This window comes from Salvia miltiorrhiza, chromosome 6 (assembly GCF_028751815.1).
Source record: "Salvia miltiorrhiza cultivar Shanhuang (shh) chromosome 6, IMPLAD_Smil_shh, whole genome shotgun sequence".
Taxonomy (NCBI): domain Eukaryota; kingdom Viridiplantae; phylum Streptophyta; class Magnoliopsida; order Lamiales; family Lamiaceae; genus Salvia; species Salvia miltiorrhiza.
In genome coordinates, this window is record NC_080392.1 from 16,146,403 (window position 1) to 16,218,491 (window position 72,089).

General features: G+C 39.2%; 3 protein-coding genes across 6 annotated transcripts; 1 reads left to right on the forward strand and 2 right to left on the reverse strand.

Moving 5' to 3' along the window:
- The first annotated feature begins 36,001 nt into the window (after positions 1-36,001).
- Positions 36,002-38,344, forward strand: LOC130990194 (nuclear intron maturase 3, mitochondrial). The gene has a single exon (XM_057914418.1). It carries the CDS (start codon positions 36,024-36,026, stop codon positions 38,316-38,318), a length of 2,295 nt encoding a protein of 764 aa, XP_057770401.1. The 5' UTR covers positions 36,002-36,023; the 3' UTR covers positions 38,319-38,344.
- A 780-nt stretch (positions 38,345-39,124) lies between these two features.
- On the reverse strand, positions 39,125-40,681 carry LOC130990195 (uncharacterized). Its single transcript, XM_057914419.1, has 2 exons — positions 40,293-40,681; positions 39,125-39,418 (listed from the first exon to the last, which is right to left on the reverse strand). Exon 1 carries the CDS (start codon positions 40,529-40,531, stop codon positions 40,385-40,387), a length of 147 nt encoding a protein of 48 aa, XP_057770402.1. The 5' UTR covers positions 40,532-40,681; the 3' UTR covers positions 39,125-39,418; positions 40,293-40,384.
- Positions 40,682-45,317: 4,636 nt separating this feature from the next.
- Positions 45,318-49,273, reverse strand: LOC130990196 (uncharacterized). Of its 4 annotated transcripts, none has more exons than XR_009090864.1 (8): positions 48,990-49,211; positions 47,793-47,933; positions 47,289-47,394; positions 46,884-47,066; positions 46,163-46,645; positions 45,957-46,040; positions 45,759-45,884; positions 45,318-45,660 (listed from the first exon to the last, which is right to left on the reverse strand). XR_009090864.1 is itself a non-coding variant. In XM_057914422.1 (8 exons), the coding sequence occupies exons 2-7, from the start codon at positions 47,838-47,840 to the stop codon at positions 45,823-45,825; spliced, it is 966 nt and encodes a 321-aa protein (XP_057770405.1). In that variant the 5' UTR covers positions 47,841-47,933; positions 48,990-49,273; the 3' UTR covers positions 45,318-45,660; positions 45,798-45,822. The 4 variants fall into 4 exon arrangements, 2 of the variants coding, with proteins under 2 accessions (XP_057770405.1, XP_057770403.1); XR_009090863.1 differs by having other exon boundaries at positions 46,163-46,648; XM_057914422.1 differs by having other exon boundaries at positions 45,798-45,884; positions 48,990-49,273.
- Between the last annotated feature and the right edge of the window lie 22,816 nt (positions 49,274-72,089).

Here is a 72,089-nt window from a genome sequence, read left to right on the forward strand (position 1 = left end):
TATATAAATATATAATACAATTTTTTTTTTTTTTAAATTTGTTACAACCAAATAAAGGAAAAAACTCACTCACACTCTAGCTCCTAGGGTGACTCGAACCCCCGACCTATTGGTTGGAGGAGAAGCGTCTTATCAACAAACTGCGCTTCATTAATCAGCCTAAACATGATATTTTAAAGAGCATTTGCAAAAATGCTCTTTTCTTATAAACACTTGTAAAAATGCCCTTTTTCACTTATGAAAAAGGGCATTTTTACAAGTGTTTATAAGAAAAGGGCATTTTTGCCTATTAACACTATTTTAAATATAAAAATGAATGAAAAGTCCAATATTTGGAAACTATGTGGACACCTATGCTATGGAACACTATTAACCAGTTTCCCTTTTAAAAAGAAATAGACCTTATATTCAAAGCTCATAGCATGTTAGGACTTAAATGAGTTTAAATACAAATTTATATTTAGATTCGAATATTCATATTTGTTTAAATATAAATTATCTACCCTTTCAAACATAATAGTACTATATTTAGTAGATTTTTTGTTTTCTTATGTCAAATAAACTTGTTAAGAAAATTGTGTGCTTATCAAGGATAAAAATAAGAATTAAATATCGAATTAATACTTTTTTGAGCTACTCACTAGTTTTCTGACGAGATAAATAATTAGTGGAGTATCATCATTTGTCAAAAACTAAGTATGGCTTGTTTAAGTTAACGAATCTCATAAAACGAGCTATTGGAGAATTCTACTTCGAATAGTTCACAAATTGCTTTTGAAACTGTAAACACAAATTTATTTATTTAATTTAATAAATATAAAATTGCGTACAACTTTAGTATTTGTAGATCAAATGTATTTATTGTTATCTCTGTTTGATCCTCTTATTCTTCTCTTCAAGTTGATTCTTGGATGGTCTTTGAGTAGTCCTTGAGATTTGTTGGAGAAATATGCATCCGATCTTCTTGGACTTGATCTTCAAGCTTTATAATATTGACATAGAAGACTTTGTCTTGTATACGTTCTGTTTCGAGCTTTATAACTTTAACGTGGAGGACTTCGTCTTGTTTCCCAAGTATATGTTGAGCTTGACTTGATCTTTGATTCCAAAGTATATGCCGACGTGGAGGACTTACGCCTTGCTTCCAAAGTATACGCCGAAGTGGAGGGCTTCGCCTTGCTTCCAAAGTATGTGTCAAGTTTCAAGCTTTATAACGCTTACATGGATGACTCTCGCTTTACTTCCAAAGTATATGCCAACGTGGAGGACTTACGCCTTGCTTCCAAAGTATATGTCGGTGTAGAGGACTTTGCCTTGCTTCCAAAGTATACGCCGATGTGGAGGGCTTCGCCTTGCTTACGTGGATGACTCTCGCCTTGTTTCCAAAGTATATGCCGACGTGGAGGGCTTCGCCTTGCTTCCAAAGTATGCGTCGAGCTTCGAGCTTTATAATGCCTACGTGGATGACTCTCGCCTTGTTTCCGGATCAACGCCAACTTTAAGAAGATTCCACCGAAGAACTTCGTCGGGACACCTTGAAAAACGCCTTGAATGTTGGAGAGAATTCGTAGAGAATTTCTCTTCAACTCTTGAGCTCTTGAATATAATTTTTGGTGTGTTTAGAACTAATATGAGGACCCCTATTTATAGTTGTAGGAAGAGTCAAGCTTTGGGCCAAAGCCCACGTGATTATGGCCAAAGCCCACATGATTATGTGCTTTGGATTGACGTGACACGATCCTATTGGCTCTTAAAGATTGATATATATCAATATTAGATTTGACTTGCTGCCAAAGAAATTGATCTCTAACTTTGAAATATGGTAATATCTTTATCAATAATATATCATATATATTTAATCTTAGATTTCATAAGATTTCAAAATAAATAAAGATATAAAATTAATAAAATATTTTTATTTTTGTGAAAATTCGTGCGCTTACAAATGCCCCCTCGAGAATAGTTCATGGACGACTTGTTGTGAAAATGAACGAGTCTCGACAATTTTGAATTTATTAGATAGTTTATACTCGTATCAAGGAGTCTTTCACTTAAATTTGAATTTGTAGACATTTTATACTCGTGTCAAGGAGTCTTTCACTTGAATTTGAATTTGTAGACATTTTATACTCGTGTCAAGGAGTCTTTCACTTGAATTTGAATTTTTAGATATTTTATACTCGTGTCAAGGAGTCTTTCACTTGAATTTGAATTTGTAAACATTTTATACTCGTGTCAAGGAGTATTCAACTTGAATTTGTATTTGTAGACATTTTATACTCATGTCAAAGAGTATTCAACTTGAATGATTTTTTTAGATAGTTTTTGCTCATGTCTAGGAGCTTCTTGATAGTTTAGGCTCTTATCAATGAGCATTTGACTTTATGAATTTCAACTTGAAGATTGACTTGTGGTTACATTTGAAGTTTCTTCATCATCTTCACTTGGGATTTCTTCGTCATCTTCACTTGGGATTTCTTCAAGAAATTTACCCCACATGACTTGCTTCTTCGTCTTCTTGAAAGTCGTCTGATATTTGCATGTGTAGATCATCAACTTTGTTTGCGATCATGCTTAACTCCATGTCATGAGCTCTAGTAGCCAATTCTTCAAACGTATTTGGTCGAATTCCTTTTAAAATGTATTGAAGGCTCCAATTTTGCATGCCTTGAATGCACATCTCGATCGCTGAGGCTTCAGATAGTCGATCTTTGCAATTTAAGCTCAAGTCCCTCCATCGGTTGATGTAGTCGATGACTGACTCTTCTTTCCATTGTTTTGAGTTTGTAAGCTCATCTATGCTCACTATTCTTCGAGTGCTATAGAAGCGATTGAGGAACTCCTTTTGCATTTGCCCCCAACTATCGATGGAATTTGGCTCCAAGTTGACATACCAATAAAATGCATTGTCTTTTAAGGAAAGAACAAATTGCTTCACCAAGTAATCTCCATGTGTTCCCGCATCATTGCATGTCTCCATAAAGTGAGCCACATGTTGCTTTGGATTGCCTTTGCCATCAAATTATTGAAACTTTGGAGGCTGGTAGCCTATTGGCATCTTCAAGGCGTCAATCCTTGTAGTATATGACTTGCTATAAGTCCATGCTGATTTTGAGGTCCCTTCGAACTTGTCTTTGACCGTTCCCATGATGAAGTCTTTGAGTTGATTGATGTGAATGAAGCCATCGGCAGAGACTTCGATGTTCTTAGGAGGCGTGTTTTCTTCATGGTGCTTCTCGAATAACTCTGAATCATCGTTTTTTTCATCTTTTTCATCATTCACTCGACTTCATACATGTCCTCGTGCTTCAGAGCGTTGATATAGTGGGATGATTGTGGATTGTGGAGTTGGATTAGGCTTCTCAATAACAGTAAAATGAAGGAAAAATCAAACACTGAAATGGATTGTGGAGAAGATGATTCAGATTTGAAGACTTTGGTGCAAAAGCTTCAAGATAAACTCAAGAAACTCGAAAGTCATGGGAAAAACAAGAACTCGCTCAAACTTGGTGGATTTTGACGCTATTTTCCTAATTAATTCAGTCTCAAAATGACGACGTTTAATCCTAATTTAATCTACTCAACATAAGTATGACACGTAAGTTACACGTCATCAATTTTATGCCCGAAAAACATCATTAAGGAAAAATTGCAAATCGATTGCACGCTTTGAGTATTTACAAGAAATTCGAAAGTAATGGGAAAAACAAAAACTCCCTCAAACTTGGTGGATTTTGACGCCACTTGCCCTTATTATTATTGGCAATTTACCGCTCACGTGTTAGGGAATGTACATTTTCATATACAAATTATAGCCTGGACAACAAGACTGAAAGTTCAGCTAAACAGCTTACTAAAGTCAGCATCCAAAAGTGATACAGATTTCACTAAGCATGGAACGCAAGATGATGGAACGATCAACTTTCTCAAACTAACCGAAGCGAATTGACACTCACCCAGAATTATTTATGCCACGTCAGCCCTAAAGTTAAAAATATAAATTGAAGTCAACCTCGGAAGCGTTTGAAGCAAGATGAAAATTTAATAATGTACATTTTGCAATTAAAGAAGACCCTGCTTTTTCAGACGAAAGTACAAGATAGTATGCCCAGTACGGGTTTGCAGATGTTTAGTCATATTTTGTGATGATTTTCTAATTGTTTAGGTGTGCTATAGATTTATATTTTGGTCCCGTTCACTTAATAGTTACTTGATTTGAACTTATGTGCTGATTTTGTTGTCACATAATTTTAAGCTTGAATTAATTATGATGTGCACAAAATTAGAGATAGAATTGAGTTGAATGATCTGAAAAATAATTGAAGTTCATCTCGATACAAATTCGTGGGCGAAAAACGGATCTAAGATCGGATTTGATATGAAAGAGAATGAACCCAGGGCCGTCTCTGAGGGTGGGCCAGCATGGGCGACCGCCCAGGGCCCATCATTTTTGGGGGCCCAAATTTTTTTATATTCTCTTATATATACTATTATTATTATTGGCCTAACTTTCTTCTTGTGTATGCTATTAGCATTGAATAAAAAAAAAATGAGGCCCAAAAAATTTCATCCTGAATAATTTTGGGGCCCCCAAAAATTATAAGGTCTAATATCATTTTTTGTGTATACTATGCGCATTGACTCTATCATGAAACAATTAAAAGGTCTAATATCTACAAGTTTGACTATTGCTAAGAGTTTTGCATCTAATATGAATATGGAGCCAATATTTTTAATAAAATGTCATTTAGAATTTGAATATTTTGTAGTTGTTGTGGACATAATGATTACTTCTTTAAAATGTAGATTTAAAGAAATGAAATCATTTGATCATATATTTGGTTTTTCATTTGATTCGAAAACTTTAAAATTTTTGGATAGTGAAAAATTAAGACATTAATGTGTTAATTTTAAATCTACTTTTACTCATTATATGAGTTAGATGATTTATTTATTGAATTAAAAATATTACAAATGAAATTATCAAATAAAATAACTTCAACTATTGAAATTCTTGAATTTATGAAAATTACAGATTGTTATCCAAATGTTGCAATATTGTTAACTATGTCTGTAACAGTAGCTTCGGCTGAGAAGAGTTTATGGAAGTTAAAATTATTGAAGACATATTTAAAAACGTCGATATGGCAAAAAAGATTAAATAGTTTAGCAATTTTTTGTATTAAAAAATATATCTTAAAAAATATTGAAACAAATGTTCTTATAGATGACTTTGCAAGTAAAAAAGGCGAGAATAAGTCATTTTTTTATAATTATTAATATATTTTTTACCGAAATATTATAATATGACTTTAAAAAAAGTGTTTTTTTGTGTTGTTATGATGGTGAATAGAGGGCCAATTTTTATCGTTTCGCCCTGGGCCCATTTTTCGTTAGAAACGGCCCTGAATGAACCAAAATAAAAATACTGCACAGAGTAGTGGCGAGCTCCCAGCGCCCGCCGACCCTGCACCCATCGTCCACCTGCGCCCGCTGCCTTCAGGGGCCGTGGCGCCTTGGGCGGCCGCCCTCTCTGGCTGCCACCACCGCCGCGCCGCCTCTCTTACCATATTGAGTATATATTTTTGTTCAGTTTTGTAAGCGCCGAAGTTTTGGATTTTGAATACGTACCTAGCCGACATTAGATTGGCGACAATAAGTTTTTGAAGAAATTGGAGTGACACGATTCCCTAGACAGCCAACACTGCTCATAAAATAATCACTCTTTTTCTTGTTATGATTTTCGTTTTGGAATTGAAGAGATTACTTATGAATAGTGATTCTCAAATTAAAAACTTTTGGTTTCCCACATTTCGAGATTTCAATCCAACCATTTTTCCATTACTGTAATTAAGTTCACGCAGTGTCCTTTTGTTTTATTTGCTAATTTCTACTTGTTCTTCTTTAATTTCGTGAATTAAAATAATAGATAATCACATTTTACTTTTCGATTTCATTTAATGGTGGGATTATTGATTCAATTCGATTTGATTATAATTGATTCAATTTGCTTTTTTGTAGTTTATCCTTGAATATTCCAGTTTCTTTGAATTGCTGATTTGTGTTGAATCCATGTTAGAACTCTAAATTTATATGCTTTTATTTACAGTTTTTATTTATGTGTTTAAATCATCGCCTAAGTAAGTTTATCTACTTTCTTTTGATTTCATATTAGATAATTGAATGAGGCGGAGTTACAGACTCAATCTGTATTTGGAGTGTTAAGGAATTTACTGTTTTCTGTGTGTAACACGAGTGAACGCCCTATTTAGCTTTTTTTTTTAAAGTACGGCTTGGGTTAGCTTACTCCATTGCAATTGACCTCGTACGATTGCGAATCAATTCATTAGGTGTTTTGAGTTGAGTCAGCAGACATCTGACAAAACCTCTCCTTGAAATTCAACTGAAAAAGTTTGAAGCCAACCACCGCAATTTGAAGACGTTCTTTCCAACGAAACTATTCACATATCGATTTATAAATACCCCGAGGTATTCCAGCGAAACATTGTGAATTTGAAATCTCTTAAGCACTCAAGCTTTCAACCCTACTATCAAAGCACTCAGGGTATTTTGAAGAAGGGAACCAAGGAATTTGTCTAGGAACTTGATTGATCAGCTTACTTGCAGGTTTAAAACAAGGATTCGAAGTTAGTGGATTCCCCTGTAAACCACGATCTTCGACGTAGCAAGGTTTCTCCTAACCACGTAAAATTGATTGTGTCATTTATATTCCGCACTAACATTCAACATTTCATTATTTGATATTAACGTGCAACTAACCATCAGCATATCACAATCAACATTCTCTATAAAATAGACTTTCAGCATATATCAATCAGCTAACTCAAGAAACTGATCATAAATTAAATCTGAACTAAGCTTAAACTTTGACATAAAATATTTTAATTGATTCTCTCGACATAAAATATTTTAATTAAGCGACTCACTGAACCACCACATTCCACACATACCAGTTACCAATCCAGTTGATCAGCTTACGAGTTGTCACTAGGATTGCTAACTGAACACTTTGTTAGAACAAGTTTACTTGAATCTTAGTTAGTCTACCTCTTGGTCAGTTTATCTGTATCACTCCAGTTGACTCATTATCATCTTAACCTGTTTAAGCAAAGAAAAATTTGCAAGGAATATATTCTCATATATAGGGAAGAGTTCAATGGAGATCACTCAATATTCAAATAATAGAGACCAAATCTCAGCCATTGATCTTATCTAATCAAACGGTCACCATTTATTCACGTCATGTTCAACGGATTTTTTTGTTGAACATATACAGGTTCGAATCCCACAACCCCAAAAAATCAGTATTTATTCACGTCATGTTCAACGGATTTGATGAACGTTCAACTGAATTACTGATATGTTCAACGGATTTGATGAACGTTCATCAAATCCGTTGAACATAGCGTGAATGAATGCTGATTTTTTGGGGTTGTGGGATTCGACCCTGTATATGTTCAACAAAAAAAATTCGTTGAACATGGCGTGAATAAATGGTGACCGTTAGATTAGATAAGATCAACAACTGAGATTTGGTCTCTATTCTTTGAATATTGAGTGGTCTCCATTGAATGCGACCTTATATATATATATATAGGGGTGAGATCTTGTAGTATCCACTCCCCTCATAATATATAGGTCCAAATTTGGACCACACAATGGGGGCATGTGGCGCGCTGCGCCACATGGCAGCAGCCTCCCAAGGGTTTCCAAAGCCTTCCAAGGCCAAAAACACGGAGGGGTAAAATGGTCATTTCAAATATTTTTTTTATACCGATTTTTTTTTCTGCGGCCGTCGTCAAAATTATGCATATGATTGTACACCAATATGCATAAACATAAATCCAAATATGCATGACGCTGTATAGAAATATGCACGGGAAAGTATCAGTATGCAAACCATCTGGTGTCTCTCGCTGTCAAAAAATGCTATGCATATTTGTGTGTAATGCTATGCATATTTATGTTTTTCTTTATGCATATTCGTGTTGAACTATATGCATAATACTATGCGACACCGTCAGGTAGCTCTCGCCGCTGGTCACTTGACGGGTCACACACAGATACTTTCTCATGCATATTTCTATCCAGCGTCATGCATATTTGTGTTTACATTTATGCCTATTGGTGTTCAATTATATGCATAATTTTGACGACGGCCCAGGGAATAAATGAAAAAGAAAATCTTAAATGACCATTTTACCCCTCCGCGTTTTTGGCCTGGAAGGTCTTGGAAGGCTGCTGCCACATGGCGCGCTCCTAATGCTCCACGTGGCCCTCATTTGTGGAGGATCGCTAGGAATATATATATATATATATATATATATGTATATGTATATAAATAAAAATAAAAATATTTTTCAATGTACGAATTTTATGTGGAATACGTATGAATTCATCCAACAGGGTTACGAATTGTGAAAAATAAATTTTTGCTACCTTTGGGATTCGAACTCAGGACCACGAATTCATCCAACAGGGTTACGAATCAACTGTAGATTTTGATGATCTAAGGGCTGAAAATCATTTATATTTTATATTTTAAGAAGTGTTTTTATTTTAGCTCTCACATCCAATGAGACCCCCTAATTTTAGTGAGATCTAGGGAATGATCTGGTGCATTTATTTTATCAATCCTATGGCTGATATTGTATCTAGAGGGAGATTTTTTTTCGCAGGGTTCGAATCCTGGAGGGAGCTGAATATTTTAAATTTTGTTATTCATCAGTATATACTGCTTTATTCATCAATATATACTGCCTTGTTCATCAGTATATATGTCTTATTAATTACCAATTTTTTAAATTTTATTTTTCATCAGTATATACATCTTGTTCGTTAGATATACGTCTTGTTCATTAGTATTATACTCCCTCTGTCCCATTGGGCTTGTCCCATTTGATTTTGGCACGGTTATTAAGGAGAATATTATTAGATAAAGTAGGAGAGAGAATGAAAAGTGATAAAGTAGGAGAGAGAATGTAATAAAGTGATAAAGTAGGAGATATAATGTGATAAAGTAGGAGAGAGAGGGTGATAAAATAGGAGTGAGAAGTTAATTAAGAATTCTTAGTGTTTAGTTAATTATTACTATTTATAGAAATGGGACAAGATCGATGAGACAAACAAAAAATGAATACGGGACAAGATCAATGGGACGGAGGGAGTATGTCTTATTCATTGTCCTCATGTTACACGAAAAATAGGGGATCTCGCTGGAGCGCACCCCTATATATGTATACGGGACCGCTCCAATGAGACCCCCTAATTTTAGACAGATCTAGGGCACGATCTGGTGCGTTTATTTTATCAATCCTATGGCTGATATTGTATCTGGAGGGAGATTTTTTTCGCAGGGTTCGAATCTTGGAGGGAGCAGAATATTTTAAATTTTGTTATTCATCAGTATATACTACATTGTTCATCAGTATATATGTTTTATTCATTACCAATTTTTTTAATTTTATTTTTCATCAGTATATACATCTTGTTCATTAGATATACGTCTTGTTCATTAGTATTATATGTCTTATTCATTGTCATCATGTTACACGAAAAATAGGGGGTCTCACTGGAGCGCGCCCCTATATATATATATGTCCTTTTGTTGGCCTATTAGATACTCGATCTTTTTCATATTATAGCTTTAGAATTTTTTGCTTTCATAGTTTTTAGGTTTTAGATTTATTTTATGCAAAGATTGAATTTAAGACTTATTCATCCTGAATCCTTTCTAGATTTTATCAGTTTTATTTAATTCAATTATTTTCTTTTTAATTTTATTTTCTATTTATTGATTATGTCTATAGTTTTATTATTCTGATTTTAGGATTCACATAGTTGATTAAATACAATGATTGATTTATTGATACCATATGATCTTTCAATTTATAATTTACAATTCTTAGTTATTACTTCTTGTGGATTATCTTGTCAAAAATTTTCATGTTTACTTAGTTTGAGACCTAGTGGAGATAACTGTTTAGCCGATTTGGGAATGTGTTGTGATTTTAACTTTGAGACCTAACGAAGATAGGTGAATTATAGGGAGCTATTCTTATGTGTTTTTTAGAGTTAATAGATTTTCTTGAGACTTAGCGGAGATAAAGAATTTATTAATCACCTATCATAAACTGCTCTAGCGAGAGTGTGTGATTATTTATGTGATCTCTCATCAGGACTGAGAAGGTTAACTGTGTAGATTTAATTAGCGTAATTGCATTCCCTAGGATCAATCTTTTTATTCTTTGATTCTTGTTATTTGATTTTATTTATTTCCATTACTTTAGTTTAGTTATAGATCATCACCATTCTTTTTTTTTTGCTTGAACATTGAGTGAGTGCTTGTGTCGAATTGCCGATTGTGTTTTCATCATATCAGTCTCTGTGGATGCGATACTTGATTTTCTATATATGCTATAATTGCACAATGTTAATTGCGGCATTTTATTGCTAGTATTTTAGTGATCATTTTTTTGGTGCCGTTGTCGGGGACTATTTAGATTCAGTTTGATGCTTCTTCTGACGATTAGTCATTACTTTAGGCATTTTTTTTCCTTCTACTAGCACATAACTTCCCAAATCTTATTGTAGAAGAAATAGGAAGAAGCGGGCAATAGCCAACAATCAGGAACAATTGACAAACTTGGAACATCTCGTGGCTGAGTCGACTCAACAAGCACGATCTCCTCTACCTTTGAACCACAAGTTCTCGCCTTCAACATATTAGTTTCAAGAAGGAGGATGGGGACCCACACTACCAATATCAGCACCTTTGATTATCAGCATACTCTGATCCACATGGTGCGAGCAAACAGTATGGAGGTGGGAATATGACATATCGTCCTTACAATATGAATCATTTGAATTTCTCATATGTCAAACTAAACAATGCTCAACAATTTCCACCTGAGTTTCCATTCACCCATAAAGTCATTAACGAGCAAAAGAAGATGTACATGCATGGAGAAGATGTTATAACTTATCCTTGACCAACAAAACTTCTACATTAACCAGTGTGATAGCACTACGTCAACTCTCTCTAAGAAGATGAAGATTTCAAACACTGCTAAGATCAATCTATAGGATCAGGGTATTGAGATTCAGTCGATTAGTGAAACTGCACAACAAACTATTTTGAGCTGAATGTTGAAGATGAGAAAGAAGATTTGGATCAAGAGATAGCAGCCGATGAACCCCCTATTCCAAAGAAGGGATTCTATTGTTCTTCCTATTGCAGTTGTCAAGGAACCTATTCGTATTCCTATACATCCTAGACCGGTATACACTCCTGTTACTCCGTTCCCTTGGCGCTTAGCTAAAGTAAAGACTAATGAGAAGTTGACCAAGTTTATGAAAAGAGAAGCTGAATCTCAGGACTCTTCTGCTCATACGGATGATCTTGAAGTTCCACCCGTTGTAGTTACAAAAGAGCCTTAAACTTCCCAAAATCTGGTGATCTCTACTGTTCATTTCCCCCTGTGCATGACTAAAGCAAAGATCGATGAGTTTTCAAAAGATGTTATCTCTCACATGAAGAAGCTCGAGAAATTTGAGTCAATTTACTTATTTGAGGAGGGTGGTGTTGTGTTTCAGAATAAGCTACCTTTGAAGTAGAAGGATCCTGGTAGCTTTAATATTGCTTGTGCGATTGGATAGCTTACATTTTCAAAGGTGTTATGGAACTTAGGGGTTTGCATCAAATTGATGCTCCTCTTTGTTTTCCAACGTGTTGAGGTAGGTTAAACCATGAGGTACCGTCGAGCTCTAGACGTTAAATTAAGCACTTGTTGGGAGGTAACCCAACTATTTTCGTGTGTTTTTTTAGCCATGACTTTAAGACGTTGAATAAACATGTGAGATTTTAAGCCATAACTGTCCATATTACGTAGTCTATTTTTTTATTTTTTAAGTGTTGTCATATGGGTCATGATCTTCTAAAACTTGTCATAAGGTTGCTTGTTGTGCTCATGATTAGGAAGTGATTTTAGCTCATCACTTGTTAGCTACATCTTTACCTGAACATTAACCTTTATGAAAAATTATCCTTTGTATTAGCTTTTATTCTATTATCGAATGATAGGGGGTGATGAAGTTTATGAGAACCTTAGTATGGTGGACTATGTTGGAGGTTGTAGAAAAAGAAGGGATGATTTTGTATTTTTATCCACTCTTATAAGCTCTAAAAACATGATATTGTTGAAAAATTAATGAGAAAAAGAGAAAAATTGTGAAAGTCAAGTATACATTGAAAAATTGGTTAGAAATCGACTTTATTTGGGAATAAGTTGAGAGCATAAGAGAGTGTCTAGTTTTGTGTAATGTTGATGATAAATCCTTGGTTTGAATTGCTTATGGTGACATAGTTGGGAGGAAGATGGAATTTATTCCATACTTGTTTTGTGAAGAAATAAGGTGTTGTGTCTTGATTTATTTTTGAGTCACTTAGCCTAAATTTCCCTACCTTAACTAATATCCCTACATTACAACCAAAGAAAAAGACTTTTTTGATCTTAGACCTGATACACTTTTAACGATGGTGATTGTAGACGATTGTCAAACCTATAGTAAGTGGTCCACATTGATAAGCCTATAGTAAGCAGTCCACACTTTAGTCTATTTATAGATCATCATCATCTTTTGCTTCTTTGCCCGAATATTGAGAGTGTGCTTCTATTGAATTATTCGTTGTGTTTTTGTCATATTGCTCTCCGTGGATATGATACTCGATTTGGTATATATGCTACAATTGCATCGTGTTAGTTACAATATTTTATTGCTAGTATTTTAGTGATCACCCCTTGATCACTAAAATACTAACAACAAAAATACAACAACTAACACAGTATAATCGTAGTATAAATAGCAAACGAGTATCATATCCACAAAGACTGATAAACGAAAACACTTTGAATAATCCTAATAAATACTACTTCAATATCCAGGCAAACACAAAAATATGGTAGAGAATAAAAACTAAACTTAACTAAAAGAAATAAATAAAAAGAAATAGAATAAATAATAAAAAGAGTGATCCTAGGGAATACAATAACGTTAATGAAATCTACACAAATAACCTTTTAATACAAATTACCAGATTAATCCAGCCATGATAAGAGATCACATAAATAATCATACACTCTCGCTAGAGCAGTTTATGATCCGCTAGGTCTCAAGAAATCTACTAATTCCCAAAAGCACATGACAACAACTCTCTATGTTCCACCTATCTCCATCAGGTCAAAGTTAAAATCATATCACACATTCCTGAATCCACTAAACAGTTATCTCTGCTAGATCTCAAACCTAATAGCCAAACTTGCAAATTATTGATCAGATAATTCATACGAAATCAAGCATCGAGAATTGTGAATCAAAAACTAGAAGGCAAATAAGGTATCAATAAATTCACATAAATTCAATCAACCATTTACAAACCCTAGAATTAGAAAAAGATCTAGTCAAACATCAATAAATAAATAAAAGACATAATTAAAATAAATAAAACTGATAGAACGCAGAAAGATTCAAGATAAACAACTTGAATCTTTAATCTTGCAAAAAAAAAAAAAATCTAATCTATGAAAGCAATAAAGTTCTAAGTCTAAAAACTGAAAAATATGAAAAGATAGATAAAATAGGTGAAGAAAGGTGTCTAATAGGTCAAGAGAAAGACCTATATATATAGGCACATGAGATAAATACAGTGCAAAACTCGAAAATATTGATAGAATCCGAAAATTAGAAAAATCCCGTAAATCCCGTAGGACACTATTCACTATTGTGCGCGACTTTCTTATTTCGGTTATATCTCTCTTGTTCGAACTCCGATTTGTAATCTGATTGCACCCACAAACTTATATCACGATTATCTATAACTTTTCTTCAGATCATACTTTCAAATTCAATTTCAATATTTATGTAGATTTCATCAAAGTACGAGAAAGTATCATATTTCACAAGACTAAATAATTTAAGCACAAAATAATTATCAAACACTCAATTCCTTATAAAATTGACATCATAGAAACATTAAAAACAATAGAAAAGTGAGTGTTATCAACTCCCTCAAACTGAAGACATTGTTCATCCTCCAATAATGAGAAAAACACAATCAATAACACGAATGAGTAGATTTTTGGATCATCAATGCCTTAGAAAAATATAGAATGAAAGAATCTTTCAAATTTTCGACAATTCAAACACAAAAATCACCAACAAGCATAACCTATAATAAAATTAACTTTGATGTTTCAAACAATTGAATCTCACAAGTATGTGTATCACTCAACTCCAATCGATAGAATGAGACGTGTATACTCTCGTCGAAATTCAATGCAATGTGGATCACTTACCGCAGGCTTGTCAAACGTTTACAATCTTCATCGCTGTTAGGTACGGAGGGTCTCGAATAGGTGTATGGGGGGAGGGAATACACCTATATGCTATTTTTCTCAATGAATCAAAATGAAACTTCAAACACAAACTGACTCAACCTGTTAACTGAAAAGAGTTTTGACCAAAACAGGGTTGACGAATGATACTGAATGCTCTTCAGTAAGGAGTTATCAGTTAAGTCAAAGACTTTAACTGATACACGTAAGGCTTCGATGGCTTCAGTCGAGTTTGATAAACAGAGATATGTTATGAATCTTACTGACTATCAGAAGATAGATCAGTTAGATTGATAACACACACAGCGGAAAATTTTGTTTCGAAATAGTCTGTGTAATTAAACACGTTGTCAGTCGTTAGGTTTCTCTTTGCAATTAATTAGTTTTCAGTTTAAGAAGATAAGAGCGCAAGTAAGAATGTAAGAACAGAAAGCTGTAAATAACACAGAGATTTTTACGTGGTTCGGAAAAATACTTCCTACATCCACGGTCAGTTGATCAGACCAACAAATTCACTAGGCAAGTGCTTACGGGTGCACTGTAAACCGATGTTCGTGCTTACGAGTGCACAGCAAACCTGAACGTGTGCTTGCGGGTGCACACAAACCGAAACGACTGAAGATCCTATCTTCAGTACCAACACACCTTGTTGGATTTCTCACTCCTAGCGCACACTGGGCACTAAGACCTCACGGAGACAGAACACTGGTCTGAACTCCTTTTCTACACAAACACTCAATTCGGTTGGTTGAAGAGAGGTTTGAAAACTTGCCAACTAAACCACAAAGAACAAGTTCTTTGCAGTCAGTTTTACCTAGGCTTTAGATATACAATATTTGGCTAAGGTCTAAGAGAATGTATGTAATCAGCAGTGATTGATTTTTGACTTTGTAATTCCCTTCTTCGATTCAAACTTTGGGGAGGCTTGGTTTAGCTGAGTAACAAATTTGGCAGCGTTTCAGCTTATGTTGTTGAATTGGTGAAGATTGAAGTGATCCTCGAGCGCTATTTATTGGAGACGTCTTGAATAGATCCATTGGCGGAGATGGTCTTCAAGATCTCTTTCGTTAGAGAGTAATTTAAACTTGGGCTGAGGCTTCAAACTTCGAGGTTCCTTGTTTGGTGAGAACAGCTACTTTGAAGAGCAAGAGATGCAACATCTCTGTAAAGATAATCACCAAAAGGAATGGCCTCTGCCGAGAAAGGACGATCCTGAGATCTCTGCATTTAATGCGGCTGTACTTCTGGAGTGCGTGGCTTCCTTTGAACGTTGGAGGTTCAGTCCGAGGAAGAATGTTTAACTGATACTTGACTTTAGTATCAATCCGCTGAATCCACGTGGCACTCATTAAGTAATCAGTCGAAACTGATCCTCCGACTGATAAGTCAAATTTCAATGTTTGACTTAGCCTTATTTGTTACATCAGTCGGCATCTTCAGTCTTCAGTCTTCAGTCCTTCGTTCTTCAGTCTTCAGTCTTTAGAACAACAATCTAAACTAGTGAAAGAACTCTAACACTTGAGTTCGAACAGTTCTAGTCTATTACAACTGAAACCTATTGATTTTGGTATCATCAAAACTAGGATTAGGATATTTCATTAAGTTCCTAACAATCGCTAATAGTGTGGCAGAACTAGGATCAAAAAGGTCTTTTTCTTTGGTTGTAATATAGGGACATTGGTTAAGGTGAAAAATTTAGACTAAGTGACTCAAAAATAAATAAAGAACACTATACACCTTATAACTTCACAAAACAAGCATGGAATAAAATAAATTTTATCTTTCTCCCAACTATGTCACCATAAACAATCAAATCAAGGGATTCATCATCACAACACATAACACAACAATCTTTTACGCTCTCAACTCATTTTCCAGAAACAAAGTCAACTTTCTACCAAATTACTCAATGTATAATTGACTTCAACAAAAAAAAAAAAAACTTTCTTTTCAATAATTTTTCTCACAATTTTTTTTCCCTTTTCTTTCCACAAACATTCTAAAGCTTATAAGAGTGAATAGTAACACTTTTCATCCCATCTTTTTCTACAACCTCCAACATACTTCACCACACTACGTTTCCCATAAACTTCATTACCCCTATCATCCGGTAAAAGAATAAAAGCTAATTAGGCCCAAAGTGGATCAGATAATAAAGAATAATTTTTCTCATTAAGGACAGGGTTTAGGTATAAATGTAGCTAACAAAAGATGGCCTAAAATCATCTCCTAATGTTGGCAACAATAGCAACCTCGACCCAAAAATTATGGTAAGTTCTAGAAGATCACCACATGCATGACAACACTCAAAACAAAGAACAAATTGTGTAATATAAATAGTTATGGCTCAAATCTCACAAGTTTATTCAACGTCAAAAGTTAAGACTAAAATCGCTACAAAGTTATGCAAATCAGCCCAATTCATGCTCAAATCATAAAGAAAAATTAGAAGTAAAAAATTTTCAAAAGAAATCCCCAGGCATATTCAAGAAATCAGATGAAGCATAGAACTTAGACCAATACCAATCAAGCCAAGTAAAAATAAGACAAAAAAAAATCAAAAAATAAAAGTGATACACATATCTAATCTCACCCCCCATTCCCCAACTTATTACAGAGCAACAAATTCGAAAATAAGTTTGGAGGGAAGAATAAATAAAAGATATGTGTGTTACTACTCATGCTCAAAGGTGGGGGTATGGACAAGACTCAAAATCTGCATTTTCCAAGTTCCGCTGTGATCTTCACCCCAAAAGAAACAAAACTAAGAAAATAAAAGAAAAGGAAAATAAAATAAAAAATAAGAAAATAGTTAGATTACCTTCGAACAAGTTTCTAATTTAACGTTTAGAGTTCGACGGTACCTTATACCTCATCATATCCCCACACAGTGGAAAACAAATAAGGGCATCAAACTGATGCAAGCCCTTAATTCCCATAACACCTTTGAAAAAATAAGTCAACCAACCAATCACACAATCAACAATAAAGCTATCTGGATCATTCTGCTTCAAAGGTTTCTCCATGAACTTGACTATCTTTTCATCAGTCTTTGTCTTAGCCGAGCGACGGGGGAATAAAGCAACATGATCGTACTCAGACCTGTGATAAGAAGGAATAGAAACAAGCTCATTCATAGTAAAAATAAGAGGGAAGCTAAAATCCTCCTTCGGAGTAGGTGGCTCATCAATAACTATATTCTCAATCTCCTCATCTTTCTCCTCGACATCTTGCAGCTCTGGCTTGTGCTGCGTAGCTGCCTGATTCACCATCCGACAAATATGAGTCTCAAGCATTTTCATCTACTTGGACATAGTAGTTATGGTGGACTCCATATTTGCCATCCTGGTTTGCTGCGTTATAAACTGCTGCATCATCTCCTCAAGGGATATTTTCTTGGGCTTATTGAGATGATTCATGTTGGAAGAATGATATGTCATGTTCCCTTCTCTATATTTTTCAGCATACACCATATGAAAATGAGTGGGCTGATAATCAAAGGTGCTGGTGTTGTAGGTGGGTTCCCATCATCCTTCTTGAAACTTATATGTAGAAGGCGAGAACATCTGGTTCAAAGGCGGTGTTTGTCGATTCAACTCAGTCATGCCACACTTCAAGTGGGCCAATTGTTGCAACAAAGTAGCCTTTAGATCCTTATTGTTGGCCATAACTTGTTTTTTTTCCTATTTCTCCTGCAATAAGATATCAAAAGTCATGGGATAGCAGAAGAAAATAAATAAAATGCCTGAACTAATGACTAAGTACTATTAGAAATATCAAAATATAATCTACAAAGACCTCGGAAACATCGCCAAAAAGTTGATCACTAAAATACTAACAACAAAAATACTGCCACTAACACGGTGTAATCATCGTATAAATAGCAAATGAGTATCGTAGTATAAACAGAAAACGAGTATTGTTTCCACAGGGACTGATAAGCAACAATACTCTGAATAATCATAAATAAATACCACTACAATAACCAGGCAAACACAAAATATGGTGGAGAATAAAAACTAGACTCAAGTAATGCAAATAAATAAAAAGAAATAAACAGATAATTATTAAAATGCAATTTTAATAAAAAAGGAAAAAAGAAAACCTAAAACCCTTGAGAGCACAAAAAAGCAGACTAAGGGCCGAGCCTCGTTAAAACCTTTTTACGGAAAACCCAGAGGGAAAAACCGTAAAAAGGAAAAAGAGTACCCGTCTAAACAAGGAAAGAAAGAAAAAGAAAGGGGGAAAGAGCGGAAGGGAAAGTTTCCGGAACTCCGGCCTAACCATCGTCCCCAAACCAACCCGGCTCTCACCCCGCAAAACAAACAAAAACAGAGGCAAAAGGCCGGTGAGACGCCGTCGCCAAATTGCCAAGAGAAAGGAACTATACGGCCGGTTAAACGCCGTCGCCGTTAACTCGAACAAAGGAAACAAACAAAACAAAATAAAGTAAGCCACACAGCCGGTTATACGCCGTCGCCGCGAGCTTACCACAAAACCAAAATCAAGGCCAAAAGGGTAAACAGCGGCCGGTTATACGCCGTCGCCGAGATTACCTCATAAACAAAAACAAAAAACGTGAAGCTAATAGTTTCGTCCGGTGAGACGCCGTCGCCGTAAACTAAATCGCCCAGTGCCACATCGGGAAAACAAGCTGTGAGGCAAGCTGCATCCATGCCATACTTCGCTGAAATAGCAGCATCCCACTTGTTCCGCTGTACAGAATCGCCAAACGAGCCCACCATGTGTTCGCTCAAAGTGCAGCACCACGAACTGCGAACAGCAATGCTCCAACAGAACTCATATGCCAGAACCAAGTAATTCGCCGCTCTCTCCAACTCCTCCACGAAGGCCACCTCGTCCCAGCTGCCTTTCTCGGCATCATCGGCAAAAACAAACAAACGACACCAAGGTCTTGGCAAAGACCGCCATCCTTCCAGCTCCTCAAGAAAACCGCTAGAATTAAAGAAAAAAGCTCGAAGCTGATGGATAGAACAATCCATCGCCGAGCACCCAGCAGAGCCCGACCACTCAAACCCCAACTGCGAGCGCACCCAACAGTTGCGAAACAGCTCGAGTGACGCTCCAAACCCAAACACCGAACTGAGAATCATCTCGTTTTCATACGAACGTGGCTATGACTAGCCATATCCAATCTAACCGCCTTCTTAATCTCCTCCACTTCATGCGGCCACCAACCCTCCGTCATATTCTCGCTCGCCATAATATCAGCCGGAACGTTACCCTCACGATAAATATGAGAAATCTGAATGTTAAAATCTTGAAGAAGCGCGAGACTCTTATTCCAAGAAGCAATAAATCTCCAAGGAACAATAGTAGAACGTGTGTTAAGAAGATTAACAATATAGGTGGAGTCAGACTCGACCCAAAGAGCAAACCAACCACGACTATGAGCAATCAGAATTGCCATGATAACCGCAAGGAGCTCGGCTTCGAACGCAAAGCCAGTACCACCATTATAGTGAAAGCAGCCACGAACCCAACCAAATTTATCTCGAAAAACCCCTCCAGCAGCAATCTTTCCCGGAGCTCCCGAAGCTGAGCTATCCGTATTGACTTTAATCCAGTGTGAGACAGGGGGGCACCAATGGACATTAAGCATGACCGGAGGAGGAGCGGCTCTAGTGGTGACATCAATAGCCCGAAGAATCAAATAGTCCGACCAAGAGTTGGTCATATGGCCTAAATTTGTGAAACTACCATCGACCTCTTTGAAAGTAACACGCACAATCTGAAGAAGATTCTTGGCATAGAAAATTTTGTCTTTGAAAATGCAAGCATTACGGAGAGTCCAGATCGCCCAGATAAGAGTGATAATACCAGTTTTCCAAAACGTCCGCACCTGCGAGCTGGTGTCACGATTCCAAGCAGCCACAAGAAAACTGTGAATATCATAAGAGAAGTCATCAAACTTAAACCACTGAAGGAACTCACGCCAAATAGGCCTAATATTGTTGCATTGCCAGAAAATATGATCCGCAGTCTCCTCTGCACGAAAACAAAAACAGCAATAAGAGGGGGCAATAAGCCCCTGTCTCCGCAGACGGTCTAACGTTGGCATCCGATTATGCAGCAACCTCCAGCAAACAAGAGAACGCCTGATGGGAATATGATTTTCCCAAATCCAAGAGCCCCATAAAACTTTAGGAAAACGATGACAATGCCGAGCGAAAGCCAAAGCAGCGCTTACTTGACCATGCACCGATGGCTTCCAGAAACGAGTGTCTGAAGCCGAACCAATAGGAAGAAGTAAAATATCGCAGATAATCTCTGGATAATTGTTAAGAAAATCCTGAGTGAAGTGCCAAATGCCGTCATAGAAATAATCGGCCACAGAAGAGCTCAGATGCTCCCAAACAAAGAAGGGCACGGGACATCTATCCACAAGTTTATAGCCAAGCCAATCATCTCTCCAGAAGTTAATCAAAGAGCCATCACCGATGTAGCTGTAAGAATCTTCAACCAGATCCTGAATCTCCGGGCGTAAACCCGCCCAGATCGAGGAGGCAGTCACAGTATTGGCCGAGCAAAAGACATTCAAGTAACACGACTTGATAATACGGTGACCAAAATTCTGCCCACAAATAACACTCCACGCCATCTTCATGAGAAAACACTTGTTCATAAGAGAGAACGAGCGAAGACCCAATCCACCCTCTTCCTTAATAGCACAAATTCGATCCCAGCTGACCGAGCAATTGGGTTTTTTCAAGATATCTCCTGTCCAAATAAAATTGCGGCATTTACGATCCAACTCTTTAAGCAAAGTCCTAGGCCAACGATAAACCATCATCGAGTGAGTGATAGAGCTGTGAATAACCGATTTGACCAGACATATACGCCCAGCCATAGAAAGATGCATGCCTTTCCAACGAGCGAATTTAAGCAAAATGCGATCATGAATAGCTCTCAAGTAAATAGCCTTAATAGCACCCGCAAAGATCGGGACCCCAAGATAAACAAAAGGAAGAGTCCCACGTCTAAACTTTAAGATACCCATGATAGAGCGGCGTAAACGGTTCTGGACCTTATCCCCAAAGAAAATATGAGACTTCTCCATCGAGCAAATTTGACCAGAAAGCGAGCCATAATTCAAGATATGAAGAATGGTCTTCGCATTCGCTTCCGTGGCTCTACCAAACACCAGAATGTCGTCAGCATAGAAAAGATGAGTCGGAAACATAGTATGTCTACTCATCCTCATAGGATCCAGATGCCCAGACGCCACACAGTTCTTAAAAAGGGCACTCAAAACATCTTCCGCAATACCAAATAAAATGGGAGACAGAGGATCGCCCTGGCGAACGCCGCGAGTGCACTCAAAGTACCCGTGCAGCTGACCATTATAAAGGATTGATAAGCAAGCTGAACGCAGAATGATAGAAATACATTGCACAAACTTCTCTGCATAGCCAGCAACCCGTAAAACTTTGAGCAAAAAATCCCAACGCAGCGTATCAAAAGCCTTCTTGATATCAATTTTGCACGCCATATTGATACCGCCATTACTGCATTTCATGCAATTCACGCCTACCGAGCCAAGCATGATGCATTCATGTATGGATCTGCCGCTAATGAATCCAAATTGATTCTTAGACACACAACTCTTCGCAACGAGGCTAAGTCTCTTGGCAAGGACTTTAGAAATGATTTTGAATAAAAAGTTGGAGAGCACAATCGGCCTCAGGTCCGTCACCGAGTTCACCACATCTTTTTTAGGAATCAGAACCAAAGTGTTGGAGTTGCATCCATTCGGCAGATATGAACGCATAAAGAAAGCACGCACATCATTCCAAACATCAGACTTGATGATCTGCCAACAAGCTTGGTAGAACTTACCGGAGAAGCCATCTGGACCCGCAGCACTTTGAGGATCCATGTCAAACACCACAGCAATAATCTCATCATTCTCCGGAATTCTTATAAGCATGTCATTTTGGGAGGGAGTAACCACCTGATCAATAGTCGCTTCCAGAGCCATAATATCAATTTCCTCCAAATTATCCTCAGCAAATAAAGTAGAGAAGAAGTCCACAATATGAGTGCCAATCACATCCTGGTCGTAAATCATGCTGCCCTGAATTTCCAGATGAGGGATAATATGAGGACGCTTTTTATATTTTAACATGGTGTGGAAGAAAGCAGTGTTCCTATCCCCATCATTAAGCCAAGAAACCCTACTCTTCTGCTTAAGTAAACTGCTTTTACGACTCAAAGCCACATTGATTTTAGCTTGAGCGAGAATCTCCACGTCAAAAAGGCTATCCGAGTACCCCTGTTGAGAGACCAAAGTCTGAATCTCAAGAAGTTCCTGCTGTGAATCAGAAATAAACTGATCCACATTGCCAAAAACCGTTCTGTTCCAAATGCGTAGCTCTTTCCGCAGCCGCTTGAGCTTAGCCATGACCTTATAAATGGGGCAACTGACGTCAACCTGGCTAGTCCAAGAGTTCTCCACCATCTGCTCGAAATTCGGATGCTCCATCCACATGTGAAGAAATTTAAAGAATTTATGTCTCGCCTGAGGAGAGTGACGACACATAAGAAGCAACGGAGAGTGATCCGAAGTGATTCTAGGCAAAGCATGCGAAGAAACATTATGCCAGAGCTCAACAAAGGAATCAGAAACGATAGCTCTATCCAAAACCGACTCCACATGCGACGGCATAAAACGTCTCCCCGACCACGTGAAACGCAAACCGGTAGTTGGAGGTTCAATAAAACCTGTAGCAGTAATAAAATCCCGAAACTCCTGACATGCAGTATTATTAGGCAAGCAATCACTAATGCGTTCATGTGCACCTTTAATGGCGTTAAAATCGCCCATGAAAACAGTCGAGCCATCGATATGGTCAAGAAGATCCAACCAGAGACGGCGTCTAGCAACATGGCAGTTAGAACCATGAATGACCGCAATCTTGAAGCAGTAATGCATCCAAACACATCGCACAATAACAACTTGATCGGAAGACATAATAACCTGAGAGGCGATAGACGGGTGAGTAAAAACCCAAATATTAGAGTGCATATGATCTCTTGCATTTTGATGACACGCCACCAGATTAATAGATCTCCAGAAGCTCGCCGGAAAATCGTCAAAAACAGACTTGGGCTCCAGAATTCCCACAACAACTGGAGAAAAAGAAGCACAATGCTCCTTTAGAATAAGTTTGGATTCTTCCGTGAGACCACGGACATTCCAAACTAAAAAATTCATCACAAACAGTTGGGATGCGTGGCATGGGCAGAGCCCATCTCCACTTCGTCACTCCATCTACCCGACGCAACATTACTCATCGTTCTAGCACTGTGGGTCGCATGCGAGACAATCTGAAAATCACGTGGACTTTGGCCCGAATCCACCGCCGCCTTCATACGGTCCGTAATTATCTGTTCCGATCTTATGTTGGGTGCCGTCCTCATCGAATCATTTTTTCTGAGACGTCCCTTTATAGTGTTCTCCGGATGAAAAATAACCTTGCGCGCCATCTGCTCGGAGTTTTGTTTCGGGGGCCTTCCTCGTTTCTTCTGAGGAACCTCAGATTTTTTAGCATCAGACGCCCTCTGATTCTTCATATCATTCTCCACCTGAATATCCTGATGAAGAACCATCGAATTAGTCCCATGACCCGGGGTAGACATAGCAGAAGGCGTAACCATCGCGGTTTCCGCCAACATCTCATCAGTTCCCTTCTCAGCAACGATTTCCTCGTCAATCTCTTCTTCCTGCTCGCTCTGTTGATCTTTCGGATTGCATGAAGGAGTAATCATCGAGTACAGCAAATCTGGTCCATAATTGGGAGCCAGATTTTTTCGCAAATCATTGCATTCAATCTGCTCGATGAAAGGCTCTCGATGCGTAGACTCCTGAATGATTTCTGTCTCGTGCTCTTCTGTCTCTTGAACGACAATGGAGTGTCGTTGGTTTTGCTGACTTCCCATCTGACCAGATGCTCTCCTCGGGGGAGATAATTCTCTCATCTGGGAAGAGGCCCTTTGCTGTGAAAGCTTGCCCGTCTCCTGTTCGATGAATTGTCCTTCATCATTCATAAGAGGCGAAAATTGGTTGCCCGAAAGCAACTTAGGTGATTCGGATCCAGCCGTATTGAACCTCCTGTAACCTCTGGAGTCACTTTCATGATCGATCCCTTTTCGAGAATTCTCGCCAGCAAGCATCTCCTTACCTCCCGTAAAACTCTTGCTCTTAGTCATAGGAACGAATTCTTGAACCACTCTCTTGTGTTTAGTATTCTCAGGCTCTTGGGCAACCTTCTTGTGTTTAGAATTTTCAGGCTCGACACGACGTTTGCATTTATCCAGGGAATGCCCGGTTAACCTGCATCGTGAACAATATAAAGGAAGTTGCTCATAGCTAAACTCGACATAAAACGAGTGATCGTCACAGTTAACCATGATCGAATCACGGAGAGGCAACGATAGATCGATTTCAATAAGCACTCTAGCAAAGTGTCCAAACTCCCTTTTAGTTGAGGCACCATCAACACGAATGGGGAGACCAATAAATCTTGATATTCCTGTAACAATCTCCGGATGCCAATACTCCACCGGCAAATAGTAAATACGTACCCATACTTGGCAAAGAGACGAGACTTCTTTATAGGGGTCGAAGTTACGAACCCATTCCCGGACACGTAGAGAACCCGTCGATAATTCCCAAATCGTGTGTTGTTTAGCTGAAGACTTATCTTCCGCCGAAGTAAACCTCATAACGAAAAATCCTTTGCTCATGGGGATAACTTGCCATTCATTCTTAATATTCCATAAACGTTGAAGTTCGGCTTTCAACTCATTCGTCGGACGTGGCTTATCCCCTTTACGCAGTAATAGTCTACCAATGATGGCAAACTTGAATTCCTCAACTTGTTTTCTGTAGAATTCCGAAGGAATAGTTATGGCGTAAGAATCACCACATGGCTCAGGTTGAATGCAAGTGAACTTGTTAGCAAGAACATCAGGCGTTCTTTTGATTTTGGGCTGGACCATCGTAGCGTAGGAGGGCTGTTCTTTCCGGTTGTTCTCATGCTGCGCAGTAGACGTGTTCTTCTCCGAAACCCTAGTTGAAACGTCAATATTAGGGTTATTGGGGTGTTCCTGATTATTGGCAAAATCCTTAGTAACCTCGTCGCCAATCTGGCGATCCGGAAGCGCACCACTTCTAGTATTTTGAGCATTAGGGTTGTTGCTCCCCAAAGCCGTGACCGGGGAATTAGGGGCTGAAAGGGATTTCCTGGGCAAGTCAAAGTTGGAGGAGATTTTGGGTATATTGAGCGCAGCGCGATCAGCGCTGCCGATTCTCGGCGCACCGGCGGCGACGCCGCCGCACGTGGACGACATAAAACTAGGTCACGCAGAGAGGGGTGCGGGAGAGAGAGACATCTGCTTTTTCGACTAAGTTGAATGTATAGAAATAAACAAATAATAAAAGTAGTGATCCTAGGAAATGCAATTACATTAATTATAGAAACAATAGGGCCGGATGGCCCTATTGGTGATTGAAACTTAAATTTTGTCCACAAAATTTAAAATATCAATATTTGGCCATTTTTTATGTGTTCTACCTAATCTACCCTTTAACCCAATAGATCCAACAACTTCCTTTGACCCGGATCCAGATTTAGGGATTAACCCATGCCTTGTCTACCCTCTAAACCCCCGACCCCACCCACCCCCAAACCCCCCCCACCCACCCCAAGCCAAATTTTTTTTTTTACTTCCCCTGCTTGTCTACCCCCCAGACCCCCGACCCCACCCACCCACCCCCACCCCCCTCCACCACCCACCCCAAGCCAAAAAAAATTTTTTTTTTTTACTTCCCCTGCTTGTCTACCCCAGACCCCCGACCCCACCCACCCCCCCACCCACCCACCCATGCCCAAGCCAAATTTTTTTTTTTTTTTTACTTCCCCTGCCTTGTCTACCCCCCAGACCCCAGACCCCCGACCCCACCCACCCCCCACCCACCCCCCCACCACCCACCCCCAAGCCAAAATTTTTTTTTTTTACTTCCTCTGCCTTGTCTACCCCCCGACCCCAGACCCCACCCACCCCCCCAAGCCAAATTTTTTTTTTTTTTACTTCCCCTACCTTGTCTACCCCCCAGACCCCCGACCCCACCCACCCACCCCCAAGCCAATTTTTTTTTTTTTACTTCCCCTGCCTTGTCTACCCCCCAGACCCCCGACCCCACCCACCCCCCCACCACCCACCCCCAAGCCAAATTTTTTTTTTTTACTTCCCCTGCCTTGTCTACCCCCCCAGACCCCCGACCCCACCCACCCACCCCCTACCACTCACCCCAAGCCAATAAATTTTTTTTTTACTCCCACTGCCCTGCCTATCCCCTGACCCCCGACCCTACCCCCCAGGGGCGGAGCCAGGCCCCTAAAGACAGGGGGCAAAACATGATAAAAAAAATAACTTTTATAAAAATTATATAATAAAATATTTTTACAATAATTCCCTACGATTACTTATATTTTGAAAGCGACGTAATATCAGCTCATTAACAATACTATATAATAACAAAAAAAAGTATTTAAAATAGTTGATTTTGTATACCTTGTAATCCTCAAGTTGAAAAATCAATTGTGAAGATGGCAGATAGAAGAATTCTCAATTTGATGATGAATATATTTTTTCGTTCAACAGACAGCAAAAGACAGATGACAGAGACGGAACAAAATTGAGAGTGAAAAACTAAAAATACGGTAATTCATAGGGAGAGAAACCGTTTGATATTTCCTTTTGATACAAGGAAACTTGTGGAAAAAGATAACAATGATTTATCTTTCCTATATATCTTTTTTTTTTATCTTCTCTCTCCAATCCATATATAAGGTATATAACAAAAAAAAAAAAAAAGAATCAAATTTTATTAAGTCTCATCTGCAATGTCACGTGGACGTGGTTGCCCCTTTTTGCTCAATTTTTTGGTGGGGCAAAGATATATATATTTTTATAAGTATACATATATACACATGGTACTAGTTACTATTAATTTTTTTAGGAGGGGCAATTGCCCCACTACCCTAAGCTGTAGCTCCGCCCCTGCTACCCCCCACCCCCCGCACCCACCCCCAAGCCGAAAGGAACTTTTTAAACACTTCCCCTAGGGTTTAGATATTCCATTTAGGGTTTAGATTATTCATTTAGGGTTTAGATGTTCCATTTAGGGTTTAGATGATGCTGTTGTTTCTATATTTGTTCTGCATGTTTGGCACTTATAGCACTAATAGTGCCATAAGTGCTAAAAAGACCATTTTACTTTATTTTATTTTGGATTTTCGTTGGCACTTATGGCACTATTAGTGACATAAGTGCCATAAAATAAAATAATAAAGTAAAATTTTTTGGCTTGGGGGTGGGTGGGGTCGGGGGTCTGGGGGTAGACAGGGCAGGGGGAGTAAAAAAAAATTTCATTGGCACTTATGGCACTATTAGTGCCATAAGTGCCATAAAATAAAATAATAAAGTAAAATTTTTTGGCTTGGGGGTGGGTGGGGTGGGTGGGGTCGGGGGTCTGGGGGGTAGACAGGGCAGGGGGAGTAAAAAAAAAATTTCGTTGGCACTTATGGCACTTATAGTGCCATAAGTGCCAAGCTTGGCACTTATGGCACTAATAGTGCCATAAGTGCCTAACCCGACCCGCGTGCCTGATCCTACCCGGCACGCGACCCGCGCTCCTGACCCTACCCAGTCCGCCCAATTAAGGGCAAAAACGTCCCAAAGCTATAAAAATGGCCAAAATTTGTGTTTTTTCAATGTGTGGCCATAAATTGTGTTTTATGCTTCATTTTGGCTACTTCAAAATTTTACTCTTAATTATATCTACACAATTAATCTATTAATCCAAATTACCTGTTTAATCCAGTCCTAATGAGAGATCACATAAATAATCATACACTCCCACTAGAACAATTTATGATAGCTGATTAGTAAATTCTCTATCTCCACTAGGTCTTAAGAAAATCTACTAACTCCCAAAAGCACATAAGAATAGCTCTCTATGATCCATCTATCTCCACCAGATCTCAAGGTTAAAATCATATCACACATTCCTGGATCCGCTAAAAATTTATCACCGCTAGATATCTAATCCAATATCTAAACATGAAAATATTGATCACGTAATTCACACGAAATCAAACACATGAATTGTGAATCAGAAACTAGAAGACAAATAAGATATTAATAAATCAATCACATAAATTCAATCAATCATTTACAAACCCTAGAATCTATAAAAAAAAACTAGCCAGACATCAATAAATAAATAAAGACATAATTAAAATAAATAAAACTGATAGAACGTAGAAAGAATTCTGGATAAACAGCTCGAATCTTCAATCTAGCAAAAAATAAATCTAATCTATGAAAGCAATAAAGTTCTAAGTCTAAAAATTGAAACATATGAAAAGAGAGATAAAAGAGCTGAAAACAGGTGAATAGAGGCGTCTAATAGGTCAAGAGCAAGACCAATATATATATATATATATATATATATATATATATATATAGGCACATGGAATAAATACAGTACATAACTCAAAAATACTGATAAAATCCAGAAATTCAAAAAATCTTGTCAATCTCGTCGGACACTATTTACTGTTGTGCGCAACTTTCTTATTTCGGTCATGTCTCTCGTCTGAACTCCGATTTGCGATCTGTTTGCATTCACAAACTCGTATCGCGATGATCTACAATTTTCATTCAGATCATACTTCCAAATTCAGCTTAAATATTTATGTACATTTAATCAAAGTATGAGAAAGTATCATATTTCACAAGATAAAGCAATGTAAGCACAAAACAACCATCAAACACTCAATTCCCTATAAAATTGACATCATAGAAACATTAAAAATCATGTAAAAGTGAGTGTTATCACCCCTCCCAATACACCAATACGTGTTCGCTGGAGACCAAAAATTGGTATCAGAGTACAGGTTCTATATACCTTTGTATTTGAATATCAGGTTTGCTTGAACTGATAATTAAAAAAAAAATTCATTAAACATTCATCATCCTCAGTGCATACCTATCATGGATCATTCTACATGTTCTCTTCCCTTGTATATTGTAGAAAAACTATGATCTATGGAAGCTCAGAATAAAGAGCCATCTGACGGCTCAACACAACATGATCTGACGAGTGCTAGTTGAAGGTCTTGCCATTACACTAGTTGGAGATGAACAACTTGTATATGAACTGAAGGATCCATCTTAGTGTACTTTCGAGGAAATTAGGGAAGATGGTAAACTTGAACAACATCACCAAGAATGTAGTGATGCTCACATACTGAAGACTTAATGGTGCAAAACAAGTAAGCAGCTCCGGGTGACACTGAAGCAAATGAGTCATGTCGATTTTGAGGAGATCAAAGAAGAAACGCTTACTATATAGCTTACCAAAAGTATGATAATTTCAAGATGAAGAAATGGGGAGAACCTCGAAGCTACGAAGATGAGGTTCAGACTTATTGTCGGGGGAAATTATTCGAATGAACAAATACACTAAGAGGGAATTTAACCTCAAAGTTGTGGACAACACGAATTTTTATAAAATGTGAGGGAAGTTGTTATTGGAGTAAGAGTCCCATTTTGAATGTGACTATAGTTGTGTGGGCTCTACTACTATAAATAAAAATGATAATTTTTTTATGGACAGACCAAAAAAGAAATTGTGTCAATTTTTTTGTGGATTGAGGAAATATCTTAGAATTCAATAAATAATCAAATCTTAATGATTCGATTAATTGAGCAATTTTCAAGATATTCTAATGCATGCTTAAATTACTCCCTTCGTATTCTTATTTAAGCATACATTTTTTTTTTGTACGGCCCCCAAATTTATGCACACCTTATTTTTGGAGACTACCCCACACATAATTTGGATAATTTTATTTTTGTAAGTTACTCTTATTTGCCCACAATCTACTTAACAATACCCTTAATGTGAGACATTTTCTCCATTATCAATACTTTAAACAATTTTTCATTAAAATATGTGCCGAAAACACTTATCCATATTTATAAGGGACAGACGTAATATATAATTTTTTTATAAAAAAATAAGCAAAATCACGAACTAGTCATTCGCCTTAAATTAAATAACAAAAAAAAAGGAATTCAATTTATTGATTGTTAGATAACAATATATATTTTTTTTAAAGAAAAATTGAACTAATTGAAGCCTCAAATTGAGTTCGTAATAGCATCTTCAATGGGGGTTGTATAAATGGACTCTATAAGATGGTCCCACCAAAGAATCACCCTCTATAGTGCATTGACACTAAGAGGCTATATAATTCACATTTTCATTTTATTCAATTTTTACTTTTCAAAATCAAAATTCAATATTTACTTAAAAAAATTAAACACTACATTAATTAAAATAAAATATAATAGGTTAAAAAATTTAAAAGAATTATAAAGGTTTAAAATTTTAAAATTAATAAAAAAACAAAAATCAAAATTAAAATAAAAGATATTACAAAAAATGAAAACAACCCTACCAAACCCGCTGCCCCACCGCTTTCTTCTTTCATTTTTTTTTTCTTCTTATCTTTTCTATTTTTGTTGTTTGTTCTTTTTAATTAAAGGGGGCGATTGATATACACGCGCCTGCTTTTCCCCTCCACCGCACTGGGCACGACGTAGTGTCCCTAGATTGAGCCGAGGGGGTGCGTCAGCGCCCGGCCGCTTCCAGCGTGCTGCATCAAGTCGGCGCGGCGCACCCCCACTAAGGATGATCTAAGTCAATTCGAATGTGATATGTGTATTTGTCACATTGTGGACATTAAATTAAAAAAAAGGAAGAATTTTACACGATTCTTATCAATGCTAAATAATTTTTATTTGTTATGTTAAAAAAGTTCTCCATCCATTCACGAAAGTATGATACTTTCGCTATTTTGGGTGTCCATAAAAACTATGGCACTTTCCATTTTAAGACATGACTCTACATTTTGTTCTTATATTTTATCTTTACAAGTTACAAATATCCCTTATTAATAAAAAAATTACCCTTAATTCAATCTCAACCACTTTTTTCAAAATTTGGTGGAACCTTAATTTCTCCACTACATAAAAGTCATCATCCATTTTATTAAAACATGTGCCCATTAAAAGTGTCATACTTTTGAACGGTGGGCCTAAAAAATTACTCTCTTCCTTCCCAAAATAACTTTCTAACTTTTCTTTTCTATCGGTCCTCCAAAAAAATTCTCTTTCTATTTTTTTACTACTCCCTCCATCCCTGAAATAACTTCCTATTTTTCCTTTTTGGGACGTCCCCCAAATAACTTCCTCTTTCTTTCTTTTCATTTTTGAACAACTACCCCACCACTAATAATATTTATTTATTCTTTCTTTTTACTTTTCACCACTCCCAATACTAATTATAACACAACTTTCAATAATAATTATAACACTTTTTCTCCACTATCAATACACTTTACAACTTTTCCTTAAAATTCGTGCCGTGCCCGAAGAGGAAGCTATTTCAGGGACGAGGGGAGTATAATTCATCACTAATAATACCTCATTTATCTTTCATTTCCACTTTTTCATTATTCCCAATACCTAATTTAAACATAAACATAAACATAAAGACAATATTTTATAAATATGTTTTTCATCACAAACTTAAGGAAGATTGACATTTTTAATTTTGGACCTTAATATTAGGGCAAAGGTGCAGATTGCCCCTTGAACTACACCCCCTATAGCTTTTATCCTCCCATACTCGGTCAAAGCGCGTTGACCTCCCTGAACTCCTGAAAGAAGGGTGCAAATAACACCTTATGCTAAACGGCGCTCAAACGCCGTCTGTTTAATTAATTTTTTTTTCTTTATTTCAAGCGTCATCTTCTCTCTCTCATCTGGTAGCCGTCGCGGCTGAGTCCAGCAAGGCCGCGTCCGGCCGTTGGTATCGCTCCCTTTGTCCGCTCATATCTCCTCCTTCACCCCTCTCAATTTCTCAATTTCAGGTACACTCTACTTGTAAAATCGAGCCCTAATCGAGCCCCAACCATGTCCTTCTTTTATTCCAGTTTCCGGCATCCATGGCCGCTCATCCATCTTTTTTCTGAAATTCTCCGGCACCTCATTCATCTCGGTCCGTTCTTCAGTTCCCCTGTAAAGGAAACCCAAATCCCCACAAATAAGATCTCCACAGAAAAAAAAAGAAAAAAAAAAAGGATTCAGAAAACTTCATCTTCTCCAAAATCAAAATGTATTCCTCCCTAAATCTCCAAGATCCATATCCATCTCCCAAGGCATAACACCACCTTTCTCATCTGAAGTCGCCGCCATCTCGCCACGTCGTCGACTACTCTCGTTCGTCTTCCCCTTCTCCGACGAAAATCAACCTCCATTCACCCTTTTCTCAAAATCGGCGGGCAATTGTCGCCTCCTCGCAGCCCCACCCTGACACTTTATCAGCGTCACCCTCAAAATCAATCGGTCTCCCCTCTCCCTTTCTGCGAAATCGTTATTCCATGCATGCCTCATGTTATCTTCGAATTCCGGCGAGGTTGTCGCCTGCGCACAAGAGTTTTTCTCTTCGATCTCTATTTCCAAATTCCACCGCGACCTCCCCGAAATTTGGTGAGCCCGACGCCGACCTTTCCTCGGTTGACCCTTCCCCAAATAAAAAAAAAATTAAAGTTAAACAAACGGCGTTTGAGAGCCGTTTAGCGAAGGGTGTTATTTGCACCCTTCGTTTGGGAGTTCAGGGAGGTCAACGCGCTTTGATCGAGTATGGGGGGCTAAAAGCTATAGGGGGTGTAGTTCAGGGGGCAATCTGCACCTTGCCCTTAATATTATCACACCCTCCGTCCTAGTATTAGTGGTTGGTTTCTTTTGAGTACGAGTATCTAAAAAAATTAAATTAATGAGGAAAATGAGTAAGCCCGCATATGCTGCAATACCATCACCAATTGGTATCCCTTTATGTTTCTCTTTCTCTCAACACACACACACACACATAGTATATCCTATTCAAGAGTTAATCTTCCCCACACCACCACACCATAACTGATAACCCCCATTTTCTTCATTCTATCCTTTAAATGGCGCATCAGGCCAGTCACATGTGCATCTTAGCAACTCCAGACTCCATGGATCTACACAAACAACAGGAAAATCCTGGAGAAAAACAAGCTGGTGGTTAGCTCCCAAATCAACGACGATTTAAAAAAACCCCCCAAAATGTCATCTTTGGATGCAGAGAAAGAGAAAGTGAATGGGTTTAGTAGAAAGTTTCATGCTGATAATGGAAAGTGTCTCCCTAAATTTTATGCTCTGTGAAGAAGTAAAGAAGGAAATAGAAAAATTTTCATGCTCTTTTCTTCCGCGCTGCTGCTTTCGCCCCTCCGCCACAAGGATTGCACGCAAGTGTAGAAAAATTTAGAAGATGATGGACGATGGTGGAAGGTGGAGGGGACCTACTCAGTAACGCCTGTGTGGATGATGGAAGTGGTGGAGACGGTGGAAAGTGGAGACCTACTGGGTGATTGCGGTGCAAACGGATAAAGGGTGGAGTCGGTGGAGAGATGGGAGGCGGTGGAATAGAAAGAGATAGAGGAGTAGAGAGAGATCTTACGAGAAATATAAAACTTAGGTAGAGGAGAAGATAGTACTCCCTTCATCCCAATAAAAGTGACCACTTTTCCTTTTTGGTGTGTCCCATTATTTGTGGCCACTTTCTAAAATAAGGAAGAATTTAAGTTAATTAAGATCATTAATTAACTTACTTAATTAAACCCTAACATAGACTACTTAAGTCTATTTTTCACAATCATTTGATCTAACCCTAGCCGCCCACTCTCTCGTCTCTCTTTCTCTCTCTCTGAGTCGTTGTCTCTGAATCTAGGGTTTTGGTTGCTCTCCCGCCGTTCAATCGTCGTTGAATCGCCGTTGCCCCTCTGAATCTTGGGTTCTCACCCTCGATTCGCCGTTGACAGGAGCATTTCACCTCTCTGGGTCAAGGGTTTTAACCTCCACGATGATGAAGAAGCAAACTTCCGACGCTCCGGCTTCACCGGAGCCCATCGTCTCTCTGAGCGGCAACCTGCTGCACGCACCTTTCGTCGTTGATTTTCCCTTGATTCAGGGGAGATTTTGCAGCGAGGGCTCTCCCTTTCATCCTGCCGCCTCCACTTACTCTCTGACGAAGTCAGAGCCCGTCGCCTCTCTGAGCGGCGACCTGTTGCCTCAGGCTCCTCCCGCTGTCGAGTCTCCGTCCATGCGGCGGCGATTGGTGTTCGATCCGCCTCAAATCGAGGGCTCCCTCGTCGCATGTGAATCTCCGCTGCCGCTATCCAACTCTGCCTGAATCGACAGAGACCGATGAGTATCTCTCTGGGCTTATTGTGGCCGACACACTGTCACCGTGGTCCCTTGGACCGTACGCCCCAGTCGATTTACTAGACGATGTGGACTCCGGTGGCTGGACGCAAGTCCCGGTAACAGAGGAGCAGCCTGTGCCGAAGAAGAAACTTACAAGATTCCAAATCTTGAAGCAGATGTTTCCTTATTCGGTGAGAAGTTTCCTTTTGGCACTTGTTCTCTGATTTTTTATGTGCTTAAAGTGGGGATTGAAGCATGCATTGTGAAGGGATGGTATAAATCTTGCTGAAATGATGAATCCTATGTGACGAATTTCTATGATGCTTGTTTTAAATGTTGTCTGAGAAATAATTTGAAAGAAGCATTGGTTATTTGATGTAATGTTTATCTTGTTGTTTCTTGGCTGCAGCCGAAAGGCGAGTGACGGTCCGCTTCGAGGACTTGAAGATGGTGACAGCCTCCTTCATAGCTACACTCCTTGGCTTGCCATTTTTCAGATTTTGCAGTAGATATTGGACTATTCTATTCCTCTCTTGGTTTGACAGATTTTTGCTCACCATTATTGGTGTTTTTTTTAGAATTGTGAAGGGAATAGTTATGTATAGGAACATCCCTTATTTATAGATGAATGTAGAGGGAATTTCAAAATCCTCTTTCATTTTTGGTTATAAAAATTGCCGCCCAAATTTGGGTTTGCATTTCTATGGGAAAAGTTAATTCTACCGCCAGAATTTGGTTAATGTTGTTTCAGATTTTTTTTTTTTTAGTGTAGAATTTGGTTAAGTGTTTCAGAATTTGTCGCCGTCCTTGTGAAAATGGGTTGTTTCAGAATTTAGTTAAATGGTACAAATTTAAATTAATTTAAATTTAATTTTAAATTCTAAATTTTAATTAATCAAATTTAAATTTACTAATGTTAAAAAGTGGAAAAAGTAGTTACAAGAGGTAGTTGAGATTACCTCATTAATAAAGTCATTACATAAGTGGACCACACATGATTTAAGCTTAACTAGCACTCTCTTAATCTTTGTGCCAAAAAAAAAAAAAATAGCCACTTTTATTAGGACGGAGGGCTTAATTAAAAACTTTTAATTTAATTAAAAATTAATTATAATCTAAAAAATAAATAAATTTAATGGAACAACCAAAAAGGTAAACATGCCGTTAATATTGTCATTCTAAAATTGTATTCCAACTTTTTCTAAATTACAAATGTTCGCTAACTTTCTCCGGAAACCCAGAGTCGCCGCCATCGCCGCCACCGCCGCCACCACTGCTGTGAAACCCTCCCTCTTTTCCACCCTCCAACACCCGCCAACAGAAATCCGACCTCTCGAAAAATCAGCTCTCCAATCACTAGTCCTCTCCCACTATCGCCACGGCAAATTCCAGAGCCTCCTCCAAAACATCGTCGCTTCACCCTCCCTCCTCCTCACCGCCTGCCACAACCTCCGAAAGCATGCCCCCGACTCGCCGCCACCGCCGCTCACTCTCGACTCGGTGTCGACTCACTTCTTCTCCCTGCAAGAGCTCTCTTCTCAGCTCGCCAACAACTCGGTCGACGTCGAATCGTGCTGCATTTCCGTTTTCCCGAAATCGCGGAAAGGTGAAGCCCTAGTCCTGCCCAATCTGAAGCTCAAAGTGGTACTCGAAGCTATTAGGATTGTACTAGAAGTCATTTACGATGATAGGTTCGTCACATTTTGTTATGGCGGCCGCGCGAACATGGGCCGCCACACCGCAATTAGGTATTTGAAGAACTCAGTTGAGAACCCTAATTGGTGGTTTAGTGTCAAATTCGATGATCAATTGTTTCAATCTAGGCATGTTGGTAATCTATGCTTGATGCTAGGGCAGAAAATTGATGATTGCGATTTTCTTGATTTGATTAGAAGGTTGTTCGGATGCAGAGTAGTTTCTGTCAATTTGGGTGGAGTTTGTTTAGGTAGAGGGCTGCCTCAAGAATGTGCATTGAGTTCAATTTTGATTAATGTCTACCTCAATGGATTTGATAAGGAAATTCAAGAACTACGCCTGAAAACGAATAAGGAGAATCCTAGGTTCAATGAAAACGAGCTTGCTGGCTCTTTCTCGGTTTTTCATAAGCCGTTGAAGGTTCATGCTGTCCGGTATTTGGATGAGATATTGATCATCACATCTGGTTCTAAGATGATGACAATGGATTTGAAGAAGAAGGTTGTAAGGTTTCTAGATGAGGAGTTGGATTTGAAGGTGGATGGACAGATAACTGTTATTCACAGCGCGGTTTCTGAGAAGATTGATTTCATGGGGATGGAACTTCAGGCCGTTGCGCCTTCAGTTCTCCGGCCAAGAAAGACACAGAAGGCAATAAGGGCGCATAAGAAGCATCTCAGGCAGAAGCAAGTCAGGCTTATGGAGTTGAAAAGTGCGAAAGAGAGGAATAGGAAGAAGTTGGGGATGAAGTTATTGAGTCACGTGTTTAAGAAGTCGAAGCAAAGCAATGGATTCAAGTTTGATTTCCAGATAGAGGATGAAGTGAGGCAGATCTTCAGCACTTGGGCTGATGAAGTCGTCCAGGAGTATTCGGCATCTGTGGACGAGAGATGGGAGTGGCATCGGATGCTATCAGCCGGTGATTTCCTCTCCTTGAGAAGGATTAGGGATCAGCTGCCACACGAGCTAGTTGATGCGTACGACAACTTCCAACTGCAAGTGGACAATTATCTAAAGCCGGTGAAAGCCAAGAGGGAATTGGAGGATGAAGTGACAAGGCAAGAGGAAGAAGAGGAAGAGAAGTATGCTCAAAGAACAGTCGAGGATTTGACAAGGCGGTGCATCAAAGTCGAGGCTCCCATTGAACTTTTAAAGAAGGCAGTCAAGATGGTCGGATTCACAAACCAAATGGGCCGTCCGAGGCCTCTCAGTTTGCTCATGGTTCTTGAAGATATCAACATTATCAAGTGGTACGCTGGGGTGGGAAGAAGATGGCTGGATTTCTACAGCTGCTGTCACAACTTCAAGAAAGTTAAGATTATCGTAAGTTATCATCTTAGATTCTCTTGCATCCTAACATTAGCAGAGAAGCACGAAGCCACCAAACGTGCAGCTATGAGCCATTTCACCAAGGATTTGAAAGTCTCCGGTGCTGATGGAACTGAACAAGTGTACTTCCCTTCAGAAAGGGAGATCACAGTTATGAGAGAGAGAAATCTCTCCGATCCCAAGCCTGTAGATGGCGCTCTGACAATGGCATTGATCAGCTTGGCCTCGGATGAGCCCCATCACCGATGCACTGCTCATTTCTGCGGCAATGCAGACACGACGTGTTACAGGATTCATCTACTGCAGAACCATCTTGACGTGAACCCGTTAGATGATAAATCCTGGGTTCGTGGAATGGGCGCGATCCACGACAGTCTACAGAGGAAATGTGCCCCTCTTTGTCGTCACCATATTAGTGAATTATACATGGGAAGATTGACTCTGCAAGATCTTGATTGCACTGCTTTTGTAGATGTCGACTGATTGTATGTATATGGTGTATTGTTTCACGAGGTTTTCTTTGCTTGTGTAATATTGTATGCTTCTATTATGATTTATACACCTAAAACTAATATAAACCAACACAAAAGAAGTCGGTTGGACTGCACGGGGCACAGCGCTGTCAATCACGCTCTGGCCGAGCAGAGATAATTAATCCACCAGACATGGTTGGAAGGAGGGGACCGAGCAAACGGAGAAGGAGAGACGAGCACGAGGGAAATTATCCGTCCACCATGAGCAACCCGGCCCTCCTATATTCTTCCAGCCAACAGTGGTCAGACAGACACGACATGTATGGCGCAAGAGGTGAAGTAGATGAGCCCGAATACGAGCATGCAGCCAGAGAAGAAGGAAGCCAGGACGTGTTCGTTATCGAAAAAATGGGCAGCTAGAACGCGTTCGAGGCTTCTCAAAATGCTCAGGAAGATCTGAACTTCCTAGTAGGATATAAATATAGTTGCTAGAGACCAGTTGCAGATTGTAGAACCAAATACTTGAGTTGGTATGTAATTTTGATTATATCAAAGCTTGCTGATTCACGATAAAATTGGGCTTATTAATGGAAGACTGATGAAGAAAAATAAAACGAAATCCAAAAAAGAAGGGTCTGTCAGATAGCCGCCCAGCCATCCCGGTTGGACCGGAGATAGAACAGATCCTGTTCAAGTAAGGTCGTGACAATTATATTCCGCCACCAATATAAGTGTTTGCGGTTTGATTGTTAAGAATTCAATGTGGGATGATTACCGTAGTATTAATAAATTTATACACATATCCCTACTTTGCAAATAGGATTAAAACCCACAGCATAAATTTCAAACTAAATAAACTAGAGAATTCTCAGCTACAACTTTGGACAAAACCTCCGTTCTGAAATTTCTTAATTATCAAAAATAAATAACAAAAATTAAGAAACTGATTAAAAATACACGTGGTGAGTGGAATGGAAAATGGAGCAGAGGTTCTCTTCTGGTCACAATATGGCAAGATGTTGGCTTCAAACATTAGACTTCCATCTTCTCCAACAAATCCCTCTGAGACTGAGACTTGAATTGGAAAACACAACCGCGACTCTCTGCTTACTGAAAAATGAAAGAATTGTTGGGAGGAAAGAAAATCATGATCCTCCTCGAATACTTCACAGCAGCTGCTCAAGCCTCAAGGTGTTAAATCTCAATCATACTCATAAAAAATCACAGAAAAATGGCCCTTTATTAGGAAAAGATTGAGCTCCTCTGGTATAGACTAGGGAACTGAAACACAAATACTGATAAAAGTATACATGGTTTTTCAAACAGGTAAGCATTGATTTTGACCCTAGTAGTAGTACATGTCCATGCGATCCAATGACATATTCTTTTCTCACTACATCCACATAACATAATCTCCATTTTAAGACAACATGGAACAGAATAAGTATAAAACTAAGGGATTGACTTAACGGTATGAAACAGAAGTTTCCACTTTTAAAATAGAAATGTAAAATGATAAATTCTCCATTTTCACTTGGCAGTCTAGTCTCAACCATCTCTGCTCATATAGCTCAGATATCAAATGATAAATTCACCATTTCCTGGTGATGTTATTAAGATAAATGGGGCTCAAACATAAGCTTATTATGCCTTCAATCTTCTACTCAAGGTTTCCCCCATCTTTCTAAGACTAGATGAGATTTCAATCAACTCCAAGTTTCTGAGCTTCATCAAGACGCACACACATAAGGAGAACGTCAACTAAAAATTCCAAATCAATATGAGCAAAGCAAAGAAACTCTAGAATCCACAAAGAACTAGTTTAGCATATTAGTTTCATAACAGAATCAGTAAAATAATCAATATTTTTCTCTTTTGGTATGAACAAGATAAGTGAAACTGCAGCTTCAAGCCTAATCAAACATCACATTTCAACATTTGATAATCATATACTCAAACAAACTACCACACATTTGCTACTCACACAATCAACATAAACGAAGACAAAACTCTATTCAGGGAAACCGGATCCTTGCAGATGATAAACTCCTTTGTTTCTGTACAATAGTCTGCAAATTAACCGACATGGAACGGGCCGATATCTCCGGAGCGCAAAGAGCCGGCCAATTCATCGGCAACAGTCAAGCAAGAAACCACCCAACCACACAATGCAAACCACACCATTCTTGCCATCCAAAGTGTCACACTCCATCCCACTGCCATGGCCCCCAAAATTCAATCTTTCCCAATTATCCAAGATCTTCAAACAGATTCACACCAAACCCTAATTTATTTTCGGTCAATTAGCCAAAAAGCATCTACCTGAAATCGACCAAGATTTTCTCCAAATGCCACGAACAAATATCAAGACAGCAGCAGCAGCATTACATTTCCTTCTATCTTCTTTCATGAAATGGAATCATGAATCAAACCCTTGCAATCGACATTTCTTGATTCAACAAGCAACCCATTCCAAGAGTTTTCATCCTCGGTTCGGAAAACGTTTTTTCTTTCAAAATTGAAGAACTCTCGATCAAGAAAGAACTCCAAAGTAGCTAAATTATGTGCAGTAATTTTAGTTGATTGTTGGAGAATATAAATATTGTGAATCGAGCTGAAAAATCACAGAACAAAAAGCATGATCATGGGTGTATTTTTGGCCCTATATCCATAAATTTGGAAATTGACTTTTATCTGTTTTTATTTTTGAGCAATTTTTAATTTATTTCAAGTGATAAATGAGTATTGGTAGGATTAATAAGACCAACATAGCTAACATATTCGAACCAGACCCATCGTTTGGTAGTCTAGATGCATAATGAGGTAGGCTCGAAATTGCAAATGGCCCGGTCTAAAATAATTATACTACCAAATTTGAACAATAATCAAGATAAGGATGTTTCTTCTTTCTATCTATAAGGATGTTTTCTTATAGAAGTCAACCCCCCACACACACATACATATATATAGAGTTAGGTTCTAGTAGAGCTGGCAAAATCAACCCGTACCGCCCGTATTTAGGGTTGGGCTGGGCTTTATAAAAAAGAGGCCCGAAAAAACCCGGGCCTAAAAAACCCGCCCAGTCAGCCCGTCGGGTTGATCGGGCTTTGGGGCTAAAAAGCCCACCCGATCAATTTTTTTTAATATGTTAATTTATTCATTCTATCTGTTTTTTTTTCGTAAAATCATTTAGTAGTTCGATTAATTTAATTCAATTCTGTAAAATCAAAACTGAAATTCAATTTATTTTTGTTGGGAATAATTAATGTTGTTCATTGGTTTTTCGTTTTTCATTTATTTATTAGTATTATTTTTACTTTCCAGTTTAGCATAACATTCCTAAAATCATGAGTTAAAAAGCTTGATATATAAGCTTCAATTTTATAGATGTGCATGAAGTATGAATCTATATCAAAGCTCTGACTTGCTTTTATTTATTAATTTTGTATTTTGTACTAGACATTTCATTTTGCTTCTGACTTGCTTCAAATGTGATGATATGAATGATGACGTTCAAATTTGTAATCAAATTGGCTCATGTTGATTGTAGTGCTTTTTATTTTGTTTATAGTTATCATTTGAATAATAAAATCTGTTTACTTTTTTATAAAAATAAAAATAAAATTTAATAATAAAATAAAAAGATCATTGGGTGGGTTTGGCCCAACCGCCCGATGGCCCAAATGAAGCTGGGCTGGGCTTGTAAAATTGCAGCCCGATCGAATTCATAAGCCCAGCGGGTCGGGTCGGGCTAGCTTGACCCGCCCATTTTGCCAGCTCTAGGTTCTAGTGAGATTGCTATTTTTGGTGAGATGTGAGATTAATGAATAAGTCACTATATAATAGGGATAGCAACGGGGCGGGGCGGGGCGGGGCGGGGCCGGGTATTGCTTTCCCATCCCCATACCCGGCCCCGCCTCCATACCCGTTTAAATCGGGGCGGGGTCAGGGCGGGTATTATCTAGGGATGGCAATCTACCCGCGGGTAGTGGATATCCGCGAAAACCCGAACCCATTAGGGTGGGTTTGGATACCATTTGATATCCACGGATAGTTTCGTGGGTACAATTCACTATCCATTTAGTTCGTGGGTATGGGTTTGGATACTTACTATCCATACCCGCGAAACCCGTTTACCCGCGAAAAATACCCGCCAATTACCCGTCAATTATCCGTTAATTACCCGTCAAATATCCACAAAAAATTCTATAAAATATAGGCTTTAAATACATATTTTGAGATTATGGGCTAGTATTTTATATTTTAAAATAGGCCCAAACAATAAGGCTCAAAGTCTAATATTGAGCACCGCAGTCGTCTCAAACCAAAGCTATTAGAAGCATTAATGTGTACTCAAAATTGGCTACGAAATCAACTTGAAGGTATGTAAATTTATAATTATAATTAATCTTTTATTTCATATATCTAATGTAAATAATTGCTTATTTCATAGGTCAAGGAAAGAATGAAAGCTTTTGGACTTGACTTGAAGATGAAGAAGAAGAGTTCAATGAAGATGGTTCTATTTCTACTGTCGAGCAATTATAGACATTGTTCTTTATTGGATTTTATAGTTTAGTTGATGAATTTAAACATTGTTCTTTGTGAATTTGAATTTAAACATTGTTCTTTGTGGATTTGAACTATGCTATTTGTGTTGATTTTTTTTTCTATTAAATTTGTTGTAAATTTATATTTAAATTCTATTTCGTGGGTATCCGGCGGATAGCGGGTATCCGTCGGATAGTGGGTGACGGATACCCGTTGGATAGTGGGTGACGGATACCTTTCGCGGATACCCGACGGGTAGCGGGTTTGGATACCATTTGATACCCATGGATAGTTTCGTGGGTAGCAACCACTATCCATTTAGTTCGTGGGTATGGGTATGGATAGTCACTATCCGTACCCGTCGTACCCGATTGTCATCCCTAGTATTATCCATTGGGGGAAGAATACCCGTCGGGTATCCGCAGCTTATTCAACACGATATACTGGCTTATTCAATCATTCTCATTTCTCACGAAAATAGCATTCTTAGTATACCTCATCCATATATATATATATATATATATATGGGAGAGTTCAATGGAGACCACTCCCTTAGATAAAGAATAAAGACCAAATCAGATGCGTCGATTTTGCTTAATCTAATAGTGATCATTCAACTGATTAAGATTATTAATTTTTGGTTATTTTATTTAATAAAGGTAGGTATGTAATTATTGCACTAAATATATCTAATAAATCTTTTATTTATGGAATATCTGTTTGTTACGTGAATAACGCATTCACAGAACAAATAAACATACTAATGTTCGTCAATATGTTCGTATGAAAATAAATGAACATACTAATGTTCGTCGATATGTTCGTATAAAAACAAATGAACATACTAATTTTCGTCGATATGTTCGTCGATATTTTCGTATCAAAACAAATGAACATACTAATGTTTGTCGAATCGATTTGTTCGTATAAAAACAAATGAATATACTAATGTTCATCGAAATAGATCAGGTCCCAGAATGGGAAGAGAGGAATTTCGGGGATTTTTTAAATAAATGCTAGTCATGAAAAATTAAATTCGGATGCAATCTGGATCATTGATTGAGATTCATTGAATGACCTTGATTTGATCTTTATTCTCTATCTAGGGGAGTGGTTGTCATAGAATGCACCCCTATATATATATATATATATATATATATATATATACACACACACACACACATATAGGGGTGCGCTCCAATGAGACCCTTATTTTTCGTGAGACACTGAGACCCCACCCTATATATATATATTTGGGCAAATTATGTAAAACCATAACTTTTTTCGTAATTTGAAAATTGCACCTATTTTCAAAAATTGACTACACAATTCATAACCTTTCATTTTCGTCTCAAAATTATCCGATGATCGGTTTTTACCTACATGGATGTCGGAATTTGACACGAAAGCGGCCGAAAATGACACGGTGGCTGCCGAAAATGATACTTGGACTCTAAAATGACACTTGTCCAAAATTGTGAAGATTATGTATGAAGTAATGTCCAAAAATATGATGTGCATAAATTTGGAGGACATAACAAAAAGGAAATATATGCATAAATATGGGTGACAGATTGAATATTAAAAAAGTTTTATCTATAACATACGAAAAAGACAACTTTCAATTTGAAATAAGTTTTAAATCAATTTCAAAATTGAGTGACAATTTTAGTTAATAAAATTAAAGGTTTATTTGTAAACTATATTTTTTCTTTTTATTTTCTTTTTCGTTATCTTCTTACTTTTTATTGTTATCTCTTTCAAAAATTATGAAACTCGATTAATTATAAAAATACTTTAATATACATATCAAATTAAAGATCACGATTAGAGCTTTAATTTGATATATTTTACGTAAATATTTAATTTAAAATGTAAAAGTTATATTTATTTAAATATTAATTTTTTTAAAAAAAATCTCTCCATTCTCTTATTTTTTTAAATAAATCTATTTTTAATTTAATTTAATTTTTTAAAACTTTTTTTTGCCTTTTCGTAGTATAAATTTTTATTATGGCGAAGAACTTTTTTTTTCAATATTCAGCACAAATATATTCAATTAAAATTATTTTTTTTAATTGTAAATTCTTTATTTTTTTATTTTTTAATATTTAATATTATATATATGATAATTGAGTTTATATCAATTTTAAAAAATATATAAAAATATTTTTCATACATTGCACGAAGTGTAAATGCTAATTTACTTTAAAGAATGGTATTAGTATTTGATTTCACATCCCTCCGTCGCGTGAAAAAGGTCCATTAATATGCCGGTGTTCCCAATCATCCGAGACAATCTTTGCATTATTCTCAGTCTCAGGTACCAACCCGAGGTGTATGTAATCCTTAGTGATTTTGAAAAAGAGTATCTATTTTTCATACTATTATTATCTGATCTCAAGCACGCCTTTTTGGCATTTATTGAAGATTCTAATACATAAAAATCAATGCTCGATTTGTTCTTTTCTTTTTTTTCTCTTCTTTTCTTTTTTTCTCTCATAGTCTCATGCGAGGTGAGCGGCACAATAATTACAGTTGATAGAAGTTTTTACATGATTCTGATGTCTATTTACATACACGAGACGAGAGAGCAGATAGCAATGGAAACAAAGCGCAAGTAAAATAGTTGGGGGGATGCGTAAGCTTCTGCCCGTCGCGTTTCCTAACCTTCTATTGCTAGAACGGCGTCAAGACTATGATTATAGCCTAACAATAGCAACCAATGATACCTTCAATTAGTCTGCAATCATCAAGCTTCTCTAATTCTGGAATATGTATTTACATAAACTTATATCCCTCTGCAACAAACACCGCAAGGAAGGAACAAGACAGAAATTAGTGTCGTTAAGAATCACTTTGCATCTAAAATTCTTTGTATTATTATGAAAAGATTTACCTATTTATGATGTATGTACACCATTTAAATCGCACGTACCATTTTCTAGTTCTTTTCAACAGATTCAATCACTGGCAAAATCATCGTAACTCAAGCCCTCTGATATGGTGTCCAGTCTCCTAACATCTGCCCGTGAGTACTTAAAATTATCACCATTTTTTGAGTAACAAAGGCAGAATCAAATGCAGAAAACAGTACCTTGTTGTTCGCCTCTTATGTGGGGGTCCAAGAAGTTTGCTTCCGTTCCCAGAAACGGCGATCTAGAGTAGCTCTCTAGAATATCTGAACGGGTCAAGTAAACATACGAGTCAAGATCCAGACGGATGAGACATTTTAACATGCTCCATGACATTGTGCTTTCTTGTTACTTATAAAGAGACGAGAGAAGGGGACAGCAAGCCTACCTGTGCTATTGGAGAAATCAGCTGTCAAATCTGAAAGGCTGAAGTTTCGCGGTATCTGTCCCAGAAATCCAAATGAGGCTGTCTCCTGGTCCAACATGGACTCATCCAGTGCTTGTGAACCCGGCTCACCACCAGCGAAAGGAGAAACGGACGCTTCTCCAATCGCGTTTCGAGGTTCTATGAGATTGTTGTCTGCACCAAACATAAAGTGGGAGTCGCCTGCAAAGCCGCCCTCTGATTTAATCATCACCCCGTTCATTCCTTGCACGATTCCCGTGTTGGAATTCTGAGCTAATAGCATGTTTTCTGGCACGTCAATCCGACCAGCATGACCGGACATGTTGACTGGAACTTGCACGCTAGGTTGCAGGGTGGACGCACCGTTAGTGTAGACGTTAGGTAATGTAATGGCTTGGTGCATGTTTTCCGGCTTTATAGGTGGTCCAGCAGGCTGTTGAACCTGATAAGCCGAGTTGTTGTGGACTGCTGAAGTGTGAATACAAAATTTGCTTATCAATCAAACAAATAACGTAGTTGCTAATAAAAGAGCGGACTTCCCCTCAAAGTGCATTCATTATCATTTTGATCCAAAGAAATAATTGCACACATAAAGTCCTAATGTGGCATATGGCCATATTATTCGAATGATTAATGCAATATCATAAACTTGGAAGAGAATACTAACACCTAAAATTCATTGTAACAACTAAAGGAGACTTACTTGAATGCATCTGAGATCCATTTGACAAAGACATGGAAGCGACTCCTGTCTGACATACTTGGCGCATTAGCTCAACCTGCCTCTCGAGCAATTGATTGAATCTTAATATCTGGTCCTTCACAATCAGCCTCAGGTGATACGCCCGAAAAAATTCCTGATTTTCTGCTTCAAGTTTTTGCCACACTGGAAGGAAGCAAAATTTTAGATAAATTTGAACGTATATTAGTCAATACTGTAGTTGTAAGGGACGAATCCAAACATTTTTTGGAAAAAACAAAAATTAACAGCTGAACAAAACTATAATATTGTCAAGATGAAGCAATATTGTTAATAGTACAGTGTACAACTCAAAATAATAGGCAGATGAAGATAGGATAAACGAATAAACTAAGAAATTAAAGTTACCAAGTTCGGTGAAGCCGGGCTCAATTTTTGCCTGGTGTAACAATGTATTCACAACTTCCCTCTCGCTCATGTAAAGCTGAAGGCATCTTTCTATAAGGTTCTGAACCTGACAAGCGCAACAGACAAGTTTAGCACATATGTAGATAAGATCTACGAATGGCACAGACCCAAAAGAGGGGCATGAGATTTACAAATATAAGGAAATTTTCAGTTCTCCTATGCAATTAGTGCTTTAAATGGCCACCAAATGCATTAAATCTATGCTCGTAAAGTATAGACGTCTTTGATGATTATCTTACCATGTTATTCCCTCTCGGTATAAATGACGGGAATGGTTCCACATGACCACACATCATATATTAAATCTTAGTTTTATCTTCAAACTGATAATTTAATTTTCTATTCGGTGCCTACATCATGTAAAATATCCTGACAGTTACAGTTACACGACAAACCACGTAGACAAATAATGTAGATAAAAACAAAAGAGACAAGAAAACTTACCAATTGTATGTCCTGTAGTGAGACTTTCCTAACTTCACCATTTGACATTTTGCAAGTTCCAAAACGAGTGTTATATACTTTGGCCGATCAATTCCCAAATAGCTTAGCCACAGAGTTCCAAGATGATCGGTTGCTTACCGCCTATATATATAACATATGATTCCTTAAATTATTGTTCATCAATCAAGGACGTTAGGTTAGGTGATTCGTGCAAGACAAACCCCAACCAAAATATATCAGTGAAGTAACACGACCAACAGTGAACTTTTCTTTGAACAGAAATTAAGTGTCATTAAATCAAGACAACTTCATCAGGCACGTCATAATATTCTGTGTTTCTTTCTCTTCTCTTGTCTTTATTGGAACCACTAATCGACTCCGATTTCCTGCAAAGAAAAACCTACCCAGTTTTGCACTGAAAGTAAAGGCTCTACTTTTATCTGAGCATTTCAATTTCAGTGTAATCCAATAAGCTTTAAATCTTACCTAACTGATCTTTTCGAGCAACATAATAGGACCCATATCCAAGGAATTCTTACCACTTCTATGTAATCTAAAGTAAACTGAGGTTTTATCCAAGACTAATATTTGAAGCTTCAACATACCTTCCCTCCAGTTTTAGTCTCTTTTATCTTCCCATAAATAAGTTATTATAACAAATCACAAATTAATCACCTCCCTGTCTGAGCCATAAGTCGAAGTAGGCGTAAACACCAAAACTCACTATCCTCAGCTTTCAGCTAATCTACTTCCCACCAAACACAAATTTTAACAAAGCTTGCTACAGTGAAAGCTTTAAAATAGCTCCTCCCAAACAAGAACAAACACTTTATAAACGTATCTTCTCTTCTACTCCGAATTCCACATAAATAACTTTAAACCTACAATACAATTATGCCCTCTTTTCCAAACAAAACTCTCACAAAAAATTCCAGTAACTACAAGCAATTAAAACCATAAAAAATCAAATCTTTAACTGAGATAAAAATAGCCCTTCAAGTTCAGCTACGATCACTCTCAAAACACACAGATAGAAATGACCAGTCACCGTTTTAGGGCAGAGAAGAAAAGGGATCACGGAAAAACACAAGATCACACCAAAATACAACAAATACTCGCATGAAAAAAAGAAGTTAATGAACAAAAGCAAATTGGGGAAAAATGATAAAAATTTACAAAACAACTATATTCACTCACCTGTAATTTGTTGGGTTTTTGTCACAGAGCTTTGTTTCAGCATCGACACAGAGAGAGAATCTAGAGAGAGAACGATAGAGCGAGAAAGTGATGGGGGCTCTGTTACAAATCCACAATCGGTCGCGTTCGCATGTATTTTATTGATTTACCCATAAACTCAATATTTCCAATAAGAAATTCCTTATTACCAGATTAACGTACAATCCCGAATACGGAAGGTACAATCCGATTTGCTTGGTCAACTCTGGTGGCATAAAACAAATTCCTCCATTAAGGAAAGTGACAAACGCCAGACAAGAATTCATTCCTATTTTATGCTTTCCGATTAACGTACCACTATTTGTTGATAATGTACAACTTTATGATGCAAGTTGGTGTTGTTAAATATTTAAATTGATAATCTGCCTTTATATTTCTTATTTATCTGCAATTTACAAATTGTTGATTTGATGGAAATAAATGAATATGTAATTGAGGATCTAATCTCAATTTTGATCGAACTATTTTTTTTTAAACCACCCGAACGGTGAGGGGTTAGGCAAACTCCCAACCTGTATATAAACAATTAATCAATATTTCATACATAATGTTGCCTAAAAGTAACAGCACCCAACACAAATACTCCCTCCGTCCCGTTATTAACGGCACGTTTCTTTTCGGTACGAAGATTAAGAAAAGTAGAATTAAGGGAATTAGATGTGTAGTGTTATTTTAATTAAAAACACACACACAGTCACACACACTGCCTCTCTCTCTGCCTCACCGGTACACGGCGGCGCCGGCGCCGGCGAGCGCCGCCTCGTCGGCTCCTCCCCCGTCCTATCTCTCCCTTCCCTCTCTCCCTCTCTCCATGGCAGAAACCAAACAAAAATTAAAAATTCTTCCCAAAATTGAATGTTAAATATGGTTAAGAAAGGAGGCTTTGTTACTCCAAAAATCTGCTGCTGCCGCTGCCGCCACCGGCGAGGCCGCTGCCGGCTTCCACCAAAGAAATTCAAACAACCACTATCATTCAAACAACCAACAAAGAAATTAAAGAAATTCACTACATCATTTCCCCCAAATTCAAGAAGTGCTTAAAGAAATTTAAGAAATTTAGTACATCATTTTCCCCTTTCCGTCCTGACCTCTCCCTCCCTCCCGTTTACAGAACTCCGGCGACCAACAGGTTGGTGGTGGCCGCTCCACCCTCTGTAAACCCTAGCCCCCACATCCCGTACTTGTTGTTCAAGAGGAAGGTCGGCGAGAAGGAAGTGGATTAGAGATGAGGAGGTTGTTGCGCCACTGCAACGGTGCGACGGAGGTGGTGCAGATGCAGAGGCGGCGCAGATCTGGAGGAGGCGGAGGTGGAGGTGGAGGAAGCGGGCGTAGATCTGGAGGAGGCGGAGGTGGAGGAGGCGGGCGCAGATCCGGAGGCGGCGCGATGGAGGCGGCGCAGATCCAGCGGAGGTGGAGGCGGCGGCGCAGATCCGGAGGAGGTGGAGAAGGCGGCGCAGTGGAGAGGTGTGACCGAATGAGAAATTTTGGGGGGAGAAGAGAGAGGGACGATACGATAGAGAGAGAGCTAAAGTTTTAATTGACCTTAAATTAAGTTTATTAGTTGAAGTTAATGAGCCCTAATTTTTTCCAAAAAAGGAAACGGGCCATCAATAACGGGACAACCCAAAAAGGAAAACGTGTCATTAATAATGGGACGGAGGGAGTAACAAGGAAAAAAAAGGAAAAATGCAACAAATAGCCAAAGGACTAGCTAAACAAAGACTCCACCGAAAAGGCAAAGCAACCAACATCTAAAAAGAAATAAACCAGAACAAAATACCTATCATCATGGAAGCGGAATCTGAAATTAGGATAACCAAGCTGTCCATCCTAATAAGAGCAAGAGGTCCAGGAGCTGAGAGAGAGTCAAAAGTAGATAACACCTGAGCCTGGTGCCCTCGACGCGCCATAAAGTCAGTAGGCCTGTTTCCCTCCCGATGGATGTGAGTAAAACGGACCTGTCTATGTAGAATGAGCAGCCGAATCAAGGCAATAGTATGACGAATAATAGCATGACCATGATGCCCTGCTGACATGAGCTGCACAATCGTTGTAGCATCCAACTCAACCCAGATATGATCAGAGAAAGTGACAGCCAATCTCAAACCCTCGAGCAAGGCAAATAACTCCGCCTCGAAACTGGAGGAAACAGTGCAAGGGGAGCAAAAAATAATAAGGAGAGTCCCCCGTGTGATCACGAAACACGCCGCCACCGGCTCCATGCTGCATCTCAGTATCATAAAGAACCATCAATGTTCAGCTTCACCCATGGAGAATCTGGGGGATCCACCGCACCATAGTGGAGCAAAGAGTCCTCCTAATAGGAGAAGCTGGAGGCATGAAATCAACCAGTGGAGTACATCCTCGCCAATGAATGTCAGTGAGAGTCCCCACCGCAACAAGGAGTTGAAGATGATGAGAAACCTGCCAAATCACGTGAGAGGCACGGAAAGGAATAGCTCTATGCTTACGACTATTTCGTTCCATTCAAAGGAACCACATAATCAAACAAGGAATCAAAAAGGAAATTTTGATCGAACTATTTGGCGAGTAGTGATTTAGGGCATACGAAATAGGTAATTTATAAATTCGAGGTTCAATGATAAAATAATCGATGTAGGCAGTGTTTGGATAGTGGATAAGATAGATAAGATTGAAGGGGTGATTAAATAATTTCTTTAATTTGGGATGATAAATAATCACTCAATTAGAAAATTAGATGCAGATCGAATTATAAATCATGGGTCTAATCATTCAAATCAAATACTAATTAAAATGGATTACTTTATCAATCATACATTATCACTCCAATCAAATGCTTCCTTAGATTATATAAGACTACAAGATGTGTACTATTTTTTTAATTTGAGGTAATGCATAGTTCTACCCACTTTTCTTATTTCATTTACACTCTATAACCGCCTCTTATAAAACTTATACTTCATACCTATTTTTCTATTCACACCTGAAATTTGGTCTTTCTGTGCTAAAAACTGGATATTTGTATCCCTAAAAGTGCTACAATAAGAATTTCTTCAAAATTGATCTTTCTTACCAAATTGGAAGGTATTGGATCACAAAATAGTATCAGAGACGATTTTTTATTGAGATAGTATATTGTACTTAATATATTTTGTAATTAATTCTATGTGGGAAGAGATTTCAAAGAAAATATGAATCCGGACAATTGTCCAAAATGCAATGCATAGAGGATTATTCTCCAAGATTTGGATGATTCGAGAGATGGTCTACGAGACAATCTTAAATGGTGCGAACAATACCTTAAAAGACATGTACGTCGAGGAGAAGAAGGTGAAAATATTCGTGAAATCATCACGAGTATTAAATATTATCAAACCCATATCCTGGATATTGCCGAGTTTCAAACTAAAATAAAGTGGATCCAAGTAAGTATCCATCCACCTCACAATTAATGGATACTCACAAAGGAGGAGCAATCATTGCTCCAACAATCAAAGAAATCCAGCTGAATTCATCAACTTCAGTTGAGTTAAGGAGGTCTAGAAGACGGTGGAATATTATGATATCATATTTACACAAAATGAGTAAATTATAATCCTCTTGAATGATATTCAGAAGAAAATAAAAGAAATGGAGGCACGACCATCTTCATCAAGAAGGCGCAACCAGTGGGCGGGAGAGCCAATGTATTCACTACCATTAGATAATGCCTCCCAACCAGAAGAAGGTGATCGGCCCTTCCCAATGCAAGATTTGTTACCCCCCAAAAGGGAAGAAAAGAAGGGTCAATTCTTAAAGAAAATATGAATAACCTTGAAAGAACCGGCATGTACAATCTACAAGAGTTGACAACATCATTTGTCAACCTAAATACTCCCTCCGTCCATGAAAGAACTTCCTAGGAGGGAGTGGCACGAGTTTTAAGAAAAAATATTCTTGAGTGTATTGAGAGTGGATAAAAGGTAGTTGAGTGTATTGGGAGTGGTGAAAATGTGTTATAATTAATATTGGAAGTTGTGAAAAGTGAAAAGTAAGAGGATTATAAGTGGTGGGGTATAGTCCAAAAATAGGTAGGAAGTTCTTTTGTGGACGCCCCAAAAATGAAAGATATGAAGTTCTTTCGTGGACGGAGGGAGTATAATAGATCTGAAGATGAACACGGTGAAAGATGAAGTTCCGATACCACCACAAGGAGATCCTCCGGTGAACCAGTCAGAGGATATTTTTGGGCAGATCAAGATCATTAATTATACGACTAAAAGGTTTGAAGTCGGAGAAACCAGTCGTAAAATAAGGAAGCAACGGGTAAAGGTGCAGGACACTCTTGTAGGAAAGTCAATGCTCGAGCCAATTCATCCCTATGGATTGATACTGGATCTTGATGAGGTTAAGTTCAAATATCGTGATTCCATTATTAAAGAATAGGGATCATCCATGAAGATCGCAGCTCACGCTCTTGAGTTGGATAAAGAATCATTCCTTAAAATGATCAAGCATAGTTTTGCTGGAGTAGTAAAAGATATGTGGGATATGACCACAATTGAGGTAAAAATGTATACTTTAAATGAAAATCCTTTACAGAAATTGTAAGAGGATTGGTAGAAGTACTCAAGTATGCATTCCTTTGAGAACGATACTACGAGGATAATGATAAATAATGACACAATATTGGAGTTGAATATATAATTGGAAATTTCAACATCACCAAATAGGTAATGATAAATAATGACACAATATTGAAACATATCAAAACGTTATCATTTGTAACTATATATGGATTTCAAATCCATAAATCATTCGATTAGGGAAGAATTAGGATAGATTGAGAGAAAAAAAAATCACGACTAGATTGAGAGGTAAATCAAGAGCAACATTGAGCTCACCGAGAACGAATTCATATCAAGACAACATATTTTAGAGTGATGTCACACTTTTTCAATACTAACGTTGAGCTCATTAATGACACCTGAAATCATGTCTTGAATTTGAAACTGATATTAGTTATAAATAACGATATTTTGTTGTATTTCAATACCATGTCAATTTTTATAATTACCAATATGGCTATATTGGAATTTTAAATTGCAAACTTAACTTTCATTTGAGAAAAATTTAAAATCCTTTGAAAAAAAATGGGAATTCGAATATTTTAATTTTAAAAAAAATTGTGTGCAATTTTTGAAAACTTCAAAATTCGTGTATTTATATGCTAATATCCCTAGTTTATATATTGATTTACAATGAAACTACATTAAATGATGTACTGAGAGTTAATCATTATTTATAAAAGGTTTATTGGCGCAAAAAGACACCAACTTTGGGTCAATTCTGATTTTTAACACAAACTTTAAAAAATGTCAAAAAAATTATTTTATTTATTGGTTCTTACTTGAACCTCTCCATATATATATAGGGGTGGGATCATGTAGTATCCACTCCCCTCATAGTATATAGGTCCAAATTTGGACCACACAATGGAGCCACGTGGCGCACTAGGAGCGCGCCGCATGGCAGCAGCCTCCAAGACCTCCAAAAGCATTCCGAGGCTAAAAACAAGGAGGGGTAAAATGGTCATTTTGAAAATTTCTATTTTTTTTTAAATTCTACCGAAAATTCATTTTTTTTCCCGCGGCCATCGTCAAAATTATGCATATGATTGTACACCAATATGTATAAACATAAACCCAAATAAGTATCACGCTGGATAGAAATATGCATGAGAAAGTATAAGTATGCAAACCCTCTGGTATCTGTCGATGTTGAATAATGCTATGCCTATTTATGTTTTTCTTTATGCATATTCGTATTGAACTATATGCATAGTACTATGCGACACCGTCAGCTAGCTCTTGTCGCTGGTCACTTGACGAGTCACATACTGATACTTTCCCATACATATTTCTATCTAGTGTCATGCATATTTGTGTTTACCTTTATGCATGGTATTCAATTATATGCATAATTTTGATGACGGCCTCGGGAAAAAAAATTGGATTTTCAGTAAAAAAAATTAAAAAAATTAATTTTTTTATAATTTCCGAAATGCCATTTTACCTCTCCGTGTTTTTTGCCTTTAAAGGCATTGGAAGGGCTTGGGAGGCCTAGCGCGCCACATGACCCCATTGTGTGACAAGTCACAGTATACTATATACTAGTATAACTCTCTCTATATATATATGTCAGTATCTAGTGTGAATTTGTAAAATTTGTGAAACTTAAGAACCTTTCTAGACCATTGATCTTCAATGATCCAATGGACAGAATTAAATATTGAATTTGCATAATTTTGTGTTAAAAGGTCGGACATTTCTTAAAATAAATGAGTGAGGGGTATTTTGGTGAACATTGTTAAGTCGGATAATTAATGATCATATCAAATCCCATAATAACCACATTGAATATTACTAACTATAAAATATATTACACATTCCATTCATCAATCATCATATATTATTTTTGTTCATTGAAGAATGTTAGTGTTCATGTTTTGAATATATGTAATATCTTTTAATTTAGAAAATTGTCATATTCATGTTTACATTGTTTAAAACAAAATATACTCTTGTTCATATAAATATTCATGTTTTGAATATATGTAATGTCTTTTAATTTAGAAAATTGTCATATTCATGTTTACATTGTTTAAAACAAAATATACTCTTGTTCATATAAATATATAAGTTTATTCGTCGTCTTTGGCTGTTCATGTTCATCACATAAGTATATATTGTTCATGTTCGTTCATGTAAATTGTTCATCGTCATTGTATATATTGTTTATAGTCTTTGTTTGTTCGTGTTCATCACATAAGTATATATAAGTTTGACTCAGGTCCTATTGTTTTGTTGTTTAGAATAAATTATTTTGTTGTTCATGTAAGCCTCTAAGTTTATTCATCTTCTTTATTTACACGTGTTCATCACATAAGTATATATTGTTCATGTTCGTTCATATACTCTTCGTAGTTTTAAATAGTGAATATTTGTTGATGGTTGATTCTTGATTTTTTTTTTACTCATGTCCTATTATTTTCTTGTTGTTCAGAACAAATTACACTATTGTTCATGTAAATCTCTAATTTGCATATTTTAATTTTTATGAAATATTGATTCAATTATCTGAAATATTAAAACTAATCTTCATAGACCATAGTTGTGGTTGTGTAAGATTTAGTGTACGATTAACGTATAATTCTATGAAAAATGGCGACATAAACAATGAGGCTAAAACTCTAAAATATGATAATTAATAAGTTGTCAAACACAAAAGATTACATGTGCACATGATAACATGATTTTAGGTAGTGGACGGTTTTAAAAATGGTTAAATGACAAATTAATCCTTCATTCCATAAAAAGCAGCCCATGCTTGTGGAATCTACCACCGTTAGATTTAATAAATTGGTGGCCATAGTTAGTTCCCCATTCTCACAAATATTTAGTGTTCTCACATGATCCTTCCCATATATATATATATATATATAGGGGGCCGCTCCAATGAGACCCCCTAATTTTAGTGAGATCTAGGGCACGATCTGGTGCGTTTATTTTATCAATCCTTTGGCTGATATTGTATCTAGAGGGTGATTTTTTTTCGCAGAGTTCGAATCCTGGAGGGAGCAGAATATTTTAAATTTTGTTATTCATTAGTATATACTGCATTGTTCATTAGTATATACGGCCTTGTTCATCAGTATATATGTCTTATTCATTACGAATTTTTTAAATTTTATTTTTCATCAGTATATACATCTTGTTCATTAGATATACGTTTTGTTCATTAGTATTATATGTCTTATTCATTGTACTCATGTTACACGAAAAATAGGGGGTCTCACTGGAGCGCGCCCCTATATATATATATATATATATATATATATATAGGGTGTGGTTCTAGAGAGAACTACATTATTTGTGAGAACGGGAGAACCATCAAATCTAATGCATTTACTGTAAAAATTAATGCATTCGATGTTAAAATTAATGCACTAAATTTTTTTTAAAAAAAATGCTCCCTTCAGGATTCGAACCCAAGTTCTATATTCATCCAACAAGATGATGTATCCACCGTAGATCTTGATGATCGAATGGCTGAAAATGGTTCTCCGTTCTTTTTTTATTTATGGTTCTTTCTTGAATCTCTCCCTATATATATATATATATATATATATATATATATATATATATATATTTCCTATATACTCCTATATTAACAATGATTTCTTTTCCATGACTTTACTACATTTTAATATTTATTAATTCTATTACAATTAACACTCATAAATAATTTAATAGCATCACATCACATCACAATTAGAGTTTGATACTAAATATTTATAAATAGTATATATAAATATTATTTAATCTATGCTTTTGCAACGTCTTTATCAATTGATTGATTAATAAATATTAATGTTAATTTTAATATGCCATTTACAATTTTAATTTAGAATAAAATAAAATAAAATGAAGAATAATTACTAATGAAGGAATGTTGAGGACATTTTAAAAACTTGTGTATTCGTGCATGTTCAAACCGATTAAAAGGTGGCTTACTACTCATCTCTTCTCGAACACGACGATTTTTTTTTCATTTCATAAGTTTCTTAGCATTACAATTAACACACACACACACACGGCGATTTTTTTTTTCCATTTCATAAGTTTCTTAGCATTACAATAAACACACACACGCGCATATATATATATATATATATATAGGGAAGGGCTAGAATAAAAACACTCTTAAGTGTATAAAATATAAATGATTTTCAGCCCTTAGATCATCAAGATCTACGGTTGATTCGTAACCCTTTTGGATGAATTCGTGGTCCTGGGTTCGAATCCCAAAGGTAGCAAAAATTTATTTTTCACAATTCGTAACCATGTTGGATGAATTCGTAACCCTGTTGGATAAAATTCGTACATTAAAAAACGTTTATATTTATATTTTAAGAAGTGTTTTTACTGTAGCCCTCCCCTATATATATATATATAGGGGGCCGCTCCAATGAGACCCCCTAATTTTAGTGAGATCTAGGGCACGATCTGGTGCGTTTATTTTATCAATCCTATGGCTGATATTGTATCTAGAGGGTGATTTTTTTTTCGCAGGGTTCGAATCCTAGAGGGAGCATAATATTTTAAATTTTGTTATTCATCAATATATACTGCATTGTTCATCAGTATATACGGCCCTGTTCATCAGTATATATGTCTTATTCATTAAGAATTTTTAAAATTTTATTTTTCATCAGTATATACATCTTGTTCATTAGATATACGTTTTGTTCATTAGTATTATATGTCTTATTCATTGTACTCATGTTACACGAAAAATAGGGGGTCTCACTGGAGCGCGCCCCTATATATATATATATATATATATATATATATAATTAACAATAAATTTTTTTCATGAGTTTACTAGTACATTTTATTCCCTTTGTTCCAACTATTAGTATCCATTATTGAGAATGACACGGATTTTAATAAAGTGGTTGAGTGCATTATGAGTGGAATAAGGATCTCACCTTTATGAGAGTGTTAAAATGATTAAAGTGGAGTAATGGTCTCACATACTTTTACTATAAATAGAAATAGATACCTGATGCGTCTTCGACTTTTGGGCCATTTGGCCCTGTTTTTTCTCTTTATTTGTGTCAGTATAGGTCTGTCCAGGGGGAAAACAAGGTTGTGGAGGAAGGAAGGTCAGTGGAGCAGAGATGGAGGAAATGCGGTCAGAATGGGCATTACCGAGCCCAGATTGCTAAGTCATGTTTACCAGCATGGAGCTTCGGCCAACAAGTACCTCTCCAATTCAACTTGGGGCATGGGAACCTGGAGCAACCACCTGGTATGAGCCACACCGATAAGAGCAGTCCGTCTGATCGTTACCAGGAGAAGCAGACAGCCAGAGCCATAAAAGAAAAGGTCAATTTCGGAGATCTCGAAGAAACAAGTGGAAGAAAGAAGAAGAAACTGGAAGGATCGAAGGAATGGGAAAGGTTGACTAAGCTTGCAGCTGGACGCCATCTTCAATCAGGATCAATCAAAGATCGAGCTAATTAAGGAAAGAAGATCCCGGCGAAGATTTGGAACCGGCGCAGCTAGGGTTAGGCCTCTACCATCCGGCAGTATAAAAGACTAACGATGTGCAGCGTGCACAACCTCTTGACACCTGAAAACTCTTGTTTTACTTTAGTTATCATTTTAAGTTCGCCGTGTGTGGCATTCGAAACATTTTTACATTTCCGTGCTTTTCCCTATTCAGTGTGTGTTTTCACTTTTGAACAAGTTCGAAAGCTTGAAGCCTAGGTACTATTTATCTATTTCAGTATTTCTTTTCGTTCTATCATGTGTTCAATACATTTTACATTTATGAATTATGTTATGTGTGAGTAATTCTTTAGGTGAGGTTTTAGGGGTGGAAGTAATTGTTGTTAACATGTAAACATTCGTGAGGCACTTGTTCTTCCGGTTGAATCTCGTGGTTCCGGAAGGATCTGTTCGAAACCATGGGCAGTAGGGGCCTGACGGGTGATCTCCGTTCGGTAAAACGCTATCCATGACAAGCAAAGGCCAGGGTGTACCAAGGTACAACAATCGGTATGCCCAAGACCGAGTAGCTGAGCAGCGTCAACAAAAGGCGTTGTAGATCCAGAAGGTAGGGAAAGGGTTGATGGGATACACTGCCCTTCCTCAGTCTTGGGCTTCTCTAGAGGCTATCCATCAACTGTGACGAGGCATAAAGCCATGGTTATCAAATGAGGAAAGCAATCTCGACGCCGTAGCATGTCTATGACTGGTCGGCTGACAAAGCCGGAAATAGTTGAGTCCAGGAGGCATATGTCACTAAAAGCGTGGAGTTGGGGACCTCGGGAGAGAAGGTTGGTGAGGGCCATACTTGGTGAGTAACGGGTATGGCTACTATCTACGGAGAAGTGAAGCACTGCCTTGTGACCGGGGATTTTGTGATCTTCGGACCAAGTGACCACAATGAGATCAACCATCCTATATGTGAAGTATAAACCCTTGAAACGCCCCAATGTCTTTGGGCCACGCCTTTGGTTTGTATGGATCATAGACGGATCATCAGTGTGCCTATGACCGAACGAATGTTAACAACAGTTATGACCTAACCGAATAACCTCACCCCTTTGTTATTATTGATCTTGTTTATTTCTTGTGCAGCGTAAACAGATTGAGAATTGTGACACCTCAGTTTGTCGTAGGAGAATAAAGTGGTTCCTCACTCCCTGTGGGATTCGACCCTACGCTTACCGCTAAGACTAAAGTTCTTGTTGTGAGAAGTAGGAGCGTGTACTGTCTGTACTGGGCATACACAGGTATTTTGTCCACACCGCACGACGGGTGTGTGTCAAAATTGGCGCCGTTGCCGGGGAGTGACGCGCAGCAATTTTGTTCTCTCCTCACTCCATTTTCCGCTACTGGTGTATGCGTGGAACTCGTAGAGCTGTAAGAGCATTGGTGTTTGATCTTGATATTGATCGTACAGAAAGACGACTGCGCGCAGGAGCACGAATAGCGAGACGCGAAGCTATGGCAGAGGCTGAACAAGCAGAAGCCGTACCGGAGCAGACCCTCCGACAGTTGGCGTACCCAACTAACCTCAACCTGAGGCCGAACAGAATCACCCTACCCGCAAATCCGTTCGCACCTCGTCGGTATGACATGAAGCCCTCACTGCTTCAGATCTTACCGAAGTTCAATGGATACCCAGGAGATGACCCTCATACCCATCTCCAAGATTTCGAGATGACAATCATGCACCAATCAACTGATGAGCAGCAAGAGTATGTCAAGTTGATACTCTTCCCTTTTACCTTGGTAGACAACGCGAGAAAATGGCTGTATGACCTACCCGAAGGCAGTATCACTACATGGGCACAACTGCAACAGGCCTTCTTGGAAGAATTCTTCCCAGCAGCACGAGTGGAGCGGATGAGATGGGATATCCGCAGCATCAGGCAAGATGGGCTGGAATCCTTCTACGAATGCTGGACGAGATTCAAGAGAATGTTAAGCAATTGTCCTCATCACCAAATCTCTCCAAAAGATCAGGTGGAGAGTTTTGTAAAAGGCATGCGGAAAAACGATCGCAGTTTGGTCCTGGCAGCTTGCAATGGATCGCTGATGAGTAAAACTCCATTGGAGGTCTTCCAATTGTTGGGCACCATGGCAGAAGAATCACGCGATGAAGGACATGAAAGGAATCTGGAAAAACCAAGGAGAGCTGAAGAGAAAGAGGAGATGTCTAAATTGGAGAAAACTATGGAGAAGAGCATGAACGAACTCAAGGAACTTCTGTCGGGCTTGACTATACCGAAGAAGATTCGCCAGTGTGGCCTTTGTGATGCAACAGGACATCAATCTGAAAATTGCCCCAATTTTGGCGAGGATATTGTAGATGTCAATGCCATTGGAGGACATGATGGGAATCCACGGAAGTATGATCCTTATGCAAACACTTACAATCCGGGGTGGAGAGATCACCCCAACTTTCGGTGGAAGCAAGATGGTCAGCCCCAACAGCAAACCAATATGGGTGCACCAGTGCAACGTCATCAGTATAATCAGAACCAGAATCAACAACAATACCAGTTGGGACCACCTCAACACCACAACCAGAATCAGCAACAACCCCCTTACCAACCACCACATCGGAGAGCACCTTGGGAAGAAGCCATTGAAAGCATGGCTAAGGAGAGCGAGAAATTTCGCAATGAGATTCGAGCCGGCATGAACCAAACTAACCAGCAAATTAGTCATTTGACTAAAGCAGTGGCCAAACTGGAGGAGAACGCTGGTAAACTCCCAGCCATGAGGATCAACCCCAGAGAACATGCCCAAGTGGTGCTGACCGAATTTCCGAAGGAAGAGGAAAAGGAGGATGAATTGTTAGCAGAGGCTGAATTGCTTCGAGGAGGCTGGAATAAGAGTGGGAAAGGGCCAACTGAGGAACAAGCTGGAGGAAGCAATCCAACCGAAGCACCCTACCCGGGACGCCTGAAACAGAAAGCTAGAGAGAAGGAAGCAAGTGAAATGATGAAGATGTTTCAAAAGGTTGAGTTGAGCATACCCCTACTCGATGCTATCAGGCAAATTCCAAAATATGCCAAATTCTTGAAAGATCTTTGTTCAAGAAAAGTCAAAATGGAGGAAGAAGTCCGATACGTGATGGGAGAAAGTGTTTCGGCGGTGATCCAACGGAAGCTACCCACCAAGCGAAAGGATCCAGGGATGTTTACCATTCCATGCAACATAGGAGGAACCAACATGGATAAGGCAATGATGGATCTTGGAGCCTCCATTAATGTGATGCCATTGGCTGTATACAAGAGATTGGATATTGGCGAGATGAGGGACACCCGTGTGGTCATACAGTTGGCTGACAGGTCCAACGCTTACCCTGAAGGAGTAGTGGAAGACGTACTGATCAAGGTCGGGGATTTGATTTTCCCAGCAGACTTCAATGTTCTAGACACCGGGCCCGAAACTGGAGAGAATGCCATACTATTGGGGAGGCCGTTCATGATGACCACCAGAACCAAAATCGATATGAAAACCGGGATCTTGACATGTGAGTTCGACGGAGTTCAAGTAGAATTCAACATCTATGAGACCATGAAGAGGAAACAAGCAATGGAGACGGTGGACATGGTCGATGTATTTGAACCCTTGGTGCAAGAACAAGGAATTACTTTTGGTTCCAGGGACGCTACAGAGAAGGTGATTCAATATGGTCTGACTGATCGGGATGCCGAACATATGGAGGACGATGAAATGAAAGAAGCTATCATGGAGCTCTACTCCCTCCGAGAAAGCACTTTAGAAGCCGAGGTGGAGGTAGGCAAGAAGATCAAGGAATTAATCCAGGAAGTCTATCTAGCTGGGGGAGCAGAGGCAAGCAAACCGGAGTTATTGGCTCAGTATGGGCAGAACGAGAAGCTGTTACCTTCAATCCAGAAAGCACCCGTTTTGGAGCTCAAACAATTACCTAAGCATTTACAGTATGCTTATTTGGGACCAGAAGAGACGCTACCAGTTATCATCAGTTCTGATCTAATCGTCGTGCAGCAAGACCGATTGGTCAGAGTATTACGAGAGAACAGGGAAGCCATCGGTTGGACCTTAGCTGATATAAAAGGCATCAGTCCCACGGAGTGCATGCATCACATTTACCTTGAGGAGGGAGCCAAACCCGTTCGAGACTCTCAAAGGAAGATGAACCCGGTCATGAAAGAGGTAGTGCTGAAAGAAATTCTCAAGCTGTTGAAATTGGGAATCATCTATCCCATATTCGATAGCCAATGGGTGAGTCCAGTCCATGTCGTACCGAAGAAGTCAGGGATACAGGTTGTGGAGAATGATCAAGGCGAGCTTGTGCCCACCCGACTGCAAACTGGATGGAGAGTTTGCATTGATTACAGGAAGCTGAATGATGCAACCAGGAAGGACCACTTCCCACTGCCCTTTATCGACTAGATGTTGGAGAGATTGGCCGGTAATGCCTATTACTGTTTTCTAGACGGATATTCTGGATACATGCAAATTTTTGTGGCACATGAAGACCAGGAGAAAACCACATTCACCTGTGTGTTTGGGACATTTGCATACCGAAGAATGCCGTTCGGACTATGCAACGCACCGAGAACTTTTCAACGGTGCATGATGAGCATCTTCTCCGACCTATTGGAGAATTGCATTGAAGTCTTCATGGACGACTTCACCGTATATGGGAACTCTTTCGACACATGTTTGAAGCATCTAGAACTCGTCTTGAAAAGATGTGTGGAGAAGAGCCTTGTCCTCAATTATGAAAAGTGCCATTTTATGGTAAGGGAAGGAATAGTGCTTGGCCATGTGATTTCAGAAAGGGGAATTGAAGTGGACAAGGCGAAGGTTGATTCCATCGCCAAATTGCCTTACCCGACTACCGTAAAGCACATACGGGCTTTCCTTGGTCACGCAGGTTTCTACCGGCGATTTATCAAAGATTTCGCCAAGATTGCCCAGCCTATGACCAGACTTCTCCAACAAGATGTGCCGTTTGAGTTTGATGATGATTGTAAGGAGGCATTCACGATTTTGAGGAACAAGTTGGTGTCGGCCCCCATTATTCAACCGCCGGTGTGGGACTTACCGTTCGAGATCATGTGCGATGCCAGCAACCACGCCGTTGGAGCAGTATTGGGACAAAAGAAAGGCAAAGAGAGTTGCGTGATTTATTACGCATCTAAAACACTGAATCCAACACAGTGCAACTATACCACTACTGAGAAAGAACTCTTGGCGGTGGTGTTTGCCATAGAGAAGTTTCGTTCCTACCTTTTGGGAACGAAGGCGGTGGTCTACACGGATCATGCCGCGTTGAAATATTTGATGGCCAAGAAGGAGTCCAAACCTCGACTCATCAGGTGGATCTTGCTACTACAAGAGTTCAATATAGAGATAAGGGACAAGAAAGGAGCTGCGAACCTCGTAGCAGATCATTTGAGCAGGTTGCAACTGGAAGAAGATGACGGTATGCCCATTACAGATACCTTTCCAGACGAGAGACTATATTCCATGAGCATCCTGGAGGAAGAAGAAGAACTGTATGCTCTAATCAAGCAGGAGCCCTGGTATGCGGATATAGCTAACTATCTGATTACCAAAGAGTTACCCTCAGGATTGACAAGATTCGAACAACGGAAGTTACTCGTGCAAGCACGATACTATTACTGGGAGGTTCCATATCTCTGGAAGACTGGAGCAGATCAAGTCATACGGAGATGCATACCTGAGGATGAGCATGCCCAAATTTTGGACATGTGTCATGGAACAGCAAATAGCGGACATTTTGGAGGAAAGCGCACGGCCCACAGAATCTTGGAGAGTGGATTCTACTGGCCCACCATATTTGCGGATGCACGGAAATGGGTACAGAGCTGCCCGAAGTGCCAGATGACTGGAGGTATTACCGCAAAGGATGAAATGCCACAAGTTCCGATCATGCCGGTCGAAATATTCGACGTATGGGGGATTGACTTTATGGGACCCTTCCCAAAGTCAAAGAACTACGAATACATTTTGGTGGCAGTGGATTACGTATCAAAGTGGGTTGAAGCCAAGGCAACCGCAAGCAATGATGCTCATACCGTGGCAGGATTCCTGAAGGAACAAGTGTTCGGGAGATATGGTATACCCAAAATTCTAATCAGTGACCAAGGGTCTCATTTCTGTAATGCCATTATCAGAGCACTAACCAAGAAGATGGGGGTGACACACAAGGTCACCACTGCATATCACCCCCAAGCAAATGGCCAGGCCGAGATTTCCAATAAGGAAATAAAGAGCATCCTGGAAAAGGTGGTGCACCCCAACCGTAAGGACTGGAGTGACCATTTGGGGGATGCGTTATGGGCATACAGAACTGCTTACAAGACACCCATTGGAATGTCCCCGTTCCGTTTGCTTTATGGGAAAAGATGTCACTTACCTGTGGAAATTGAACATAAGGCGTACTGGGCAATCAAGCAAATTAATCTCAGTATGACCCTAGCTGGAGAAGCAAGAAAGTTGCAGCTGAGTGAGTTGGAAGAACTTCGGTTGGAGGCTTACGATAATGCGGTGCTCTATAAAGAGCGAACAAGAAGGATCCATGATGCCAAGATCAGGAAGAAGGAATTCTTGGTGGGACGAAAAGTCCTACTTTTCAATTCACGCTTCAAGATGATGGCCGGGAAGCTTCGTTCAAAGTGGTCAGGACCATTCGTGATCAAAGGAATCTTTTCAAATGGAAGCATTGAAGTATATGATCATAATGGAGTTGATACGTTCGTGGTGAATGGGCATCGCCTAAAGCCCTATCATGAGCTTGCTGAAGTAGGAAAAGAGAAGGAGGAGTGCCACCTTCTCGACCCTGAATACGAATGAAGAGTGAAGGAAGGTCGAGCTCAAGACGAGAAACAAGAGCGCTTGCTGGGAGGCAACCCAGTGTGATTACTTCGGTATGGTCTATACCGAATTTTCTTTTTCTTTAAAGTTGTTTTGTTTTTGTTTGGATGCACTAACATGCAGGAAAGTCGGGCCGAGATAATTTGGAAAGAGGCCCAGAGGTTGATCCAAGCCCACTTTGCGTTGCAAAGTGTGTAGGTGGAGAGTTAGGGATTGGAACGGTTTGGAAGAGGGCTTACAGAGGGAGATGACGCGAGCATGTCAGAGGCAGGCGGCGATGTGACTGCAACTCTTCGGTTTCCGCAGAAATTTAAATTTCAAATTTTGGCCAAGTTTTTTATTTTCTTAAAAATTCTTTTTCTGCCATAACCGTCACACTTACCATATTCAAAGCCTCAACCCACGATCTCCTTCCCCACAAACCCTAACCTCCGAAAAACTGCTACACCACGATCACCACTCGCCTCAAACCCTAAATTCCCATAATTACCGATCACCCTTCTTAAAAACCAACCTTGCCTCCAAAAATCCCACAAAATCCGAAACTTCTGCACAAATCCTAAGTATTTTGATCTCTGCAAATCGCAATGGCAAAAACCAAAGGAGGAGCAGGCTCCGGAAGCAACCAACCGCCGAAGAAGAAAGGCACCAAACTCCCACCTCCAAAGCGTACCACAAGGCAAACCGCTTCGGAGGAGACCTCCACCAAGATTACTGAAGATCCTTTGCTGACGATCCAACCCGAGGACAAAGGGCGTGCCGAAGTCCTCCAACAAGAGGAACAAGAAATAGCAAGAGCAGCCGCCGAGACGATGCAACCGGAAGAAGGGGTGCCTGAGCTCACCCCTCCTGTGAAGAAACCAAAAAAGGCTCAGGCGAGCAGAGCAACTCCGGCGCGGTCCACTGTCGCACCACCGCCTATTCAAGCTCAACCACAACCACAAATTCCAGAAACCTCCGTGCAAGAGGGAAGAACAGCTTCCGAGGATACGGAAGAGGAAGAACAAGAGAAGGCGGAGGAGGAGAAGAGCGAAGAAGAGAAGGTGGACGAGGAAGAGGATGATGAAGCAGAGGAAGTTGAGGCCGTTCAGGAAAAGGAAGTAGAAACCCCGACACCCCAGAGCAAGAGACCCGGAGTAAAAATGAAGCTAGATGTTGCCAAACCCCCACTACCAGTTAAGGCCAAACCGGCACCGGCAGGCAGTAAGACCCGAACAAAAGCTGAACAGAGTAAGAAACTAAGGAAACCCACTGCAGCCGAAAAAGGGAAGGCCAAGGAGATGGAGGAGCCAATGGAAGTAGACCTAGAGAGAACTGAGACCGTGGATAGCTCCAAATCTGAAGAGGTTTTGGCGCCAAAGAAACCCACCTCCAGTACAGCCACTACTGCAAAGCCGAAACTTACAAGGCTAAAGGGGCTGATACGCACCACTGCTTCAGGAGTGGTCATACCGAGAGACAGCCAGAGGAATGCCGTCCTACAAAACAGAGAAATTACCCCTTGGTATTTTCTGGTTACTGAAGCTTTGGAGGATTTGGGGATCAAGGAGAAAGTAGAGGGTTATTTTGAAGGGATTGGTTGGAAGAAGATACTGGAGTGGAACCCTAAAGCATACCAGAAGTTGACGGAGGAGTTCATGGGAACCGTCGAGTTTAAGCCCAAAGGAAACTACACAATTGAGACCCCAGGTACCTTGCGGTTCCAGATGCAAGGTAGGATATTCCCGCTCTCGATCAACGAGCTGAATATCCACCTGGGGGTGATTGAAACCACAGAAGTCTACGATGAGGAGTACAAGCAGGCAGAAACCATAGCCACACCGGAGTGGAGGAGTCGGATTGACCATTACTAGTCACTGCTGTCTACCGGAAGCAAGTATGTCAAAAACATTAGTAAATCGAACGAGATCAGGGACCCCGCCCTGCAGATCTGCCACAGGTGGCTGGCCTACAACATCTACGGCCGGCTGGAAGGTTCCAATGTGGTCACCCAACAGGAAGTCTTCCTGTTGTGGTGCATGATGGAGAGGAAAAAGGTGAACTTCGGGCTCACCGTGGCGCTTCAATTTCAGTATGGGGTAACCCATACCAACAAGTACCTCTCGCTCTGCCCACTGGTGACCATCTTGGCAGAAAAGCTCATTAAGTTCGACACCAAGAGCTCAGATGATGCAGCCCTGGCCGAAAGTCGCTTTCTGGACTTGGGCAGGTTCGTGCGTTGGAGGGTGGTCGAGGCAGACGAAGGCGGGAGATACCGTTTGGTGTATCCTGAGAGAGCAGCAGCAGCTAGACCAGAACCGAGGAGACCACTAGAGCCAGAGGCACCCCGCCTTGTCAGCAGCGAGAGCGTAATGTTGTTGGCGGAGATGAAGGAAGTGAAAGACGAGCTGCTGATGCTGAGTGCGGAGATCACAACCTTGAGGGAGGCTATGGAAGCTGGCTTCAAAGCAATCATGGACCGGCTGAATGCGGAGGCAAGGTCCTCCGACCAAAACGACTAAGTTTTTTTCCCCCCTGAACTCGTAGATTAGGTTTTGTTTTTATCTTTTGCTTTTCTTGTTTTAGTGTCTGTTTAATCTGTTTTTGAGTCGAGTCTACTTGCATTGTTTGATGGTGAAAGATTGTGCATGCTGATTTCTGTTTTGGTATGATTGGTGGATTGAGTATGAAATGCATGATGGTAGTGTGAGGATACTGAGAGTACCCCACCGGTGAGATCAGGGCCAAATTGAAAAAAATGCATGTTTATGAAGAGAATTTGCTGTGACTAGGAAATCCAGACTTTGTTTGAGGACTCATTTTGCTAGTTCATGACTTGTGTGATTTGGGCACGATTCTTTGATTTAGGGCCCCAGATTTTTCTTTGATATGCAATGTGAAAAAAATAAATCCCTTGTATGCCAACTTGAGCCGAATTCATTCTTTCTTGAGCTTTGTTAATGCTATATCTAGGAGAAAGAATTTATGAAGTAAATAAAATGGTGAACAAGGAATTACAGGAAAGAAAGAAAATCTGGGCACAAAAAAATTGTATAAAAATTATTGCCCACAAAAGAATCCAAGGAAAGATGAGCCCCATTGAAAATGGGGGAATAAAGGGTTAGTTGTAGCTATACTGAACGTGTATATTGAGTAAAGGTGATACTGAGATTAGCCACTGAACCATATATACCTCACCTTAGCTCCGTATGCCCCATTACAACCCAACGAAGACCCTTTGATGAGTCATACTAGTGTGCTTAACTTGTAGTCTTCAATCAAACTCTTAGAGGAACTAGCACAGCAAATTATGAGTGTAAACACTTAGCCCGGTGATACGTCTTCGACTTTTGGGCCATTTGGCCCTATTTTTTCCTTTATTTGTGTCAGTTCAGGTCTGTCCAGGGAGAAAACAAAGTTGTGGAGGAAGGAAGATCAGTAGAGCGGAAACGGAAGAAATGCGGTCAGAATGGGCATTACCGAGCCCAGAATGCCAAATCATGTTTGCCAGCATGGAGCTTCGGCCAACAAGTACCTCTCCAATCCAACTTGGAGCATGGGAACATGGAGTAACCATCTGGTATGAGCCACACCGATAAGAGCAGTCAGTCTGATCGTTACCAGAGGAAGCAGACAGCCAGAGCCATAAAAGGAAGGTCAATCTTGGAAATCTCGAAGCAAGTGGAAGAAAGAAGAAGAGACTAGAAGGACCGAAGGGATGGGAAAGGTTGACTAAGCTTGCAGCTGGACGCCATCTTCAATCAGGATCAATCAAAGATCGAGCTAATTAAGGAAAGAAGATCCCGGCGAAGATTTGGAACCGGCGCAGCTAGGGTTAGGTCTCTACCATCCGGCAGTATAAAAGAAGAACAGTGTGCAACATGCACAACTCTTGGCACCCCAAACATTTTACTTTTCCTCAGTTATTGCTTTTATTCACCGCGTGTGGCATTCAAAAAACACTTTACATTTCCGTACTTAAATTCCGTCGTGTTGTTACTTTTGGACAAGTTCGAAGGCTTGAAGCCTAGGTATTATTTTATCTATTTCAGTATTTCATTTCGCTCCATCATGAGTTTAATTCTTTTTGCATCTATGAATTTTATTATGTGTGAGTAATCCTTTAGGTGAGGTTATAGGGGTGGAAATAATTGTTGTTAACATGTAAACATTCGTGAGGCACTTGCTCTTTCGGTTGAATTTCATGGTTCCGGAAGGATCTGTTCGACATCATGGGCAGTAGAGGCCTAACGGGAGACCCTCGTTCGGTAAAACGCTGTCCGTGTCAAGCAAAGGCCAGGGTGTACCGAGGAATAACAACCGGTATACCAGAGACCGAGTAGCTGAGCAACGTCAACAAAAGGCGTTGTAGATCTGAAAGGTGGGGAAAGGATTGATGGGATACACTGTCCTTCCTCAATCTTGGGCTTCTCTAGAAAATATCCATCAACTGTGACGAGGCATAAAGCCATGGTTATCAAACGAGGAAAGCAATCTCGGCGCCGTAGCATGTCTATGACTGGTCGGTCGACAAGGCCGGAAATAGTTGAGTCCAGGAGGCATGTGTCACTCTAGTGCGGAGTTGGGGACCTCGGGAGAGAAGGTTGATGAGGGTCATACTTGGTGAGTAACGGGTATGACTACTATCTAAGGAGGAGTGAAGCACTGCCTTGTGACCGGGGATTGAGTGACCTTCGGACCAAGTGACCACAATGAGATCAACCATCCTATATGTGAAGTGTAAACCCTTGAAACGCCCCGATGTCTTTGGGCCACGCCTTGGGTTTGCATGGATCATAAACGGATCATCAGTGTGCCTATGACCGAAACGAATGTTAACAACAGTTATGACCTAACCGAATAACCTCACCCCTTGTTATTATTGATCTTGTTTATTATTTGTGCAGAATATACAGATTGAGAATTGTGACACCTCAGTTTGTCGTTGGAGAACAAAGTGGTTCCTCACTCCCTGTGGGATTCGACCCTGCGCTTACCGCTAAGACTAAGTTCTTATCGTGAGAAGTAGGAGCGTGTATTGTCCGTACTGGGCTTACACAGGTATTTTGTCCGCACCGCACGACGGGTGCGTGTCAAAATTGGCGCCGTTGCCGGGGAGTGACGCGCAGCAATTTTGTTCTCTCCTCATTCCATCTTCCGCTACTGGTGTATGCGTGGAACTCGTAGAGCTGTAAGAGCATTGGTGCTTGACCCTGATATTGATCGCACCGAAAGACGACTACGCGCAGGAGTACGGATAGCGAGACGCGAAGCTATGGCAGAAGACGCAGAGCATGCAGAGGCCGTACCGGAGCAGACCCTCAGACAGTTGGCATATCCAACTAACCTCAACTTGAGGCCGAACGGAATCACTTTACTCGCCAATCCGTTCGCACCTCGTCGGTATGACATGAAGCCATCATTGCTTCAGATCTTACCGAAGTTCAATGGATATCAAGGAGATGATCCTCATACTCATCTCCAAGATTTTGAGATGACAATCATGCACCAATCAAATGACGAGCAGCAAGAGTATGTCAAGTTAATACTTTTCCCTTTTACCTTGGTGGACAATGCAAGAAGATGGCTGTATGACCTACCAGAGGGGAGTGTCACTACATGGGCACAACTGCAACAGGCCTTCTTGGAAGAATTCTTCCCAGCAGCACGAGTGGAGCGGATGCGATGGGATATCCGCAGCATCAGGCAAGATGGGCTAGAATCCTTCTACGAATACTGGACGAGATTCAAGAGAATGTTAAGCAATTGCCCCCATCACCAGATCTCCCCAAAAGATCAGGTGGAGAGTTTTGTAAAGGGCATGCGGAGGAATGATCGCAGTCTGGTACTAGCAGCTTGTAATGGGTCATTGATGAGCAAAACCCCGTTGGAAGTCTTCCAACTGTTGGGCACCATGGCAGAGGAATCGCGTGATGAAGGGCATGAAAGGAATCTGGAGAAGCCAAGGAAAGCTGAAGAAAAAGGGGAGATGTCTAATTTGGAGAAAACGATGGAGAAGAGCATGAATAAACTCAAAGAACTTCTGTCGGGTTTGACTATACCGAAGAAGATTCGCCAGTGTGGCCTTTGCGATGCCACTGGACACCAATCTGAAAATTGTCCAAATTTTGGTGAAGAT

Coding starts and splice junctions, on each gene's coding strand:
- LOC130990195 (XM_057914419.1), bottom strand. CDS start 40,531: ATGGCAGTGGGATGGAGTGTGACACTTTGGATGGCAAGAATGGTGTGG.
- LOC130990196 (XM_057914420.1), bottom strand. CDS start 47,840: ATGTCAAATGGTGAAGTTAGGAAAGTCTCACTACAGGACATACAATTG. Junction 47,395..47,792: donor CACTACAGGACATACAATTG/GTAAGTTTTCTT, acceptor TGCGCTTGTCAG/GTTCAGAACCTTATAGAAAG. Junction 46,041..46,162: donor TGATTTCTCCAATAGCACAG/GTAGGCTTGCTG, acceptor TGACCCGTTCAG/ATATTCTAGAGAGCTACTCT.
- LOC130990194 (XM_057914418.1), top strand. CDS start 36,024: ATGTTCGCTAACTTTCTCCGGAAACCCAGAGTCGCCGCCATCGCCGCC.